Here is a 72,089-nt window from a genome sequence, read left to right as displayed (position 1 = left end):
TCCTATCCTCGCCGATTTTCGAGGTGAAACGTGTGCGACGACGCGCTGTCCACGCCGCCGCTTCCCCGAAGTCTCAGCCCGCCCGGACGCCGGAGTTCTTGGTGCTTTTGTTTTCCGCCCTGGACCCCTGCTCCATTGTTGCCTTTGCCGGCCCCCTGGAGGCTCCGCAGTCACCGGACCCGCTAGCGCAAACCCGAGCCGCGCGGTCCCGACCTCACCTCACACCACAGACTGTCGCCAGCTGAGCCTGGGGAGGGACGGCCAGACACCTCCTGCACCCTGCGCCCGAAGGGCTGGGGCCGTAAGGTAAGCCCCGGTGCGGCGGGTCTCCTGCCCCGATCTGTGGACCGCGCTGTGGGAGGCTGCCGACCCCCTTCTTCCATTGCCTAGTCGGCTGCAAAGAGAACCCGAGGGAAGAGAGGCGACTGTTGGCTTTCCCTGTTGCGGCGCAGACCTGAGGGGAACTGACTCCTTGCTACGACCCCCCCCCCCCTGGCCATTGTACCGTCCGGCAGTAAAACATGGCGTTGTTTGCCTGCTCGCGGCTGGGGGGTGATACTCCGGTCTTGCCCGCTGCCCGCTTCGCCCTCCCTCCACCAGACACCAGCTCCACAGTGCCGTCCCGGATTGCTGCCGATGTGGGGGTGCAGCTTCCGCTGACATGCGGCTCCGTTCTGGCTGTCCTGCGGGACTTTCGTCTACAAATGTGTGCTGGCTTGCAGGCGCTGAGTGAGCAGTTTGACTCCATGCTGTCGGCTGCGGGTCGTGAGCGCTCCGTTTGTCATCAACACGGCGTGGGTCTGCCAGTGCTTTTGTCCTCTTGCGGGGACGCAACGGCTGTGTGTGATCGTGCTACACTGGTGCCTGCAACTGGCTTTCCCGGCACCCAGGATCAATTGCTCTCCAGCTCAACAGCGGATACTTTGTTTCCCCGTTCATTGCTGCCGGCTTCATTGTTGCCTGCCTCACCGCGTCTGCAAGAGTATCCAGCTGAGCAACACCTAACATCCTCGAGGAATTGTTCACGGTGGCCTACTGCTTCTTTTCTGTGGAACTCCTGTACTTTACATGCCATGTCTGGACTTTATGTGGTGCACAAAGGGACCTCTACAGATGGTCGGCGGCCATTTTGTGATTCTACTTCACCATCTTCTCCCAAGCGGCCATATTGTCTTTGTCTGCACGGGATGCGGGGCCTTCATGTAGGGGCTGGCTTAATCTCAAGCCCGCGATCGGGCCAGGGCTAGACTGATTTATATCGCCATGGTTTCACGGATGGGCTGGACTGGGACTGGAACTGTATGTATATGTTGTGCGCACTCGTCGCGATCTGTCTTCCTTCATTTAAATTGTTGTGACAATTCATTTTAACACGACCGCTTTTGGTGTAGTGGGTTCTCAGTGTGTGGAGGCCATAGATGGCCGATGGTTTAGGGCGCTCTGATGATACGTAGGCTCCTCCCCACTTTCTTCTTTTTGGGAGTTTAGATTAGAATAGTTCTCTTCTTTTCTTACCCCCTTTATCATAGGTGTAATGTTTTTCTTATCTTTCTTTACTCTATTCTTACTCTCTTTCTCGTCTATATTTCGGGTTTATTGGGCGACAGGCACTATGCTGGGGGGGGGCAGGCCGTAGCCTCCGCATTGGTGTAGGGTGGGGGGGTAATTTACTGTTTTTAATTAGTTCTATGGGCCCTTTTTTCTTTTTATGTTTCTGCGCTATACTTGTTTCGATTCTGGGTCCGGGTGTGGGGTTGACTGAGTGGGGGCGGCACTGGAGGGGTGCGTAATTGCTCATGTGACTATCCTGTTATATAACTGCATTGCCCCACTGCCTGAGATTTTACTTCCATTGCTGTTTTAATGATGCTGCTGCTCTCCCGTGTGGTGAAGATATCGTGCGGACTCGAATCTCCTTGGTTCTTACTCTTCACTGACTTTTTTCCTGATAAAATTATTTTGAAACACTTTAAAATTAACCTTCACTTCTCCTCCCCCTGGTGTCAAGGATCTCTCCAGTGTATAATTCATAAATCGTTGCTAATCTTGGCCGTTGAAGCACAGGGGCCGTAATGTTTGTATCAGTGCTTAACCGTATCGTGGCCGGCCTGAAGGTTGTAGGCCCGTATTTGTTCTTTTAATATGCACGAATAAAGGTTTTCAAAAAAAAAAAAAAAAAAAATAGGCACAACCGGACCAATCGTTACAGGTACCGTAACTGCTTCAAGATTTTTCGTCAACTCTCGGATTTTCTCAGTCAGCTCAGATGTGGTTCTGGCTAATTCTCTCGTTTTCTCGTCACTGACTCGATTCCCTCTCTCTCGCTCTCTCTCTCTTTCCCTTTCCATGAAAGAGCTACCACTTTTTAGATCAGGTGTCACAACCTCAGTTTTAATAATCCGCAAAGTATCTCTCACAGGAGTAGCAACTGGCGTACTCTCTTCTGGTTCTGGTCTATACGGCGGTGGTCTCTTGTAAATCTTGTCATCCAAGACCTCATCCTCATAATCATTAGCTCCATACCTTCTCGCTTCTGCATCAGGCACCCTTTCTGTAGCCTTCCTTTCTTCCTTCTCTTCAACTGTCCTCATAGGATATAATCCCTCTGACATACTAGCATCTCGCCATCTCCTCATTCGATCATGATGAGTTTCACGATCATATTTTCTCCCAAAAAAGTACCTATAATTGCCTCCACTCCTCTGCTTTTCCCGCTCATGCACCTCATCTTCCCATTCCACCAACGCCTCAAACTGTGTCGGCCTTGGTCTAGGCTCTAGACACATCATTTTCTCCCGTAAGTTTCTCAACACGGCCAAATTAAATGAACCATGTTCCGGGAACGCTAAGACACCATCTTCCTTAGTATACTTAGCCCAGTTATCTAACCATATACAGGTATGATACCCATATTTCGCAACCATGAAGGATGCAGGAGTTTTCGTCGGAGGTAGCAATTCACCCTCTCTGGTTATTATGTTCTTATCCTTGTCGAACCACCTCTTTATTTTACCGAACAAGGTTTTTTTCTTCTTTTCCTCCGGTTGGTAGTACATTTTAACGCTTACCAATATTCTCTAGTCCCTTCCGCAACTGTACGATCTTTTGTCCAATAACAGCGCGACTCACACCAAACGCACCAAGCCTGGAGCGTCTACGTCACTCTGTACTCCTTCCAATCCCTGCGCGGCTCACACCAACGCACCAATCCTAGCGCGAGCACTGTTTTGATCTACTACCCAATCAGAGCGCGGTCTGTATAACGTCAGCAGTCGCTGCAGTCGCTTCTGCTCCTGTCTCCTGTCTCCTGTCACTCGTCTACCCCTCCTTTACAAAGCCTTCTCAGTAGACTTCGTTTCAGATTCCACAAAATCTATTAGTTACAACATATAAACATCTCCATTGTCTGCTTCGCTAACCACAGAATAGTAAAAGAAAATTCTCACAAGAATCCCGCTTCTCTCTAGCACAGCGCTTACCTCTGCTCCACTACGGAATAATTACTCTCGTTGACACAGTAGCACATCCCTCTACTCTGCCCTTCTAACATGCATCCATTAACTGTTTACTCTAGAACTGCTCCAAAGAGTCTTACAATCAACTAAATGCTCATACATTCACGCACTTTCACACCAGAAAATGTAGCACATGCACACAGAATCCTGCCTTTCCCGAGAACAGCGAACAATCTGTCCCACTACAGAATTATAACATACGTTAACTAAGCAGCGCTTACCTCTGCCCAGTCCTTCAGACAAGCTCAGAGAATACCTATTACTCCTCCAGCGATAAGCTTTAACGGCAAACCTTACGGATCCCTGGGACTTAAGACCAGAGTTTCACAGATAACCTTTGCTACCATACGCACTCCTTTTACGCCGAAAATATGTCCCTAAAAGTAACACACGACGATGTCACTGATTCCGAACCCAGACAATGTGACGCGCAACTTCAATTGTCACACGTTTTTCTTGCATACATACAGGTAATTCCAACAATCCCGTTTTTCCCGAGAGCAGCACACACTTCCCTCTGCCCTACTACGGAACTGTCACCAGCTCCCAAGTTCCAGAAGCACTACATAAAACTCAACACAACGACTTCAACATATAGTATTAGTACATATACCAACATCAATCAATAAATCAATGAATCAAAAGCCAATGTACAAGCAATCTAATCTGATCAAGACAATAATCTAACCATCATACTGCTACCAGGAAACACACCACCGGAATTCAAACAAATCCTTGTTTATCTAAATTAATTCAAATGAAAAGTCAAACATTAGGAAATCATTATTCTCATAGTTACCTATTCTAGCTAAAAGGGTCAGGACAGGTCTCTCGATAAAGTCTCTCAAGCTGCCGTCCTCAACATAGGTTCAGGAAGAAGTCCAAAACGCAATGGAACAGCAAGGGACGCAATGAACGCAATGAACTGCGAAGAACAGCAATGAACACGGACCCTCTCTAGTCTAACATTTTATAGGAAAAATAACAAATAAAAAGTAACAAACAAATGTTGAATATCCGTTGAGCCGCTGAGCAGAGCGAGCAGGAAAGGATGTCACTCAGTTACATTTAGAAAACCTCCGCTCAGGAAAAATCACAAAAATAAAAAGACGGAAGAAGGAAACTCGAGCTTGCAAATGTTACTTTCACAAATGTTCTTCCTTGATATCTTAGCAGAGCCACCGCAGATTTGTCATTGTTCATTGTGGCTTTATCCTTATCCAAGGACAGCTGGAAACGTTCCCGGAGCTGCTGTCCTCACTGAAAAACTTTCTAACCAGGCAAAGGCTGCGGTCAGGTGACTCTCGACCATGTTCAGCAAGGCCTCTCGTCAAAATTCAATCACTCGAGTGCAGGCTGTAAATGGCAGCCATCTTGTTTTAGGCCAAAACAGACCATCTTAATTAAAAGAGCCACAAAACAACGTTACCACAGCATAATGATTAAACAGTGTTATTTCCCACTAATACCCTTATGTGTATGTATTATCTAGCCTTTTGCGACACAATAAAGCATTAGTACACGTTAGTTTTAAAAGCGTTTGTGCTTTAAACAAATAGCACTATGCGACATTCATCTAATTAAAACCGCACATTATTATTAAGCAACATATATGCATTCCCACGTGTAATTTCTCTCATTAGTAATGTTAGTTAGTCCGACTTCAATAAGACAAACTATTAATTAGTGTTTTTAAACTAGTATTTTTAATCAAAACATATAAACAAAACTGGAGCTTAAAACTCGATAAATTTTCAACAGAAAACTCTGCTCCAGCAGATACACATCACCCCATGCGCCGGAGGTGCACAAAAGCACCCTTGCTTTGGGAGCCCCTTGCTAACAACAGTCACTAACACTTTACCCGACGAGGGGGCAAATCGGGACTACATTGCCCAACATCCTCAGCAATGCCGGGAGGCAGCAACGTGTCACCCCACGTCCCCGAGGCACCCTCAGGCTCCCGCGGTGCAGGAGCCCCTTGCTAACAACAGGCACCAGCACCTTACCCGATGAGAGGGCTGTAGGAGAGTAGGATCTGCTTCACATGGGTACCCCCACTTTTTTCTGGTGTTTCACTGTTTTTCGACCTTAGTCTGGCTGTGGCCCTGCTAATCAGGGCCACAGCCTAGCTGCATCCTCTCTAAAATGGTTTCCATGTACATTAGGTACATATCTAATTGGATTCTGGAGTGCCTTATAAGCCCCTAGTATATGGTATACTATGTACCTAGGGCATAGGTACCTCAGAGGCCTACCAGGGACTGAAGCATATATTATGCCACCCCTGGGAAGCACTCCAAAATGGCACCACAGGTCTGCTACTGCAGCCTGGGTAAGGGTGTGCTTGCACACCTTACAGTGGTATAGGCTATGTATATCACTACCATTGCACACACATATAAAACCTATAAGTCACCCCTATGGGAGGCCTTAACAATCCTGAAGGCAGAGTGCTTGGTTTTTATGTGAGAGGGTGTCCCTGCATGAGCAGAGCCCCTCTGCAGCGTTCAGAGTACCTCCTCTGGTGCTGTTTGAGGTGCAGCCTGACCACATACTCTTAAGTGCATTATAACCTTGCGGTAAATGCTAACTTTGGGACGGCTGCACGGAAACATGTCGTGTTTGGTGTCAAACACTTTGGAATACTACCCCCGTCAGTTCTGGCGGCAGGGGTAGCATTCCACTCTTCTAGAGGGAGAGACATGTTCCCACTGATCTAACCCGGTAGGACTTTCTACAGCCCTGGCATCACAAAATGTATTTATTTATTTATTTATTTGTACTCTTGTATAGCGCTGGAAATCAACCCCCGAAAGGGTATCTCCGCGCTTACGCTTTACCAAGGAGCCAAGATCTTATACTAAACAGAGAAATGAAGGGGGGAGAAACCTAACAGGCGACAAATAAAAACGTTTTCAGGGACTTCTTGAAGGATTGAAAATTGATAATATTTTTGAGAGCAGGGGGCAGTGAGTTCCAAAGGATGGGGCCTTTGTAGGACAGGGCTCGCCCTCCCTGCCTAGCTTTTTTTATCCTAGGAACCTGGAGTTGTTGCTGACTGCTGGAGCGCAGGGTACGATTGGGTTTGTAGGGTTTGAATATTTCTTTTAAATATTTAGGTCCATTGCCAAACAAACATCTGTGAATAGTGCAGCAGATTTTAAATTTTACACGCTGTCTAATTGGCAACCAATGGAGTTTTGTCAAGAGGGGGAGTAATGCAGACCTTGGCTGGGCGTTGAGAACTAGTCTCGCAGCAGTGTTCTGGACCACCTGTAGTCTCTGTAGTTGTTCCTCATTTGCCGAGACCAGCAGGCCATTACAGTAGTCCAGTCTACTTATAACCAAGGCCTGGACGAGAGTCTTCCTATAAGAATCTGATAGAAATGGGAAGACTCGTCGTAGCAGTCCAATGACCTGGAAGCAGGAACCTGCTACTTGATTTGTGTGCTCTTTAAACAGAAGTGATTTGTCTAAGCGCACACCGAGATTTTTGACAATCTGTTTGGGGCTTGGGGTTGGTCCTAAATCCGGGGGCCACCAATCCGGGGACCACAAAAGTGTGGCCTCCCCAAACAGCATTACCTCAGTCTTGCCTACATTACACTGGAGGCGATTAGTAGCCATCCGGTAAGATATTGCCCTCATTCCGTCCGCAAAAGATTTTTGTATTGCGGGCATCAGGGTTTTAAAGGGGAACAAAAGCTGAGTGTCGTCAGCGTACGACACAGGGGTGAACCCATGAGATCTTACAATATCCGCCAAGGGGGCCACATACACGTTGAAGAGTGTGGGGCTTAGGCATGAGCCCTGTGGCACTCCCTTGGTGAGCTCCCTTGAGATAGAATGGTGGGAGCCCAATCTTACCTCTTGTTGGCGATCCGAAAGAAAGCTTTCCAGCCAAGAAAGAGCCACACCTTCTATTCCCCTCTCCCTCAGACGATCGAGAAGTATCTCATGAGACACAGCGTCGAAGGCAGCGGATAAGTCTAACAGCACTAGAATCATTGAGTTTCCTCCATCCAGTGACATCTTGATGTTATCAGTCACTGAGAGGAGGGCAGATTCTGTGCTGTGATTGGGCCTAAATCCAGGTTGAGAGAAGTCTAGGCCCTCTGCTGCCTCGATGTATTTGGACAAGTGAGTATTTACGTGTCTCTCGGTCATCTTGCTGAGAAGGGGTAGGAGGGAGATGGGTCGGAGGTTGGAAAAGTCGGTCCATGGAATTGCTGCGTTCTTTCGGATTGGGTTCACCACTGCTTTTTTCCATTCTGTGGGCACAGATCCTTCCCTAAGAGAATGGTTGATCAGTGTTTGAATATGGGGCCTAAGCAGATTTTGCAGGGAGGCAGTTATTTTAGCTGATAAAAAATCATCTGAGGATCCAGATTTTATATGGCTCATAAGGGAGATGAGATCTGAGTCATTGACTGCCTCTGCCAAAGACACGGGTCTGGCCTCCTGCTGCTGACCGAAACTCCTTCAGGGGAGGCCTGGACAATAGGTTTCCTGTCCCAGGAAGGTGTAACCACCTACCCAGACAGGTAGAGGTGTATTGGGGCTGGGCGGGAGCACTCTCTGGTGCTTTGAACTCCTGCACTGGGGGCACACTTGGTGTCCCTGTGCATAGTCCAGTTCAAACTGATTGCAGGGGCTACCTGCCCCTGCTCTGGTGCGAAACTGGACAAAGGAAATGGGTGTAACCACCCCTCTTTCCAAAACCTCCCATAGGTGGGTCCGTAGAGTATGTCCAATCCCCAAACTTAGTATAAGTATGGGAACCCAGTCCTTGCGACTTTAGATTACCCTGGACGAAACTCTGCAACATATATCCTGGACCTTCGACTTTCTATCCTGACTAGAAGACTGAAGAAATCTCCCTTGTGGTCAAGGAGTGACTTCCCTGCTTGGCAGGCACCAAAGAAGCAACTGTCCGGTCTGCAATTCCAAAGCTCCCGCTGGATGCTGAAGTCTCTGCATCACCAGGGGTAGATTTCCTGACTTCCCTGAGGCTACCCTGAGCCCACAGCAAAGCTGAGGCCCATGGCTATCATGGGTGATGAGGAACCGTGACCCCTGGGCACTGCGTACTATTCCTGGTACATCAACTTCTTGTTTATTCCTGAAGTTCTGCTTTGGGCTCCTAGTAGCCCCAGCCTTGAGCACTGACTGCACTGAAGATCTCCGGCCTCCACTCCACGAGTGACCCGTGGGCCGGGTTCCAGTGCTACCGCTCGAGGCTCCTTCGCGATCGCTAGCCCTTTGGCTAGGGGGTCCTCACGAAGGCAACTCCTCTTCTGCTTGGGCTTCCCTGGTTGCTCCAGATGATGAGTACAGGCCCCAGCTAGGCCCGCAGAATACTAGGGTTCGCTCTCCTGTAACGTAAACTAGAAGGAAGTTGGCACGGAAACTGCAAATACAAAGACAAAGTTTATTAACCCTTAAGGGTGGTCCTACAACCCATACAACACTCTTCAGTATTGCATAGAGTAGCACAAAGAACTGGCGTACACGGTCCCCTTTTATACACAACAGAGGGGCTCATAAGTGGGTGGATACAACATGAGGCGAAAAGCATTACCTTTTATGGACATTTTCGATACAGAATCAATATGTGGGCGGAGTTAACACACTCCTAAGCCAGCGAAAACATGGTCAAGCAAGGACTAACTGATAACAGATGTGGTCAAGTCTGGACATGCGCCAGACGGACAAAGGAGCTATTTATAGACTGTTACTAGGCAGATTACAAGAGCAACTAACACGAAGATAGGACTCTTCTCGTGCTGAGCACGTGGAGACATGACAATACAATCCGGACATTAGGCAACATAAGACGGAAGACATGTTTTAACTAGAGAGAATTCATGTCTTTAGTGAATGCTTAATCATATCGCCGTGTTAGTTTTCAACACAGATGTGCCCTGACTTACCCTCACTAGGTGAGTCCCGCAGACCTTGCAGGTCTGCACCGACGTCCTTCTTCTTTTTCCACGACACTTGCTGTTGACAAGGCTTGTTGGGTCCAATCTGGTCGCCAACACCACAGCACTCGACAAACTTTGTGGGACAGCTCAAATCCGGCTCATGGACTTCATCAACGCCTCCTGGACCTCGTGGCTGACGAGTCAAGACACCCGTCAACTCACCTGAAGCACCCGACATCTGTGGGCATTGGTCCATCCTGCCCTCGGTCACTGGCAAGTGACCCAGACTCTTGTCCCCTCTGCTTTCAGGTTCCTTCCATCCTAGATCCAGGCTTGGATCTCTTTGGACACTTCTCTTCTTCACGGCAGCAGCAGTTCTTCGCCAGCTTCCATTGTAATCGGCGACGCGACCCAACACCAAAAGACACCTATGCACCCGGCTTCCCTGGGTGAGGTAACTAAAGTACTCCAGTGCTCCCGTGGGTGCTTGCCCTAGAACTTCTTAAGTCCAAAAGGGTTTGGTCCTGACTTGTTTCTAAGTGTCCCTTATCTTTAAATTTCCAACCGCGACATTGCTCATAGAAGCTAACGGGAACCTGCGGTTGTGTTTACACACTGCACACAGTCCCCGTGGGTCCCCGTGTCACTACCTTCGGTGGTTACTTGGGGTCCCAGCGATTCTACAGGCTCTAGGCCTTGTGTCTAGTTGAGTCGTGGTTCTTATACTACTTTTTTGGTATATGGTTTGGTACGCCCCCAGGGCCCAAACGTGTATTTGTGCTATTACTGTTGATTGCTAACTTGTAAATTAAGTACTTCGAACTTCAGTCTCATAAAGAGACTAGAGGGGTGTGTTATATCTTAAATACATATATTTTAAATAAATACCTGGTGTGGTTGTCCTTTCATTTGGTCATTCAAGAGATTATAGACTGGTAAAACAAGCTGCTTTACATTCCTTCAAGACTTAGCCTGAAGGCTGCTCGCCATAGCTACCACTAGGATAGCTTTCAATAAAGGTTGTCTTTAACCTATTCACCATAAGGGGTTGTTTGGACTGATACAAGGTGCCCACTAGAATGAGTGGACAGCATATATCAGACCACGTTCTCACATTGGTGTGCAGCGTGTGGGATTCCAGCTTGCTATTGTTTTACCAGATAATCTCAATTGAATTGATCAATTGAAAACCACTAAAGGTACCTAAGGTGCATATAATATCAAGTTTAGCTACAGTAAGTTCTACTGAACTTCGAGTTGTGTGTTAAGGGATAGCACACCCTTTCTACAACTCAAGAGAGTTTAGTAGGCCACACTAGTGTAGGTAGTGCAATACACCACACCACATTAGTATTGTCCAACCAGCCAGGAACCAGTGGGTCCCTGCCAGGTGCCAGTGAGTTCCTCCCCTATAAATATGAGGATCTCTCCTTTGCACAGCTTAGGACCTCATGTTCCATTAGGAAGCTGAATACAGGCAAAAGCCCAACCACCCAGCATCTCATAAAGATACTTAAGCTGGATGATATCTCAGGGCCTAGTGGGCCTGATGGGCCTGATGGGGCTTGCAGTATGGGTGGGGCAGCAGGTGAGGGTGGGTCTAGGCAGTGGCGGTTCCTTTATATGGGCGTTGGGGTGTCACCCCACTGATTATTTTGCCCCCAGGATCCACCGGCAGTAGCAGCACAAAGTCCTCATTAAATTCAGCCGACGGCGCCGCACGGCAGCAAGCTGTCTGTCACTAAGCCGGCCGCAGGCATTCCTACTGTGACGTCACGGGGGTGGGGGTGGGGGGGGGGAGGGTGGAGTGAGCAACTTGGCTTGCGGCATATAACTGCATGGCATTCCTGCGCATGTCGGGTTGGCCGGGGGCCTTTCCCTGGCCAGCCTGACATGCGTGGTATTGAGGGTCTTGCCACTAACTCTATGTGCAAAAATTGAGAAGGGGGTGGGTCGAAGCTGATGCCCCACCGCCGCCTAAGGAGCGGCGAGGTCACCTTCCCCAGGCCAATCCAAGCACTGCTTTAGGCTTCTTAGCGCGGCGCAGCGCTTGGATTGGCTACTTTCCGTCACTGGGCAGAGTCGGTGGCTCGGGGCATGTCCAGGAGCATGGGAGGCATATTGACCAATCACTGCACAGCTTTATTGTAAGGCCGTGCAGTGATTGGTCACGGTCTACATCATTAGCGCCCTGCTCTCATCTCCTCTCTGCTCCAGAATGGGTGCACACCTCACCCTCCCTCCGTCAGTAGTCACTCACATCACACACATTTGCAAAGTGTGTGTTAGTGTGAGGCTGAGCATCTGTCTGTAGAATGAGTCTGGATTGGAGGAGCACTCGAGTCGCGTACCTCGTTGCCCTGGCTGGCTCTGCAGACAGTGTATAGTAAGTAAGTAAATCTTTATTCGGTTATAAAAACAATAATAACCATTAAAGTACATATAAAACACATTAAATACGATATATACATTTCGGAAAAACTCCTTAAGACAAAAATTAAATCAGTCAAGATTTACTCTATGTTTAAAAATACATTTTAAAAACGTACTAACATATTTCGTGGTCAGTGCATTATTCAAAAATTGCAGATGCAACATGGCGGGACGACACCTTCTAAGACCAAGAGTTCTCAGCAATGGATTTAACCATAGTTTACGGTGTATAGAGTAGAATTTACAGAACAATACGGTATGCATTGTTGACTGTTCTGACAGCTCGTCACAAGGGCACGCCGTTAAACCCTCTTTCCAGTCATGATTCTTTGGAAAGGCTACAAGCCTATGGAAAACATTCAACCTAAAGCGTGTCAGCAAAAAACGCTCAAATTGTGATTCGACGTAGGTTAAATATGGTTCCATTTCCAGTGTAGTCATGACTATCAAGGAGTGTTGAGCAGATTTTTTATTTATCTCCTTGCTCAACCGTAATTCTTCCATGTGACTGAGAGCCCTTATTTTTAGGTCTTTCTTTGAGATTTCAGCAATTTGTTCGGGGTTGACATAATATTTATTGAGCCCCAAATCTTTAAGGAGGTTTTTCACATAGCGCAGCCACTCGATTTTCCCCGCATGTTCCAAGGACATGCAATCGGCCACTATCTCTTTTGTGAGTGAGTTTTTTGTTGACGTCGAAATACGGCGCCACAACACAAGAGGTTGGATTTTGGCCAGATCTTCAATGTGGGGAAAGCCAAGTTCTGAGTGGCAAGCAAAGGTAGATGCTCGCTTAGGTGCCATCAGTAGGAATCTCATAAAAGTATTCTCTGCTACCTGGAGAACTTTGATGTTTTTATGTCCCCACAATCCCGCCCCATAAAGTGCAATAGAATGGCACTTTGCTTTGTAGATGCGGAGGAGCTCAACTGGTGGCCTCTTGCGGAGCTTCTGGGAGAATTTTATAAGGGCAATGATTGCTCGCAAGAGTTGATGCTTGCGTTCTTCAATGGCCGCTTTCCAGTTAAGTTTGTCATCTATCATGATGCCAAGATATGGATATTGTGTAGTCAGATCCACTCTCTCTTTATCAAGATAGATAGACCTTCCCCTTGTCTTCCCCTTGCCTGCTTCCATCACGTATGTTTTTTTGATATTTATTTTGAGGTCCAACCTGCCCAAGAATTTTGAGTATCTATCTAGGGCTTTCTCCAACTCTCGCGGAGAACGTGCCAGTATTACTGCGTCATCCGCGTAGAGAAGGGCAGGGACGGGGCGATTTTTCACTCTTAATAGGTCCTGGGCCCCTTTCAACATCTCAACCTCGAGACTGTTAGTATAAAGGGAGAAGAGAAAGGGGGCCAGGACACACCCCTGCCTCACTCCCCTCTCCACGTTAATGGGGTCAGATAATTCCCCCTGCATTCCGAAGCGGACCCTAGATGACGCATTGGAGTATAGTGCCCGAAGAAGGTGTGCAAGGGCTGGGTCTATGCCCATATGAGTGAGCACTGACCACAGCTTCGAGTGGGAGATGCAGTCGAAAGCCGCGGAAAGGTCAACATAAGCCATGTATAGCCTTCCTTGCTTTGCTGAAACATATTTACCCATTAATAGGGCTAGGTTTAGAGCCTGTTCAGTTGTTCCAAAACCCTCTCGGAAGCCAAACTGGATGTCAGATAGTATATTACGGTCATCTACCCAGTCCTGTAGGCGCTGGAGGACCACTCTCCCCAAAGCTTTACCAAGCGAGTCCAATAATGAAATTGGCCTGTAACAGGTCACATCTTCCCTATTTCCCTTTTTGAAAATGGGAACCATAATCGATTGGGTCCAAGTTTTAATTAGACCACACTTCATTGTTGCATCAAACACTTTTTTAAAAATTGGAGCCCACAGGTCTAGTTTGGACTTAAAAAAATCGAATGGTACGCCATCTGGACCAGGGGCTTTTCCGCTTTTGCTCTTTTTAACCGCATTTGTGACTTCGTTTAATTCGAAATCCAGAAGGATCGGAAATAAACTTTCTTGTGGACTCTGATTGTTCTCCTCTAATAGATCTACTCCTATTTCTTTGCCAAAAACTTTGGAAAAATGGTTTGCCCATATTGGGCCCTCAATCGCTACTTCTACTTTTGGCATATCGCTGATATCTGTCAAAAAGGGGGTCTTTACTACCTTCCAGAACTGCTCGCTATTTCGGTTTCGGGAGCTCTCATATAGTTGGTCCCAGAGCGCTTTTTTCAATTCTTGTTTTCTTAGTTTGCAGGCTAGACGATAGGACCTCCTTAATCTGCGTATTTCCTCCTGATCTCTTACGGATTTCATCAGCGCTTTTTTAGGGATTTATGGGCCATAGTACACTGGTGGTCAAACCACCTTTTTTTCCTAGGCTTATTCCCTTTCATACTTCGAGTTAAAAAGTCTTTTGCCTTCTCCATGATTAGACTGAAATTATATAAAAGGTCTTCGTCACTGGTATCATTATTAAGGCACTTCATGATGGCTGGATATACCGCGTGGACCACCTTGTTTGTCATGGCCACAGGGTCTATCGTTCCCCACCCAATGGTATAACCATTTATTTTCGTAAGATAAATATTGTTCTGGGTGAGTGTGGCCATTATCGGGTGCAGTGTGTATTGTCCCTGATCAATGGCCAGATCAAAAGCCAATGCAGCATGATCGCTCAATGTGTTGACTATCAGCCTAAAGCTCTGAGCTTTATTTTCAAGTGTTAATGAGACCAATATGTAGTCAATCGTTGACTCCCATCCTCTACCCAAATATGTAGCTTGTAGCTGGCCTGATGCGATGTTAGTTTCATTCAAGATTACTAGGCCTAACTCTGACAGTGTTTCGTTTAGGAGGTCACCCACTTTAGTGTGACAAAAGTGGGTCATATATTTATCTGATTCTTCATCCATACCACAGATATTACTATCTTTTACTTCGCAGGGGTGATGATTAAAATCACCACCCCAAACGATGCTTGGGACATCTGATCCTTGCATTTTTTTGTCAGGATGGACAGCTTATTGCGAATAGTTCCAAGTAAATTTATTCTCTCGCTCTCCGGGACGTTGTCATATGTGTTCACTAGAACTATTGTCCGTTCTTTGGAAATGAGAGTTTCAATATCTGATAGTTAGGGCATAGGCTAAGCGGTGTTATTTTTAGTCCAGATATTGTATTTTTTATGTATACCATCAAACCCCCCTTTGCCCTACCATGAGGGCCTGCCACTGCCGCTGAGAAATAGGTTTTATATCCCGTTAGATGCTGCTCGTTAGTAGACCATGTCTCCTGTAAACAGATTACATGGTAATCTTGAGTGAAATCCAGCAGACTTCCGTTTATTACTTTGGTTCGTAAGCCTGCAATATTCCATGACATAATTCGTATTATAATGTCATCCTTTCTAGAATCTGAACATTTGTTCAAACAGGCTGTCTCTACTGCTGATACATACTCTGGGGGGTTTTGCACTTCATCGATCGTCTGCATGGATTGATTACTACAACTATTCCCAGGGGTAGGGGTATCGGCTCCTCTAGCTAATATTGAAGTTGTAACTGGGGAGAGGTTACTACTTCCCATTCCTTGTGTGACTATGTTTTCACTTGGGGGAATAATATCATTAGAGATGGTTTGAATTCCCACAATAGAATTTTGTGTACGAACCTGTTCTAAATTAAGTCAATCTATATTATCCAAGCCACCCAGCACCGAAAAACGGTTATAGGTAGGTATATTAAACCTCTGTTGTGACTGGGCATAATTGTTCTGGTACGTTGAATTTATGGTCTGGAATGGATATTGGTTATTAATCAAACAGCTCCAAGGCTGAGGGTTAGGCAGTTGTTTGTGAGCGTTTCGATGGAAAAATTGCTGGTTTGCTTCCCTCTGGTCTTGGAAAAACTCTTTTGTAAAACGGGTTTTTGAATGGGAAATCAATTCTTGAGGATAAAAATAGTTGACGTAATGTGTAGAGATAACATCCCCTCCTCTGGCTTCATACCAGTCGCCAATACATCTGACAGCTCTGTGGTCCCTGAAGTTTATAATTATCACATCCCCCTTCCTTTCTTTTGGTCTTGTGCCCACCCAGCTCGTTCTTCTCACCATTAAAATTTCCCCATTTATGTGTGCGGGGAGAGGGCGATTTTGATTTAGCCAATAAATGGTTTTATTTTTTAGGGCGTAATAGTCTTCCCTGGAGCCCTCTAGGAGTTCAGGTACCCCTGTCATTATGATCGTGTACGGAGCTGATTCCGGGGGTAAATCCACTCTCCTAGTTGATGGAATATACTGGGGCTGAGAAAGATATTCACGATTTCCATTGGCCATTGTGTGTTTTATTGGTGTACTATTTTTTCCCTCAAAATTATTTATGCTTTCCTTTTTTGAGTCTTCATCATTTCCTCTCGTTTCAGGTGAAGAGCTACTGCCCACCCTTGTCTCCCTCTCTGTTTCTTTGTCTTTTAGTGGGGGATTTGTTTTAATATTGTCTGCAGTTTTTTTTGCTAACTTTCCAGCAGATTTTTTCCCTGATACAATATGCGTTTTCCTTAAGATGCCACTAGTAGATGGTTGTTCTGGCAAAATAGAGAGAGAGGGAGCTAAATCGTCTATGATGGTTTTGGGCTGAATTTGTAAAAGTTCAATTAAGGTCGAATTGTTCCCTTGCATTTGCTTGCCTAAATCATCCAGATGTAGGCTTATTAATCTAGTCCTCTCAAAGAGGGGAAGTAGGAGGGACTTGACCATAGTCTCTATTTTTAAGAGTAGTTCGGCCAGGGGGTCCGTGTCAGTGGTTGACCCTATGGTGTTAATATTTAAAGGGGGATTATTTTTTACTAGAAGGCCAGTAAGAGTCGAAGTTTGAGCTATGGGTTTGGTCTTCTGCTTCTTAGCCAAGGATGATATAGCGGAAGGGGCTTGTCTCTTTCTAGAAATATGTCTAGTATCGGAGGGGCCTATTATCGATGGAGAGGTTATTACCAGATTTGGTGAATCTGATAGCCCTGATATGGATGAACTAATTGTGTGGTCAGTAGAGAGGACCGTAACTGGCGAGTTAGTATATGATGCTATTTCATCCCTTTCGGGGATGGAACCTACTCCCTCAATCGTCACCCCCGGGGAGAGTGCTTTTCCAATTGTGCCCAATGAGGAACGTTTACCAGTTAACAAATCAAGGGATAGACGTTTTTCTGTTTCTGCAATTTCCTTCTCTAGCACGGTAGTCACACGTTTGAAAAATTGGTCTATAGTACCAGAGACTGGGCCATTAGATGTGTTGACGATTAAAGAGCGTGATTTTCCTGCGTCTAATGGCATATTTTGGGGCTACAGGGAGATATTAAGGGTAAACAATACATAAACAGGTCCAAGATAACAGCAACACGAAGTCCAAGGATTATGAGTGTTTGTGGCAGTGTGGAAAAACGATTCTTACCACACAATAAGAGTTGGGGGGATGGCCCGTCCCGTCCTCAATCGTCCTCGAACGGCCTCAAACGGCCCGCTCTTTGCCCGGTCTTCGCCCCGAGCTACGTCCCGCACGCGTACCGCTAACGCGTGAGGGCGGGACTCAATATTAGGAGGGAGGACAAAATGGAGGTGTGTCCGGGAAGAGGAGCCAGGTGTGCGAGATGAAGTTGCCGATACGCACCCTGGGCCTCGCAGTCCCAAAGTTTAAGCCTCCACAGCGTTACGCCCCAATAAACAGCAAAGCGTCCTTGTAAATCCTCTCACCACAAGTTGCACCGGCCAAAGAGATTCCCAGCACTGCGACTGAAATAGGCAGCGCCAACGAGCGGCATCCGCGAAGCGGGGGCCGCGAGGCGTGGGTCAGTCAAGGGAGGTGTATCCGGGAAGAGGAGCCAGGTGTGCGAGATGAAGTTGCCGATATGCACCCTGGGCCTCGCAGTCCCAAAGTTTAAGCCTCCACAGCGTTACGCCCCAATAAACAGCAAAGCGTCCTTGTAAATCCTCTCACCACAAGTTGCACCGGCCAAAGAGATTCCCAGCACTGCGACTGAAATAGGCAGCGCCAACGAGTGGCACCCGCGAAGCGGGGGCCGCGAGGCGTGGGTCAGTCAAGGGAGGTGTGTCCGGGAAGAGGAGCCAGGTGTGCGAGATGAAGTTGCCGATACGCACCCTGGGCCTCGCAGTCCCGAAGTTTAAGCCTCCACAGCGTTACGCCCCAATAAACAGCAAAGCGTCCTTGTTAATCCTCTCACCACAAGTTGCACCAGACAGTGTATAGTTACTTCAACTTGAATAACTTTACTAAGTTTACTTCAAGTTCATGCGATCGATCGAGCATCAGATTCAGGCCAGTGCTGGCCTGCTGCTGAGTGGAAGAAGAGGAGCGCGTGGCCATCATCATCATCGCCGCGGCCATCGTCGCATGCTCACATCGAACCTGGCAGGCCAGGCTGACTACTGACCCTGAGTGACGCAGAGGCCAAGGCTGAGCGCAGTCGGGCTCGGCAGTCCGACGACACACTGTCTGCCACCAGTACAACTACTAGTCTGCTGCGACAGCGACACACACACTCGACAGGGTAGTGTGTGAGAGACAGTGTGAGTACAGTTACCATCCGTACGAAAGTCAGTCTGAGGCTCAGTCAGCCTGCGCAGCGCTGCATATAAAATTGATTTGTATTTGTATGACCATGATGCATCATGTGCTGCGCAGCGCTGCATATAAAATTGATTTGTATTTGTATGACCATGATGCATCATGTGCTGCGCAGCGCTGCATATAAAATTGATTTGTATTTGTATGACCATGATGCATCATGTGCTGCGCAGCGCTGCATATAAAATTGATTTGTATTTGTATGACCATGATGCATCATGTGCTGCGCAGCGCTGCATATAAAATTGATTTGTATTTGTATGAACATGATGCATCATGTACATGATGTGACTGTCACTGACTGACCACTCAGCCAGTCACTGAATCTTGTGTCGTCATCATTCACGATGATCATTGATGTGGCCCGTGGCGTGGGGATTGGGGAATATATATTACAGCGAGCGGGCCACGATGACTGTGTGTAGACTAGTGCTGCCTGCTGCTGCTGCTATGACGCAGCAGCACACACACACACGCAGACACTCGGACGGAGACAGTCATCATGATGGGCTGGGGCGACGTAATAATAATGTAGATCATGGCCATGGCAGAAGTCGAACAGACTGCGTCACATACGTATTTATTAGGTAGGGGCCTACCTAATGTATTAAAAAATGGCCATGGCAGAACTGGGTGCGTCACGTTACTTTACTGGTAGCCAGGGTAGGCCCGGCCTCCTGGCACTGCAGTCTGCATACATAATTCATCTACAGGGGTGGGGGCGGCTGAGCATAATGAAACTTGAGACTCGTCACCCGACGACTTTCAGTTTCACTTTTCATTTACATCACAAGACTCGGGTCGGGTCACCCGAATCTCGTGATGTGGATGAAAAGTGAAACTGAAAGTCGGTAGCAGTCTCTGAGACTGTGCCACATTGCAAACTGTGATCAGTGCTCGTGCCGTCGCACTGATTCAGCCCGATGAATGCCCGCCTCATGTGATGGATGCGATGTATCAGTGAATGCTCCAATCTGTAAAATGTAAGAGACTCAATCCGATGTTTGTGTCTGTGTACCCTCCAGTGTGTGAGAGTGAGACTCGCATCTGATGAGCGTGTCTGTGTTACAACAAAGTGCGATAATCGGACCTGATGAGCGAGTCTGTATTACAACTTAGTGTGAGACTCGGACGTGATGGACGTTTGTCAGTGCTTCAATGTATGGGATTTACATTTGATGAGTTGTCACTGTCAGCGCTTCAATGTGTGAGAGTGAGACTCACTCACTCCATCCAATGTATGTGTCTGACTGTCTGTGCACCAGTGTGTGAGACTCGCATCTGATGAGCATGTCTGTGTCACAAGGTGTGACTGAGACTCGGACGGACCTGATGGTTGTAACCGTTCTCTGGTGCTTGAGACGTGACAGAGCCTGCGCTAGTGCGCTCCCGTTTCGAGACTGCCTCAAGCTATCAGAGTGACTTTCAAATATTTCAGAGTCAGGCAAGCTGAAGCTGTGCATTCGCAACCACACACCACCCAGTCCGGCCACTGCTCTAGGGGTTCACGACACCCAGTGTGTTCAGGGTCCTTCTCAGTGAATGGGATAACCTTATGGCTCAAGATCCACTCAGTCAGTGAAACCCGGAAGTGTGCCCTGCGCCCTTGTGTTGTTGTATGTTATTAGCACACGGCCACGCAGTGCCCTAGTATGGTGTAAGTACAGGTACTACTGTAGTCCAGCGGGGTGGTGTGAAGAGGATGGATTGCACCGTACAATGTGTTTCACTTTCACTTTGGTAGTTTAGATTACATGACTGCATGGACATCTGTAGTGTTAAAATTAACATTTTTTAAAGATGATGAAGCCCCTCACCTCCCCACTGTGACTGCACTGACGTCACTGTCACGAGTGGACCAAGAGACGTCATTGTGTCTGTCATTTGATTATGCCAATATTGTTATGTATGAAACAACATTATTTTACTAAAGCGTACATAAATGACTTTTTATGGAGCATACAAACTGAATTGACTTTCTCTAACGTGTTCTCAGATTTCAGCATTAAATTGAGGCATAGCATAGTAATTTTTTTTTGCCTAGAATCACATTTTGGTCGAGCGAGGAAGCCGTGATTTGAACCCAGGCTCTGGGTACACGCTATATTAGGCCTATGGATGCATTTCTTCAGTGTGCCCCATTTGCCACGGGGGACGATGTTCCGTTTTCAGTAATGTATTTAATCAGTGGAGTGTATTTTTGTAGGTGCTTGTTTGGGCTCTGTTTGTCCTCACCAGACAGCATGGTCCATTCACCTCACACAAAAGTGAGCTCTGAATGTTAAATGCTGGGATCAATTTTAATAGTACCACTTCAGTCAGTCAGTCCGTAATGCAACTGGTACTCATGTAAAGCACCCTGATACCTTCGGGTCAAGTTCGTGCTATTTAAAACTGAAAAAAACAACTCTCAAGAGCGGTAGGGTAGGGTCAGCCCAGCGTGTGTCAGACTAGCAGGAGGGCGGAGGTACTTCACAAAGGGCATTTGGAGACGGAGGAGGGAGGTTTACTAACAGCATGGACCTCGCAGGCAAGGGGTTGGTGACTAAAGTGCAGCGACAGGAAAGCACTGAAGTAAGACCATATAGGTGTTACTGCTTACAAAGCTTGACGGGTGCATCATCAAGGGTACCGGTATACACGTGCTGTCACAGAATGGTGGTTTCAAAAAGAAGGATTCTCATTTTGTTTTTATGTAGCACACCACGTATCGTTTCTGAGCGCTATATATAAGAGAAGTTGCTATTTCTGTAGGTTTGTGTCATGATGCGTTTGTGATAAGAGGACCCCTTTCCCGTCGTAGATTGAAGTATTGTTAATTTATTATACATCCATTTATTTACGTCACTGACACCTCAACGCATGAGTGGAAGAGGAAGACATGAAATTGTATGTCCATCACAATGTGAGTGCGGATTCGAAAGTAATTTCACTTTCTTACATGTCTAAGTTGGATGCTAAATAACTTCCATAAGTATGGCAAGCCTTAACCTGCTGCTGACGTAGCAGTGTACAGCCCCCGCTTACATAGTGTAAGTACCATTGAGTTGGGTTACCACCCACCAGTTATTGTAATATAAGAGTAAGACGTCGGTGGTGCCGATTTAAAGGGGAAGGGTGGAGAGGCTCAGGCAAAGAAAGAGGGGAGATTGATGTAAGGTGGTGGTGGTGGCTGCCGCCTGCCGCTAGCACAGGGCTTTCGTACATCCCGGTGCCTGAAAGAGGCAAGCACTGCACACATTTTTGGGGACCGGGCTGGGTTTAATTTTGATGCTCAGATTTTGACCCAGACTTCCAGAGCAAGAGAGAGAAAGGCAGAGAAGAAAGAAACATAGAGGAAAGAAAATATAGGAAAACAGTGACAAAGGAAGGAACCAGAGAAGAAAACAAACCCAAAAGTATGAGATAAGTAGAAAGGATTTGTAAAATGGTAGAAAAAGAGGTATGAGGTGACATCATTACTAGGCAGTCATGATGTTCAACGACCCCAGCCTATGGCAGTGTCAGCGTCAGGTGCCTAAGAAAAACCTTGTGTCCCTGCACTTTTTGTTTTTGACAAAGTAAGCACTGCAGGTCCAATTCGGAGCGCACTGCGCACCGGCAGTACGCGTTATAAGGAAGTGAAGAAGGCACCCATTTGCTTTGTGCGACAGTTCTAATTGCCTCCTCTGACCGCCACAGGCAATTGGATGAATTAAAGGACAGCTGCAGAAAGCAAATGTGCCGCTTCGCTCCCTTCATTAAAAACAAGCATTTACAATGCAATGGTCTCGGCATTGGTAAAGTTAGAGCTATTGGCATTGCTCATGACCTTATTTTTGTTTATGTTTTTGTTTTTAAAACATTTAAAGAAACGGCATTGTCATGAGCACTGCCAATAGCTCTAACTTTAACAATGCCGAGACCGTTGCATTGTAAATGCTTGTTATCTATGGCCCAGTGTGTGCCCCTAAAAATCACATCTAGGGACAGCACTGGCAACAGTTTACTCTAACTGCCATTGGTTGTGTACGGACATAAATTCAGGGGTGTAGCCCATCTGTTGTAATATCATCCCGAAAAAAGGCCATTCAAGGGAATCAAATGCCTTTTATGGCATTAGGTGATATTATTATCGCTGGATGGCATACCTCTTTGCCTTAACTTTTCAATCTTTACATGTGTGTTGCACTGTACAGCACACATTCATAGTGGGAAAAGTATTAAAGCAGGGGTCTCCAACGGATAGCTCGAGAGCTACCAGTAGCTCACCAGTACCCTGGAAGTAGCTCCCTAAAGTACAGCGCAGCATAGTACATAACTTAGAAGATCTAACCCTATTAAAGAAGGCAACGCTACACAACTCTGTATCCTTGGCGTGATCTGTAGTCAAACCAATGGCAGTGCTACATGCTTACAAACACACACTGTGACAGTACCTGCAACATGGCTACCTGTCTTCACTCTCAATCAGTCACATACAAAATGGTCACTTTAAAAGCCCCACTCTATCAGTCATACAATGTGTGTGAAAATCGGACCAGAAAAAAAGTGCAATAGCCAAACTGGAGTCGCTAACGTGTGCGGGACTACCTGAGACAGAATGGAAATGTGTGAGAACCATATGTTAGCCATCCTGTAGCCAGCTATGGCTGGAGTGGAGTCAAGTAACGGCACTGTTTGTTTTAGGTAATGCGAGTGGTGCAAGTATGTAAGCGTATTTGTTTAAATGTTTCAGGGTGTGTGTGCATGCACATATATGTTTTATATATAGGTTGTATATCTGTCTGGTGTTGTGACCCTTCGTGAAAGGCATTTCCTCTTCCTGGAAGATGGTCGTGTTGTCAGGGAACACCAAATGTATCATGTGCCCCAAATATAAGGGCTTTAATGTCTTGCAAAATGTTGCCTATTATTGACATAATGTTGACACTGGCATAATAATAGTAAATCTTGACACATGCCAGGCATTCTTGGACTAATCATGGTAACTATCCTTGCCATATCTTGGGTATGCTTGGCCCAATGGTTGCAATCTATCAAAAATTGTGGCTATTGTTGGAAAAATGTCCAATGCTGACATGTGGGGTTTGTTAGAATTATGGTAAGCGGCAGTGGCACAACTGTAGTCCTGACATAATGGAGTGCATACTTGATATGATGTAGCCATCTTCGGCACTATGGAAGGCATCCCAGGTGAGTGATGGTAAACTCTGGACAGGTGAGACGTAATCTGTCTGTGTGATGCATTTGTACTAGGGAAATGACAAGTTGACTTTTAATGATCATGCATGAAATCTGATTTTCTACGCAAAAGTTTTTTTAAAGTGTGTATTTGATAGAAAACCAATATCTCACATTTTGAGATATGCTGGTATTTAAAAACAAAATAATGAAAATCTAAAATATATTTAAGCTGGTCTTTGAATGATAATACCGAATTGTAGAAATGTATAGCTTTTAGTTTCTTCCTCTGTGCTAATGGGCACTGCAGTGGTTATTTCATTAATCATGAGAAGGCATTTGATTAGGAAAAAGCTTTCCTTGAAATTGCTGTTAATAACTCGGTCTTAGGCACTTGGGTGGGAGGTGTTCTACTACAAAATAGAATTTTAAATATCGCCCAGTCAAAATATTGTTCCAGACTGTAGACTACCGCAATTTCATGAAAGTAAGTATAAATAAGTATAATGTTAGTTACATTCTTAACTCCACATCTATTTATCTTGAAGATGTATACAGCTTCAAGGAGTGCAGATGTGGAGTTTAGAATTGCAAATCTATACTTACCTATATGTATGAACCTTCATGTTATTGTATTCGTCAAGATTCTGGATGTGGTCTTTTGGCATCACTCAATATAGTGACATACAGCTGGATGGTCACTGTTTATATATCTCAAAGGAAACTTAGAAGGGGTGGTCACTATTGTGATTGTCTCTAAAGTGGTCGCTACTGCAACAACTGTCAGAGTCATTTGTGACTTGGGCTATTTTCAGCAGTCAGAAATGGCTCTTGTCAGAGACCCCTCAATTAAAGCATAGTTTTTATACTGGAAGGATATCCTTCCAGTACAAAGCCTATGCATGAGAGAACGCTGCCACTTTTGCACTATGGTGCAAGGGGTTGTGCATTAGCGCCTAGTAGCCTAAAGAGTGCCAGTGCTGGGGGAAATAAAAACAGCACCATATCTTAATAGAAATGCCACTATTTTCACTCTCCCTTTGATGCAGCATATAAACTTTGGCTTCGGTGTTGTGTTACCTCACATTTTAGTGAATGTTCATTTTTAATCTCTTTGTACATTTTGCAGCAGCCTATCTTATAACGTGTGCAATAAAACAAATTAAAATGACTTGCATATTCGCAGGGCTTTCAGTTGCAGCCTGGGACCTCGTCGCGCTATAAATTAAACATGTCCAGCTCAGTAACCAGAATTCAGTTTTCTCTCTGGATACACAGAGACAATGACATCCGCAATTAACTCATTAACCAACTGACCTTCCATAACATTAAATAATGCAACATCTACCGCAGTGTGTACAGCGGTGAGTTACATGGCCACCACATACATTACACAAGATCGCATTCATTTTTCCAGTACGGAGAAATTACGTGACGTGCCCAGAATTCACAGAGAATACTGAAGCAAAAACGAGAACCGGTAGATGCAGCAGGCGAGCCTTGGTTACACGACGGGGTGGGGGGGATCTGAATCTCTTTGTACATTTTGCAGCAGCCTATCTTATAACGTGTGCAATAAAACAAATTAAAATGACTTGCATATTCGCAGGGCTTTCAGTTGCAGCCTGGGACCTCGTCGCGCCATAAATTAAACATGTCCAGCTCAGTAACCAGAATTCAGTTTTCTCTCTGGATACACAGAGACAATGACATCTGCAATTAACTCATTAACCAATTGACCTTCCATAACATTAAATAATGCAACATCTACCGCAGTGTGTACAGCGGTGAGTTACATGGCCACCACATACATTACACAAGATCGCATTCATTTTTCCAGTACGGAGAAATTACGTGACGTGCCCAGAATTCACAGAGAATACTGAAGCAAAAACGAGAACCGGTAGATGCAGCAGGCGAGCCTTGGTTACACGACGGGGTGGGGGGGGATCTGAATCCCTTTTTGCCCAAAGGGCTTTTTCCCACCAGTCTGAAGCCCGACCCGGTCGGTGCCTGGGAATTTCTTCATCAATGGAGGCAGGACTCAGACGAAGATGATGCTCGGGGGTGGACGTAAATAGCAGGAGAAGCCCAGCGTGTAGCTGCATGTCGAGGTTCTCCCCTCTACTGAAAGATACGTATCAAAAAAAGTGGTATCACGTTTCTTAATCCAAATAACCGTTTCCCTTAAAGACTGCTAGAGTAAGAAAATCGCGACGTTCCGCTTTTCCTCAAAATCTGCATGGTTGTTGTTTGAAGAAGCTGAGGGAGTGTGGGAGGGTCGCAGCCCCGCGAAGAAGTGACGCGCAGCGAGGCAAGGGCGGAGTGTAGCTGCTGGGCGGAACTTCGTAGCACTGGCACTCAAATTTCTAACACCGGAAGTTTTGCTTTCTGAATCTTGTTTCAGATAGATCTCCGTTTCCAATCGCTGCTGGAAGTAAAAAAAAACAACGGCCCCGGGCACTAGATCCTGGGACTTGCACAGAAGCAGCCTTCGCCATCTCCCGGCAGTGAGCATCATCCCACACTTGCTTGCATGGGGCATGAACACGGCGCCGGACGGATGGATCCTCACGGCCAGACGATAGGGAAAAAATGGCAGATGGAAGCTCCGAAACTTTTTCGGATTCGGGGGCGTGTTCCTGCTGTTCTAAAAGGGCGAGGCTAAAAAGTGGAAAGAACAGCAAGAAACACGCCCCCGAATCTGAAAAAGACGGAGCCTATTTGGAGGGACGGCTCTCTCCTCCAATGGCTGGCCTCCGTTTAGGAAGCCAGCCAATGGAGGAGAAGCAAAAAGAGAGGCGGGCTAAATAGCCACTCTAGAAAACATTAAATCTTCCGACTTCCGGTTCTGCCTTCGGCAGACCGGTAGTCCTCGACCTAAAAAAATAAAAAATTTGATGCGGAGGTTGTTAGTTTGTGGAACTGGTGACTAGTCGGATGAAAACCTCACATACAGTTGGTGGAAATCAATAGGAGACGCTCTAGCAGTGGCTCTACTGTGCTTACATTTTTAAAGTGTGATCTGCCTTCGATCCTCAACATATTTGCAGATCAGGACTTATCCGGTAACTACTTGGACATCCCCGAAAATCCTTTGAATATAACACATGGGCACCTTCTCCGGACAATATCAGAATCCATCAGGTACTCTTGTGTCAATAGCATCCGAACCAATCTGTATACAATGCAGCAGACCACCCATTCACTCTCAAACTAGCATTGAATGACTTATGCTTCAGCAAATTAGGCCAATGCAGTCCTGACATTTCCCAAAGGGTGAGAGTATACAAACACTTTGCATAAATACGGTGTCAGTCTCCCAAATGCAAAGAGCGTGCAAACCTGCTGCATAAATTTACTTTCGGGAGAAGGTGTTAAAAATTATTCAATTCGAGATTTGCATAAGAAACCCGTGCCGCCAGGCTCTCTGATACTGGATGAGCAAACAAACAAGGGAGATCTGATTGCACCGACCTATTCTTTCTTGAAGCAGTCTAGACACTGCCGATGTTGACTGCTCCTCCTCACACCCCACGTTTCTTGAATACTAATAGAGCCTCATTAAAATATATTATCCTCCTGTTTAGCAGGTCTAGGTTCAGGATACGAGCACTGTATTAAATGCAAACATACCTTGTAATACACAGAGTTCGTAATGGCGTTATTCTTTATTTATCGGGGGGAGGGGAAAGAGATAACTTACTAAATCAGTCACTTCGTTTTACGGACACTGCAAGTCAAGTCAAGTCAATAAACTTTATTCGGTTGTGCGAATTGACAACCATAAAAGCATTTACACTACATTTAAAAAGAACACATTAATACATAAAGATAAAATACAGTTGTAAGATAAGCAGGTGAAGACAAATATACAACAAGCATTCAGAGTATTTTGTGGAGTCCATTATAAAAAAGAGGTAATAGCAATTCATATATTATTTTTATCCTTCCATACTATTTCTAAATTTTACTGCCAATTTTAAAAAACTACATAGATACAAGGTATATTCACAACTTAATAGCTGTAGAAAGTGCAGTGCAGGACGATATTGTATAAAATTTAGTTTTTTCAGACAGGGTTTTAAATATAGATTCCTCGGTACAGTATAAAAGGGACAAAAGAAAAGAAAGTGTGCCAGGTCTTGCGGAGACATATCGTCGCAGCCGCAAGCCGGCAACACTTGTCCACGATGAGATCCCCTAGGTACAGCCAGCAGAAAATGAAACAGATTAAACCTGAACCTGATCAGTAAGAAACGGTCATAACTGGACAATTGCCAGGATAAATAGGGTTCCATGAGCAAGGTGCTTTTTACTAATACATGATTACGAACACTTTCTTTTTTTAGCTCACGTGATTCCCTATCTTGGATTCTAAGATCAATAAAAGCTTTCTTGACCGTTATAACATCCTGTTTAGTGATCGATTCAGGGGATAAAAAGAGTTCAGGGCGACCTAGATCAGCAAAGCACTTAAAAAGATACTTTAACCAGGGAACCTTCATCCTGTTGTCCCATGTGAGTGACTCTCTTAAAATAAGCTGGGTTAGTGGAATGTTATCATTTAACCAACAATTCATCCAGCATAACATGGGATTAACAGCAATCTTGTCACTTACGAAGGAAACCCCCAGTTCCTCGTGCACGGAGAAGTTGGCCGTGCCCCTGGGAACCCTTAATACTAATTTCAAGAAGTTATTTTCAACAGTCTGTAAGGGATCCGGAGGAACATAACCCCAAATTTCACTTCCATAGCACGCTGTGGAGACACTTTTTGCTTGGTAAAGTTGGAGCAAGGCGGCAACTGGACTATTGCCCACTTTCTTAGAAAAGTCCATTATTGCCGCGTTTACCCTAGTGACTTCTCCCTTCTTTTTTTCAATCACGGGTCCCCAATTTAATTGACTGTCAAAGAGGACCCCGAGATAGGAAAATGTATGTGTAGTAGGAATACGTACACCATTTACATTTAGGCAGTTTACTTTTTTATTTCCCTGTCCGACCTTCATTATGTATGATTTAGAGTTATTAATGCTTAACTCTCTTGAGGTCATGAAAGAATGGAAGGAGTCTAGTAAGATTTGTAGTCCGTTTGCTGTTCTTGATAGGAGAACTGCGTCATCCGCATATAAAAGGACTGGCAGCCCCCTACGGCCTATGTACGGATAATCCGTATTGGTGCTTAAAAGATGCTCTTCCAGATCATTTATGTATAAGTTAAAAAGGAATGGGGCCAGGATGCAGCCTTGTCGGACACCACGATGCACCCCAAAGTCTTTGGTCACATTCAGGTCTTGGGTGAATCTGACATTTGCATTGGTGTCCGAGTGCATATCATCTAACAAATCAACTAAGTTTGGATCCACACCCATTTTTAGCATGGCGTCCCAGAGCTTCCCCCGGCTCACACAATCGAAAGCCGAGGAAAGATCCATGAACGCCATATGGATCGTTCCTCTTCGAGCCTTAGTATACTTCGCGATGATGAGGTATAAGTTTAAACATTGTGAAATCGTAGAATGACCAGGCCTGAATCCATACTGGATTGAAGATATTATATTATTTTCTTCTGACCATCTGACCAATCTGTTCAAAATTACTCCTCCCACAACTTTAACCACGGAGTTTATTAAAGATATTGGTCGATAGCAGGCAGGGCTACTGCGGTCTCCTTTTTTAAAAATAGGCACAATAGTGGATACCCCCCATGATTTTGGGCATCCACAAAGCACAGCAGCATTAAGTACAGCTGTAAGGACCGGTGCCCAGAGTGTTATACAAGATTTAAAAAGATCAGGAGGGAGACCGTCAGGTCCTGGGGCCTTGTTGTTTGATAGGCCTTCTATGCCCTTTATTACCTCATCAGTTGTGAAGAACAGGGATTTTTCACTAATTTCTTTTAGACTGCATTGTACCTGGGAACCATTACCTTTAAAAATGGAACTGAAGTGGTTAATCCAAACTTCTTCTGGGATTTTGGTGCCTGTACTTGAAATACTGGGATGATCAAATAAGGGCTTGTTAAGGATCTCCCAGAACTTAGAGCTATTTTTTAGTATCTCTGGATCTAACAAGGACTCCCAAACGCTTTTCTTAATAGCACGTTTGCGAATGGCAAGAGACTTTTTGTACTCAGCCCGCAACACCCTGATGGTTGAAGGATCTCTCTGGTTTGTTTTTAATGCTTTCTTGAGCTCGCGACTGGCCTTCGAACAGTTGCTGTCAAACCATTTTGGATTATTGGATGAGTTAGCTATCCTCTTAGCAGGTAACGTTAAAAGTGACTCCACCTTTTTAGCAATCTCATTAAAAGACGTCAGAATTTGTAATGGTGCTGAAGCAGTAGATGTACATGTTATCAGATCATGATTGCATACATTGTTGATAGAAAAATAAAATTGCTTACAGTCCACCATTGACCACTTTAAGCGTCGCTTACCATTAATACATTTAGTGGTACCACAGTCCTCTCGAGGGTTATGTTTTTCGAGTAAGTTCACACCCATAGTAATACATAAAGGATTGTGATCGCTAAAAATGCTTGAAATAATCGAAAAATCCCCAACAAAATTAACAAATTCTGCCGATAATAGAATATGGTCTATATATGACCCTGTTGCGTGACCTTTAAAAGTAGGGGTTGAAAATACAGTTTGTTCCTCAACTATTGACATAGCAGTGAAAAGGTTATATTCATTCATTAAGTCATTTAAACATGAACCCCTTCGCGAGTGATCAAAGTGTATTCCTTCCAGATTGTTACAACCCAAATGACCAACAGGACTCAGGCTAGGATTCCCACATAAATGAGTGTTGAAATCACCCGCTATTATCTTAAGGCGGGGAAGGGAATCATCTTTGGCCCTTAGGAATTCACGCAATGACTCCATATTGCAATCGCCAGACTGACTCACTGCGTTATAAAAGTTGATCAGAGCAAAACTTGTACTGCCCCTCTTAAATTCGACAACCTGAATATTATTATTGCCAGAGTGATGTACAGTTTTAAGGCATATTAGTGATAAGTTAACAAAGATTGCCAAACCCCCTTTAGCTCTACCACAAGGTGAAGGAACTGCCGAAGTTATAAAACTCTCATAACCGTCAATGTGTATATTTTTCCCCACTGCCCAGGTTTCTTGGAGGCATATAACGGGGTAATTTTTAACAAAGGATAACCAATCTATATTAAACAATTTATCCTGCAGTCCAGCTATATTCCAGGATAATAGCCCCTCCTTATATTTAATTGGTTCATGTTGTATTATAGCCACATTTCCACATACAATTTGAGTGATAGGTGTTAAGCCTGTACAGCAGCGTACCCCATCTGTCCCGGGATTAGCCGAAGAACAAGCTTGAGGACAGGCTGGGTTTATATCAGTGGGTAAACCTGGTATATCTATTTGATTCCAGCCAACCAAACCCCCATCCTTACTGCCTTGCGGTTCTAACCCTTGTAGAATATCTCCAAAGTCTGTAACTTCTGGCAATCGGTCGGTGGGGAGGAGGTTAGAAGATGTGTCAGGTAGTCATTCCACCCCATCCAGTCCCCCCTCATCTGAGAAGATGCCATACCTATTGGAGATGGGGATGTTAAAGTGATTATTAAAATGAGTAGAGTAATATTGATCTGGAGGGGGTGGTCGTATTGGACGTTCCCTTCTATCCTGACTATACCCCCAGTTATTAGTTGGTACCTCAAAACCCCAGCCATTAGATGTCGCTAGCCATATAGGCCTGGTGAAATTATGGGTAGGCTTAGGATAGGACATGCTCCGCTGTTTTTTGCCGAAAAATTCTAGGGTGAGAGGAATGATGGTACCTCTTCTGCGCTGCGGCGGCAAAATATTTGGCAGGATGTTTGGTAAAACTGCAGAATTGGCAAAATTTATAATAATGCAGTCACCCTTGAATTTTTTAGGGTTTTGACCTATCCATGGGACCCTTCTGGCTGACTTAATGTCACCAGCTAGCTGTTGTTTCCCCCACGGGGCCAGCTGCATATTGCCTGATAACCAGTGCAGGGCCTTACTTGTTACTGCCGGGGGGGATTCTGATTGGTCTGGGGCTAGTGGGGGGACGTTAGCCAATACCAGTACTAATGGAGCCGCATCTTCCAGAAACTGTACCATAACTTCTTCTGTAGTAGGTGCAGGTATTACAGGCGGAATTGGGGGTAATGTATCTCCTGGCAGTAAATGATGTGTCGCTGTAGTTGAGGACTGTTCCTGTAGATTTGCGTGTATAGTGTTTGAGGTAGTGCCTCCCTCAGATGAAGGAAAAAGAGCCTCTTTTACGGGTAGAGCTAGGCTGGTAACTGTGTCTGATATATTAGACACAGCTTCTACTAACTTTTTTTGATCTGCACCTAGTTTCTTTATATCAGCAGTTAGCTTGTCCAATTTGGTCACTACTGGTTTAATTAAGATTTTAAGTTTAGTGTCAATTAAATCAGCTAATCTTGATAATAACTCCTCATCCACATTATACTTCTCGGGTTCTTCTACTTTCCCCCTGCTTTTGTCCCTACTTCTCACGGGTGACGCAACCCTCTTCTTCCCTAAAAGAACTCCACCACGGTATAATTGAGTTTTTCTACATTTTCTGATGGCACGTGGCGCATGATCTAGAACTGGGGGATCAGCTTCATTATTTGGCTGCTCACTCTCCTGCACAATTTGATCTTGGTCTTGATCAGTGTCAACTACCTGACATTCCGAGTCATTAGCCCGAGCTATGTCTTGACCCTGTGTTGTACGAGTACTCAGGTTTGAAATGCCATGTTCTAAGGTATCAGAGTCTAAAACTGCACTTCCCTCGACCTGAGAAGGTTTATCAATCCAGGGTGAATCAGGTGAAGGGCTTAGGGGAGATAAGTTAGGGGACAGGCTAAGACCTAAGGATTCGCGCCTCTCGTTGTTAATCTTAGAGACTACTTGTATCATATAGTTTTCTATTGAGTTACCTCCCGCCGCTAAATTCTTTTTAGGCATTCTTCTTGAACTAGTAATAATAACCAAATAACAACAGTGTTATAATGGATGACGGTATATCCAAGAAGTAGAAACAAGTATGAATAGTCTTACTGCAAACCACGCAAAACGAAGACAGTAAGGGCTGAGTAGCGTGTCCAGTCCAGTCTCAGCCTGTCTCGGACTGTCTAAGACTGTCCGCCCTTTGTCCGGGCTTCGTCCGGCGTCCCGCACACGCGTCCCGCTATGCGTCAGGGGCACGATTTTATAGGAGGAGCAGGGGGCGGGAAGAGACTCCAGGTGCGCTGCGTTGATCCTGCGCGGAACCCTGGGTCTCGCAGTCCCGGCCCCTGTTGAAAGCGCCTCACACTCTCCTCGGCCACGGTAAAATGACCAAAGCTCCACTCCACCACTTCTGTAGGCAAACGAACAGGGTGTTAAGGTCAAAGTCACGAACTCTGCACACAGCTGCGAGCGGCTCCCGCGAAGCGGGGGCCGCGAGCTGTTATGAAGGGGCAAGCCAGGCAAGGCAAACGGGGAGGAGCAGGGGGCGGGAAGAGACTCCAGGTGCGCTGCGTTGATCCTGCGCGGAACCCTGGGTCTCGCAGTCCCGGCCCCTGTTGAAAGCGCCTCACACTCTCCTCGGCCACGGTAAAATGACCAAAGCTCCACTCCACCACTTCTGTAGGCAAACGAACAGGGTGTTAAGGTCAAAGTCACGAACTCTGCACACAGCTGCGAGCGGCTCCCGCGAAGCGGGGGCCGCGAGCTGTTATGAAGGGGCAAGCCAGGCAAGGCAAACGGGGAGGAGCAGGGGGCGGGAAGAGACTCCAGGTGCGCTGCGTTGATCCTGCGCGGAACCCTGGGTCTCGCAGTCCCGGCCCCTGTTGAAAGCGCCTCACACTCTCCTCGGCCACGGTAAAATGACCAAAGCTCCACTCCACCACTTCTAGTCCAAACACGCTCTGATCTTCAATCGAATACCCACAACAAACTTTCACATCAATACATAGTCACGATGCAAAGTGACGTTTAACACTTTCCAGAATCTGCTAAGGTCTGGATGTAAAAATCCACCGACCACTGTAGAGTTATAACTCCTCAATGACACTCAACTCGCACATACTAACTGCGGATTAGTAGTGCCGATGTGCATCGTTTGTTATTCCCTTAGAATCATGATTCATACCCTGCCCTTCGGCTGTCTTCGGAAAATAAAGCTCCGAGGGCAACCCACGGGATAATACGTTTTCCCCGTGCTAGCGGATATTTCACAACAACGGGTTACTTTTACACGCCCACCTCGAAAAGAGCACATCTCAGCTGAGCTCTCATAACAGCACTCACCAGTTGTCCCATGCACAGAATGCACGCCACTCTTAAAGCACACCGCGCATACACCTGATCTCATATTACATCAGAGGTCCGCACAGGTGTCTACCAACTGCCCCTGTGTCAAGCATGATCCACTTGAATTGGGCTTTTCAACAACCAGTAGAGAATACGGGCACTTAAACCTGCGTTACTTTAGAATAAATTACGCTACGAGACCAGAAATAATAAATCACGATGGCACTAGGTACGATCTCAGTTACCACTTACTATTTAATTCTGGAATTCTCCAATATAGGCACGATCAATAGAAAAAACGCGATTTCACGCAGTTAAAATGATGATGCTCGGGGGTGGACGTAAATAGCAGGAGAAGCCCAGCGTGTAGCTGCATGTCGAGGTTCTCCCCTCTACTGAAAGATACGTATCAAAAAAGGTGGTATCACGTTTCTTAATCCAAATAACCGTTTCCCTTAAAGACTGCTAGAGTAAGAAAATCGCGACGTTCCGCTTTTCCTCAAAATCTGCATGGTTGTTGCTTGAAGAAGCTGAGGGAGTGTGGGAGGGTCGCAGCCCCGCGAAGAAGTGACGCGCAGCGAGGCAAGGGCGGAGTGTAGCTGCTGGGCGGAACTTCGTAGCACTGGCACTCAAATTTCTAACACCGGAAGTTTTGCTTTCTGAATCTTGTTTCAGATAGATCTCCGTTTCCAATCGCTGCTGGAAGTAAAAAAAAACAACGGCCCCGGGCACTAGATCCTGGGACTTGCACAGAAGCAGCCTTCGCCATCTCCCGGCAGTGAGCATCATCCCACACTTGCTTGCATGGGGCATGAACACGGCGCCGGACGGATGGATCCTCACGGCCAGACGATAGGGAAAAAATGGCGGATGGAAGCTCCGAAACTTTTTCGGATTCGGGGGCGTGTTCCTGCTGTTCTAAAAGGGCGTGGCTAAAAAGTGGAAAGAACAGCAAGAAACACGCCCCCGAATCTGAAAAAGACGGAGCCTATTTGGAGGGACGGCTCTCTCCTCCAATGGCTGGCCTCCGTTTAGGAAGCCAGCCAATGGAGGAGAAGCAAAAAGAGAGGCGGGCTAAATAGCCACTCTAGAAAACATTAAATCTTCCGACTTCCGGTTCTGCCTTCGGCAGACCGGTAGTCCTCGACCTAACAAGCATTTACAATGCAACGGTCTCGGCATTGTTAAAGTTAGAGCTATTGGCATTGCTCATGACAATGCCGTTTCTTTAAATGTTTTAAAAACAAAAACATAAACAAAAATAATGTCATGAGCAATGCCAATAGCTCTAACTTTACCAATGCCGAGACCATTGCATTGTAAATGCTTGTTGTAGATGCTCGTGGCGGCAGCAGGAGGCACGACGCCCCCGCGAGACCATTGTTTTTCTTTTCAGAGGAACCCATCATTCGGGTCAAAGACATTCCACAGGGGAGGGGGCCGTTTGCAGCACGCGATATCTGCGGCACAATGAGCAGTGTGTTTGCTTTGGGAATTCAGAGTAATTAAAGAGGGAGGGGGGGGGGGGGGTCCTGGGAGGGACAGTCCAGGTAAAATACCACACCAAGGACCACTGCAGTTATTCCCTTCAAAGTCATTGTGTCACGCCTCGGAGGCCATAGCTTTGACCGTGGCGTGAATTGACAATTTTAGTTCGGAAAAAAGCCCGCTGCACTTCAAGGTAAAGTTCATGATGGACCGGCTTTTCACACTACGAGGATCATAGCTACACTTTGAAAGGCAGACGGTTTAGACGCTTGCACACACTGAGGTGATGGCAACTATAAAAGCATACGCTTACTGTGCGCTCTGACACGAGATTAAAATATGATACATGTTGTGCCCCTGCACTCGCACTGATGCCGAATGGATGTTTTATGATGGAAGTCGAGCGCTAAGCGCCTCTACCACATGTACGAAGGGAGTCTGCGGGGGTGCAGTCCGTAACCTGTTGGGGTTTTAACAAAAGCCCTCTGGAAACGCTGGCCTGGCTTGAGCTGTGCACCGGAAACACATTGCGCTAGATGAATACATACAAAAGCCAGCTTCCTATTCCACCGGTTTCGTCACTTATTGCACGAGGCGGAAAACGTGTCGGTCGCTTGCAAAACTCCTGCGAGTTCACCCCCCTACAAAGCCCAGAGGATTCATACACAAATGCACGCACACATCTATTTACCACCATGGCGCGTAGAGGATAATTACAATTGCGTTTTTCCATTTTAAATGTTTTTGCTGAACTCTGGTCATAAGAGCACTGTACAAACAAGCTTAAAAAACGCATATGCAGGAAAGATCTGTAGGGGTGATAGCCATTCTAATGTTGCGGCCAAACTGCCCCAGGAGTCGCACCAGGATTTTGAGTTATTTGAAAAATTTCGTCTGTGCTCTCCAGCAGTCTTTGCAATAGCTGGAGGCGGAGGGCGTGGACACGCAAACCCACCCTCTGCAAGCTTAGCTTACCTGGGCTCGGAGAGCCCCGGGCGGCACTGCCGCGGCTGTAAATTGAGCCCTCCCGTACCAGCATTTCGGGCTTCCATTGTGACTGGTTACATCTACCGCACGCACCGTTTCCTGCATACACCGTAATACTGGTGTTTCCGCTTACTGAACATCACTATGCATGTGGACGTTACCCCCTTGAACCCACTATATGGATCTTGTTTTTCTTCCTCCAAACTTATGTTTGGCCCATGTTGTTGATGTCCATGACATTATCTGAAATCATTTCCTATGCACTACCGTTCTAGTTTTTCACTTTCTCGACCTCTTTCTGGATGGTGTTGCCACTTTTAATTATTTTATTTCGGACCGTTTTCCTGCGTCTTTGTTACTTCTGTTCTGCTTTTCTCTCACTCCGTGTACACCTGGTCGCAGCTGCCTTCGCCCTGCAGCATCTGGTGGTTTTGCTTCCTGGCATTCATTCCCTCTTGTGACTGTCCTCTTCAGTCCTCCTAATCTCACCTGTTATCTTTTTATTCTCACATCCCTTTCCCTGTTGGATCAGCTTCTGATTTCCTTGCTATTCCTCTAGCCCCATCACCGATGTTCTCTCACAGACCCTTCTGTCACCCCATCCTCTTGCTGCCCTGCAACGTGCGCCTGCCCTCCTGCCTCTGCCCCAGGTGCTGCTTGCCTCCCTCCGCTGGCGCCTGCCATGCTGTCCCTCCCTGCCTTGCTCTCTCTGTACAGCTCCTCCCGCCCTGGGGCCTCACCTGTGCTTGTGTGCGTGTGGGGGAGGCGCCCTCCCTCGGGCGCACACATGACAGCACAGGCACAGCCCCTGCCCCGGGGCGCCCGTGATGCAGGCCGAGCTGGCGGAGCTGCGCAGCCGGGGCACGGCTTGAAGCAAGGAGCCCACCCCCGCCAGGTGTGCGTCTGGTAGGACATGGTAAGTGCCTCTGCGGCCCCCTAAGGGGAGGGTGTTGGGGTATGCGCCCACCCCCCCCTGCCCTGGTATTAGGATAGACGCACAGGTTGCCAGCGCCCCGGATGACAATGGGCGCACGGCTCCTTTAAGGGGCGGCTGTCCCTCCCGGTAGCTGAAGGTCATTAAAACACAAAAGCGCTCGGCGCCGCGGTCCAATATAGCGCATGCGCCCTGGCCCGAGGACTGGGCGCACATAGAGAGAGGAAGGCAATATGGCGAGGATGCCTGGCAGCGCGGACTGCGGCACCGGCCCAGCGGCTGCAGCAGGGGGCGCCGGGGGAGGGGAGCCCGGCCCGGGCGAGCAGCACCCCCGCCTCCTCCTGCTTCCGCAGCCCGGCAGCGCAGGCGAGGAGGAGGAGGAAGAAGAAGAGGAGGAGGATGACGACGACATCCAGGAGGTGCGAATACCGGGCAATGATGATGATGATGAGGACGATGACATCGAGGAGCTGCTGGACGACGACTACGATGAGCTGGAGAACAGCCGGGAGCCTGAGCTCAAGGAAAACAACATTCACCATCACTGACAATCATTAACAAGCCGAGGGCACCGGAAGACACCACCGCCTTTCTCCGAGGCAGAACAGAAATGCCTCGGAGAAACGCAGCGTCCTTTTCGGATTCGGGGGCGTGTTTTGCTGTTATCTCCTCCTTGAGACTTCTTGCAAAAAACACGCCCCCCGATCCGAAAAAGACGGGGCCTAATCTGAATGACTGACCTCTTCTCCAATGGCTGGCCAGCATTCAAGAGGCCAGCCAATGGAGAACAGGGGAGAAGAGGGGCGGGTTCAAGCCCCTCTTCTCCAAGTCATTAAATCTCTCGACTTCCGGTTCTGCCTTCGGCAGACCGGATGGTCCCGAGACCTAAAAAGCAGTTCTTCAGTTGCCGAATTGGGTCGCGTTCCTTCCCACTCTATAAACACTAACACATAGGAGAAATGGGAGGGCATCACAGACATTATTTGCATTAATTTTAGTGAGCTGCTGTTGTGTTGCAATATTGAAAACACGCGTCACTATCCATGAATATTTATAGATGTAAACACATTTAGAATTCTGGACAATTGGCTGTGCAGTTCTGTCAGCGACCTGATCAAAGAGGGCATTAAACATCTGAAACTGGATCATATATTCAAAGCTTACCATCAGCACTGACCCTAGTCTGGGTAGGCCCGCTTCCAGCATGTGAAAAAGTGCGTGCGCAGCCATTGGGGGAAGGTCTGTGTCTGCGATGTGGTCTTTCTGCCACGATTGAAGGCTTTAGTGCTGCTGGAACAATTTTTAGAGTGGTGCCAACGTTGCATGACTGACTGACATCATAGGGTTTGTGAAAATCACAAAGAATAAGCGTTTATAATTAATGTATTTTGTTACCACAACTACTACTAATCATGTTCTATTCTTCTTTTCAGCATCTGGTAAAGGATCATTTTTGGACAAAGAACAACAGAGTCCTGGTCCTGTACAGATCCCAACCTACTCTGCTGCTCTTGCACCCCCACAACATAACAACTCCAGTGTTTAAGGTAAGGAAACTGATGCTATATTTTTTTACATGGTAGTTAAAGGCTATATAAGTGGTCTACATGCTGGGTCGGGTGGGTGCACATCAGGATCAATTTGAGGCATGGAACTGTGTAATCAGTATTAAAAAATGGATCGGAATGTTACGAGTTCCATTGAAAACAATTAAGTGGTTCAGGGATTGTAATAGCAGGTGTAAGCTTTCAGCTCCATCTTCCCATTGTTTGTTTTTCTGTTCCTCCCTTTTTGATGTAGAACCCTCAGTGGGTGGACTGTAATAATAGTTTTATAGCCCAGATGCCTCGGGCTATTCCAGTTGTTAAAGGCCTTCTCCCATGCCTTGTTATAGGCCCTCACCTGTCGCACGAGATATGTCTGCTTCAGGGCCTTGAGCAACTAGTATGGCACACAGAGGCAGCAGGCTATAAGGCAGTATTTTTAAAAATTAACTTGTGCAAAGGGGAGCTGTTGGATATATATTATGATAATACAAAATATATGTATTTATAGATAAATCTGATATTTTTGTACCAAACCTTATACATTGTACTTTGATTATTGACAGGTAAATTTAATATTGGTAAGACACCATGAATACAGTTGAACAGATACTTGCAAGGCCATTCGGCCGACTGAGCCTTGAAGAAAAACTAACTGTAAAACGATTAGGACCTGACCGGCCCGACCTACAACTACAACAAGCGTCCCAAGACAGAGGGAAGACTTACAAACGTACATTCTCAAGCACCTGTTACACAAAAGTTGATTGGCTTACAGGGTCTACTTTAACAAATTCTCTGTTCTGCTTCCCCTGCTTGCTGTTTGGTGGTGAGGTTTCTTGGGCAAAAAAAGGAGTAATTGACTTGAAGCATTTGTCAGATAAAGTAAAGAATCATGCACACACAAGAACCCATATGGAAAACCTGACAAGACTAGGAATGTTGGGAGACACACCAATTGAAGCCTGCATAAGCGATGCGTACCGCAAAACATTACAGAAGCACAATGAAGCAGTTGATAGGAATAGACATATACTGTCAAAAATAATTGATTGCATTCGTTTTTGTGGTGCTTTTGAACTGGCATTGCGAGGCCATGATGAATCTGAAAGTTCATCAAATCCTGGAATATTCAGAGGCCTTGTGGATTTAATAGCAAGCATAGACCATGAAATGGAAGCACATTTAGAAAGAGCTACAGTCTTTAAGGGCACCTCTAAAACGATACAAAATGAACTCCTTGAGTGTATGCTTGAAATTTTGAGAAGCCATATTGTCCAACAGATCAAAAACACAGACTTTGTGGCTATTCAGGCTGATGCCACCACTGATGTGGCCACAAAAACACAGTCCGTATTAGTCTTTCGTTACCTTGACAACGACAGTAAAGTTGTGGAGAGGTTCTATGGTTTCACACATTTAAGAGACTCTAGTGCAGAAACCATTACTTCAGCTATACTGCGTGAACTGAACTTGATTTTTCCAGAGCAGCCTCAAAAACATAAACTTATTGCACAAAGCTATGATGGTGCGTCCGTAATGAGTGGAAGCCTTGGAGGAGTACAGAAAAAAATTAGAGATGTGTACCCTAATGCTCATTATGTGCACTGTTATGCCCACCAACTTAATCTTATTATGCAACAGGCAGTATCAAAGATCTCTGAGGCACAAATGTTCTTTTTCAATGTAGGAGGCATGGCAGCATTCTTCTCACGTTCCCCCAAAAGAACGGAAGTACTTCAGGAAATTGTGGCCAAAAGGCTTCCAAGGGGACCTTCAACTTGTTGGAACTTTCACATACGTACAATCAGGCTAATATTCCAATATAGGGAGGATCTGGAGAAATGTTTTGATGCCATAGAAGCCAATCCTGACTTTGAATACAGAAGTCGGAATGCAGCCCGTCGCTTTGCTAGAACACTACAAGACAGAGAGTTTCAGTTCTTTCTGTTTCTATTTCATGAAATAATGCTTCCTGTCGACACATTATACAACCAGTTACAAACACGAGCCATAGATACTGTCTCTGTGCAAAGAGATACCAGAATGTTTGTCACTACAGTGAGAGATGGGGTTGACAATTTAGATAGCAGACTGCCACAGGATTCTACTTTCTCAAACCGCAGGAAAAACATCAGCAGTCTGGTCCGAACTGCAAAGGAGATATGTGACATTATAATTGTGCATGCTCTGAAAGAGGCTGTGGAAGCTTATCCTATGCTCAACAAAGAAATCTGAAAACTGAGTTGACTGTACTGTACGGAATGCATGTGTATCGAGAGGCCACTGGTGCCATTTCTTTGGTGGCTTTAATTCAGAAGCTTAATATGGAACAGTCACTTACAGAGACAGTGACTTTACTAAAAATAGTAATTACCACTCCTATGACAACAGCAGAGTCGGAACGATGTTTTTCCACTTTGAACAGAATTAAGACATTCCTGAGAAACACCATGATTGAGGAAAGACTGAATGCTTTGGCAATGCTCTCTATAGAGTGAGACCTCGTCAAAAGAATCCCAGACTTTAAGGTTCAAGTTATTGAGAAGTTCGCTGCTATTAAAGACAGACGTGCTGATTTTGTCTACAGAAAGTGAACAATACGTTAATCCTAACATTTCATCTTGAATGCTGCTAGTTTGTGACCTGTTTAGTTGTTTGTTTAGTTGTTTGCAGTTTAAATAAAAAAATCTCAGCTTGTTCTTCAAGTCTGTTATGAAGCTCTGTGGTTATACTGAATGAGCAGCTACCATGTTGTTGTATGACATCCCTTTATTAATGTAATAACTGCACTTTCACAATTGCTTTATTAGCCTTCTTGCTTCTCAAATTTGCTTGACAATGCACTATTTTCCCACTAATTTTTCAAAATTTTCTCGGGGGGAGAATCCCCCCAAACCCCCTTTTAATTGTTTAGGCTCGCTCGCTACGCTCGCTCGCTGCTGTGCTCGCCCACGAAAAGTTTCGCCCCACCACTTTCAAATCTCTCCAGCCACCACTGGGTCTAGGGGTAGAAATTCCCCTGACCCTACCTCTAATGCTGACCAGACTGGTGACAATGACCAGAATTTGGTGAACCCAGCTCTCCTGGATGAGGATGAGTAGGATGACAACAATGCTTCCTCCTTTATTCCTCAGGAAGAGTTGAAAGTATGGCTAGATGGGATAGATCTATGTCAAGGGGATCTGACCAGTCTAACTCCTCTATAGGGACCTCTGCCTCTTCTCACAGAGGGAGGGAAACCTCTCAGGAGAGGAGAGAGAGACTGCTGAAGTATGAGCAAGAAAAGTTCATCCTCAGAAAGCAGCAGATGACCTTAGATAGGGAAGCCCTAGAGCTCTACAGAGCTAGTAAAAAGGAGGGACTAGAGTCCCTTGGTGGCAGCAATTTCCCTAGAGATAGGGAGAGGTCTTATGACCATAGAAACCTAAGTAAGATTGTCCCTCCCTACCAGAGTGGGGATGATATCCACAAATGGATAATTGCCTTGGAGAGGGCCTGTACAGTACAGACGGTCCCTCAAGGTCAGTGTGCAGCAATCTTATGGCTCTCCTTTGCAGACAAAGGTAGAGATAAGCTCCTCACTGTAAGAGAAGAGGATACTGTTGATTACAAAGTCTTGAAAAGTGCACTGATAGATGGGTTTGGCCTAACCACTCAACAATACAGGTTAAAGTTCAAAGACACCCAAAAAGCACAAAATCAAGACTGGGTTGACTTTGTTGACTGTGCTGCTAAGGCTCTGGAAGGTTGGTTATTGGGCAGTAAAGTGTGTGACTTCATATGATTGTACAATCTGATAATGAGGGAGCAGATTCTTAATAACTGTCAAAATCAGCTGTTGCACCAGTACCTGGTAGACTCTGATCTGACCTCTTCCCAAGAATTGTGAAAGAAAGCAGACAAATGGGTCAGAACCAGGGTGAGGCAGAAGGTACAGAATCAAGGTGGTGACCCAAAGAAGCAGGATTCTAAGAACTTTGACAAGGGTGGGGACAAGGGTAAAGACCAGAAGTCTTCTCAAGGGCCCCAAAAATCTTCTTCTAATGGGGAGTCACAGTCTAACAAGGTAAAAGGCCAAAAGAAACCTTGGTGCAAAATCTGTAAACAGAAAACTCACTGGGCCAGTGACTGCACCAAGTCCAAAGAATCTACTCCAGCCACCATTGCCCCTAAGGCAACTGTTCCCCCTAGTGCAGCTACAATAGGTGGTGGCAATGTTCAGAATAAGGGTGTGGTTGAGTTGACCCTGGGTTCTGAGATTGGCTCTGGCCTAGTTAGAGTTCCAACTCAGGCTGTGCTTGTCTGTGATGGGGGCATGGATAGGTCCCCCTGTGTGAGTCCCAGTAATGTGGGCAAATACAGACAACATCCTTTGATAAATGGAGTAGAAGCTTGGGCATTCAGGGGCACAGGAGCAAGTGTCACAATGGTGACAAAAGATCTTGTGGATCCTGGGCAGATTATACTTGGTGAAATGTACCAAGTGACCAATGCTAGCAATGTCAGAACAGACCATTCTCTGTCAGTTGTTAACTTCTCCTGGGGAGGGGTAACTGGCCTTAAGAAGGTTGTGGTAAGTGCAGACCTACCAATACAGTGCTTGCTTGGCAATGATCTAGAGACTTCAGCTTGGGCTGAAGTGGAGCTCAGGACACATGCAGAAATGTTAGGGATCCCTGCTCATGTCTGTTGGACCTGTCAGCCCTAGGGTGGTCTCCCCTTCTATTTTTGTATCGTGCCTCATTTTTTCCACCCTCATTTTTATGTTGGACTAGGTCTCCGGGCGCCTTTTCATTGCCAGGCAGTGTTAAGGTGCAGGTGCTCCCTTCTCCCAAGATGGCTGCCACAGACCCCTGCTACTGCAGGGTGGTCGTTTTTCATAGTAGCACCCTAGCTGCCAGGAGCTGGCTGGGACCCACAACAATGTTGCGATACCAGCCCGCCTTTTTGTCCCATAGTTAGAGTGGGGAAGCTCCTGGAAGAAGCTGGAACCTTCTAGAAGGGAGGTGGGGTTTTACTTTTGCCGCCTTGGCTAGAGGTCACCTGACCTAGGGCTACTTAAGAGTGGGAGGGAAACTTTTGTGGTGAGTTGGCCATTGGGGTGAAGCAGAGCTGGAAGAATCCACCAGGAGTGTAGGCGGTAGGGCCTAGCCAGGGACTTATGCCTCTGAGAGTGAGAGGATTTAGATACTGCCTCTTAAGTGAGTGAGGTGCCCTGTGAATCCCACTGATCTTGCCCAGTAGTAGGAGGACCCAGAGACTCTCTGTCAGCCTGACTAGGAAGGACCTAGTTGCCCTCTCCATCCCTACCCCTGTAACAGAACCCCTTAAGGGCGCCAGATACATCTGCGCCAAAAGACTTCATCTGTCAACTGAGAACTGAAACCTAACTTTAAGAACTGAGACTGCATGACAAGAGCGAGCTGTAAGCCTTGAATGCCAGAGCTGAGACTGCGTGTCCAAGCTAACCTATTGAACTAATTACTAAACCGATTGCCAAGCCACCGGGGATCGACCAGGTACTAGCGCTGTGACCCCCGCGCTCCCTGCCCTGGTCTGGGACCCCCGGCAGCGTGCTCCGCTGAGCACTATATCCCCATCCTTAATTTGAGCCCCCCCCCCCTGCGACGACGAAGCCAGCGCGCTCACCGCCGCGGCCTGGAGGCCTGGAGGAGTGCCCTGCTGTGTCGCGAGGCCCAGGCGAAGCCCGGGGCCCCGTCGCTGCCGTCGCAGCCGTGTGAGGAGGTGCGCAAGGTCGGGCCGAGTTCCCCCAACGTCGTGAGGACGGACACCTGCTGACGCCGAGACGGAGGTAAGCCCGGAGGCCGAGATCCCCCCTGGTGCGCCCCCTGCTGGTCTGGAAACCACACCGCACTTGGCCCGGGTTGTCCCCTCCGTGGGAGTCCCCTCCCCTGCCTGCGCGACGGAGAGACCCCGCCGAGGGATCCTGTCCGTGTCCCCCCTTTTGTAATACTGAGCGCGGTGCTCTGTGAACTGCACCGGAGCATAGGGACCCGCTCCTCAAGTCCGGTCACCCTCCCCGCTGGAAGCCGCCCAAAGAACTGACTGACATTACCCTCGTGTGGCGCTTCACGCCACCGACCCTGCTTCCCCAGCCGGAGAGACCGGGACTGCGAGTAACCCACTGTGTTATGTGCTCTGCTCGAAAGTAAATTACATGCCAAGGAATGCGAGTAGCGCACTGTGTTATATGCTCTGCTCGAAAGTAATTACCTGCCCAGGAGTGCGAGTAGCGCACTGTGTTATATGCTCTGCTCGAAAGTAGATTACATGCCAAGGAATGCGAGTAGCGCACTGTGTTATATGCTCTGCTCGAAAGTAATTACCTGCCCAGGAACGCGAGTAGCGCACTGTGTTATATGCTCTGCTCGAAGGTAATGATATGCAACTGATTACGAGTAACGCGTTGTGATAACTGTTCTACGCAAACCTTTCCATATGCAACTGATTGCGCGTAGCGCTGTGTTTTATGTGCCTTGCTTCACAGTACTAGGGGCCAGTGGTCACGAGGAGCGCTCAGTTCGACAGGCGCCATGTTGATGAACCCAATGTTCCCCCTTACAAGTAGTACGCTGTGTTAGACGGCCTGTTCAGGGAAAGACTTTACATAAGCGCGCACAGCGCTAGAATCTCCCGCATTTAACCAGCGGGCGTGGGTACATGAACGAGGTTAGGCACTGCATAGATATCACCAAGAGTGTCGCATGTACTGAACGATGGTATTATGATTCATGTATTACCTTGTTATTTCCTGAACTGCAACTGACCAGCTATACTTGGATAAACTTGAAGTATTTGCATAATTTAAACGGTGTGGCGTCCCTTATTGTGTGTAACTCTAGTCCATGAGAAGCGTGTGGTGTATGGTTGCTTAACACATAGCCCTCTGATTGCCTGACCGGCTCGCGCCACGTTACCGCCCTTAGGGCCTGGTGAACCCAGGTTCCTACATTGTTGGCGAGCGGTGGGATCCTTGGGACTTGTGACCATACAGCACCCTTCCGTGAGGCGAAGGGCGCCACAATTAAACGCCTGTTGTGTTCCAAAGCTCTAAAAACATTGATTGCTGCATTGTTAGTTCCACTGTCCAGGCTGAGAGTGCAAGAAGCCTGGTGAGCCGGTAACTGTTGCCTATACCCTAGGAATTTTCTCCTTAGTGTCTAGGTCACCACCTGCCAGAATGGAATCCCGGTTAGCTGACCTCGAGGGGTACACAGTGAAGCAACTAAGGGAGTTCGCGCAGGAGTTGGGGGTGCCCGGGATGCGGAAGGCTAAAGCGCCGGAACTCCGTACCGCCATTAGGGCATGGGTAGAAGCCCACCCAGAAGGGAGAGGGGATGAGGGACAGGGGGCGCCAGATGCACCTCAGGAGGAGAGCGCCCAAGAAGTCCTAGACATTGTAAACATAGAGGAGTCTGAAAATGTGCCCCCAGGGAGACGTTCTGGGGCCAGTAGTAGGACAGGGTCTAGTAGGAGCGCGTCTCCAAAGGAGTATGAGGACAGAAGGGAAGAGAGGCAGTTAAAATGGGAGCTAGCCAAACTGGAACAGGAAAGAGAAAGGGAAAGGGAGAATAAGAAATGGGCAATGGAGGAGAAGAAGCTGGCGCACGAGCTTCAGTTAAAAGAGCTGGAGCTACGCGCCCTCCAATTGAACGCGTCTAACAAAGACAATGGTGGCAGCATACCCAGGGAACCTCAAGAACCAAAATTCTACCTACCCAAAGAAGTCATAGCCAATTATACACTAGGGGATGACATCATGAAGTGGTTGGAGGCATACGAGGTAGCCTTAACGGCCCATGGGGTACCCGAGAGTAACTGGGGAGGTGGTCTCTACCGGTATATACCTCCCACTGTTAGGGACACCCTGTTATATTTGGCCAAGGCGGATCAGGTTAAGTACGCCCCCATGAAAGAGGCCTTGTTAAAGAAGTTTGGCCTGAACCCCGAGAAGTATAGGCAGAAGTTTCGTGGCAGCCATAAGCTGTCCACCCAGACATGGGTAGATTTTTTTGATTATGCGAGGAAGGCACTAGATGGTTGGGTGCGTGGCAGCGAGGTACAGGACTACCAAGGGTTGTACGATCTTTTTTTAAGGGAGCACCTCTTGGATAAGAGCTTTCCGGAGCTGCGCCAACATCTGGTGGACCGCAAGCTGAAGGATCCTCGAGAGCTTGCGGAGGAGGCAGATATTTGGGTGAGCACCCGGGTGTCTCACAAGGGCCCTGGGGGAGATGGCTCGAAAGGCGGACAGGGTTTCCCCCAGAAGAAAGAGGGGGGAGATAAAAAGGTGGAGTTCTCGAAAGGTCCCCAAAATAAGTTTGGGAAGGGAGTAGGAACCCCACCCCCATCCAATTCCACAAGACCCACTTACCCTGACAGGAGTCAGCAGCCAAGCATTGTGCGGTGCTACGAGTGTGGGGAGATTGGACACTATAGAGTAGATCCCAAGTGTCGCAAGCGACCACCAGCCCCATTGGGCAGGAAAAGTCCCGGGGTGAGTAGTATAGCGCTTGGGGTGGAGCTGCCCTTAGATAGGGAAGGGGAGTGGACAGGCCTGACGCTGGTTTCACTCGGGGATAGAGAAGTGGTCCCCGTAGTGCCCCTGCCCCCGAACACTGCTAAGTATCAGCAGAGGGTGAGAATTAATGGGGAGGAGGTGGAAGCTCTGAGGGACACAGGGGCCAGCATGACCACTGTCGTGCGGCGGCTGGTGTCCCCAGACCAAGTAGTCCCCGAGGAGTTCCATCCAGCCGTATTGGCTGACGGCAGTTTGAGTCACTATCCAGTGGCTCGTGTTCCATTCGAGTGGGGAGGAGTCAAAGGCCTACTGCGAGTTGCTGTGAGCCCTGCCTTGCCTGTGGGGTGTTTGCTAGGGAACGACCTGGAGCACACCAAATGGAAGGACGTCGAGTTTCACGCTCACACTGAGATGCTGGGATTACCAGGGTGGACTTGCGTGAGCACGCGGTCCATGACTGCCCGGCATGGAACTCACCCGGAGTTGGAGCCTGGAATCATGGCCCAACCCAAACCCAAACGTGGGATGAAGAAGGTGGTAGAGGACATGCCCCGTGAGTCGGATGGGGAGGCCGCAGAGGTGCCCCCGGAGTCCGCGGAGGTAGATGTCGTTCCTGTGGAGGACTTGCCGACCCTTGCTGACTGGCAAGTGGAAGGAGGGCCTACCCGGGAGGAGTTTTGTCGAGCACAAAGGACGTGCCCCACTCTTGAGGGTATGCAGCGGCAGGCCGAAGCTCAAGTGGCTAGTCAGGAACTGGGAGGTTATCATGTGTATTGGGAGGATGGTCTCCTATACAGTGAGCCCAGGGTGCCGGTACATGGATCTTCGAGGGCCATAGTGGTCCCCCAGTGTTACCGGGCCTTCCTGCTGGAGTTAGCGCACGAGATCCCCTTAGCTGGACACCTGGGCCAGGACAAAACCTTTGCACGGTTAGTCCCCCATTTTTATTGGCCCAGGATGAGGATTGCCTCAGACGCCTTTTGCAAGACCTGCAAGTCTTGTCAGGCTAGTGGCAAGACCGGGACAAAGTTGAAAGTCCAGTTGGAATCGCTCCCCGTGGTCGGGACCCCTTTTGAGAGGGTCGGTATCGATATTGTTGGGCCATTGGACCCTCCGACCACAGCGGGACACCGGTTCATCTTGGTTTTGGTGGACCACGCCACAAGGTACCCAGAGGCTATTCCTCTGAGGACCATCACTGCACCGGTGGTGGCGCGGGCACTGTTGGGAATTTTTACCCGAGTGGAATTCCCGAAGGTCGTGGTGTCGGACAGGGGCACCAATTTCATGTCGGCCTACATGCAGGCCATGTGGAAGGAGTGTGGAGTGACCTACCGGTTCTCCACCCCTTACCACCCCCAGACTAACGGACTTGTAGAGCGCTTCAATAAGACATTGAAGGGGATGATCCGAAGCCTTCCCGAAGGCTTGAGGCGTAAATGGGACGTCCTCCTCCCCTGCTTGTTATTCTCCTATCGGGAGGTACCGCAGAAGGGAGTCGGGTTCAGCCCGTTTGAATTGCTCTATGGCCATCCCGTTAGGGGTCCCCTCAGCTTAGTGAAAGAGGGGTGGGAGAAGACTTCGCAGAAGCTTCCCCGTGACATTGTCAGCTACATGCTGGCGTTCCGCAGCCAGATGGCCAAGCTGTGGAAGGCAGCCACAGAGAACCTGGAGGCTAGCCAGACCGTGATGAAGGAGTGGTATGACCGCAACGCTCGGACGGTCGAGTTAGACGTTGGACAGAAGGTGTGGGTTATGGAACCTGGGGAGCTTTGTGCCCTCCAGGACCGGTGGACTGGCCCGTTCGACATTGTGGAGCGGCGAGGCCAGACCACATACGTTGTGGATGTAAAAACCCCCCGTCAGCCCCTCAGGGTGCTCCACGTCAACCGCCTGAAGCCGCACCATGAGCGATCGGAGCTTGCTCTCCTTATGGTGACGGATGGGAGCGAAGAGGAAGAGAGTGAAGCTCTTCCTGACCTTCTTGCGGTACAAGAGAAGGATGGTTCGGTGGAAGGTGTAGTCCTCTCCCCATCCTTGACCCCAGAGCAACAGAGGGACTGTCGCCATGTCCTGGGACAGTTCGCCTCGTTGTTCTCCCTCACGCCTGGAATCACTCATTGGTGTACCCATGATGTGGACACAGGGGATAGCCCCCCGGTAAAGAACAAGTCTTACCGGCTTTCTGACCGAGTGAAGGATAGCATCCAGCGTGAGGTGGCAAAGATGCTGGAGCTGGGGGTGATAGAACCTTCCAGCAGCCCGTGGGCTAGTCCAGTGGTGTTGGTGCCGAAAGCGGCCCCACCGGGTACAACGCCAGAACTCCGGTTCTGTGTGGACTACCGGGGGTTGAACTCTGTCACGAAGACAGATGCTCACCCCATCCCACGTGCAGATGAGCTGGTGGACCGGCTGGGAGCAGCCCGGTACCTCAGCACCATTGACCTGACGTCCGGATATTGGCAGATTGCCATGGCCGACGGAGCACGTGAGAAGACAGCGTTCTCCACCCCAGAGGGCCATTACCAATTTCGAGTGATGCCCTTTGGGCTCAAAAATACTCTGGCCACATTCCAGCGGTTAGTGAATCAGGTACTATCTGGCCTGGAGTCCTTCTCAGCAGCCTACTTGGATGACATAGCTGTCTTCAGTAGCAGCTGGGAGGACCATCTGCGACACCTCCAGGAGGTATTGCAGGCGCTGCAACGCGCTGGTTTAACCATTAAAGCCAGCAAGTGCCAGATTGGACAGGGATCTGTCGTGTACCTGGGACACCTGGTGGGCGGAAGTAAGGTGCAACCCCTCCAGGCCAAAATTGAAACCATCTTGGCTTGGGAGCCCCCCAAGACCCAAACCGAGGTCCGAGCTTTCCTCGGCCTCACTGGGTATTACCGCCGGTTCGTCAAGGGATATGGTACCATCGTGACCCCCTTGACGGAGTTGACCTCAAAGAACCAACCTCGCAAGGTCATATGGACAGCTGCATGCCAAGAAGCCTTTGATACGCTGAAAAATGCGATGTGTACAGCTCCAGTACTAGCAACACCCGATTTCAGCAAGGAATTTATTGTACAGACCGACGCCTCAGAACACGGCATAGGTGCGGTGCTCTCGCAACTCAACACCGAGGGCCAGGACCAACCTGTGGCCTTCATATCTCGAAGACTCCTCCCTCGGGAACGGCGATGGAGCACCATTGAGAGAGAAGCCTTCGCGGTGGTATGGGCTCTGAAGAAGTTGAGGCCATACCTCTTTGGCACTCACTTCCTTATCCAGACCGACCACCGCCCCCTTCGCTGGCTCATGCAGATGAGAGGCGAAAACCCCAAGTTGTTGAGGTGGTCCATTTCCCTACAGGGGATGGACTTTCGGGTGCAACATCGGCCCGGAGTTGACCACGCCAATGCTGACGGTCTCTCCAGGTTATTCCGCCTTAGTGAAGAGAACTCCCTAGAGGTTGGGTAGCTCTCCCCTCTTTCGGCTGGGGGGGACGCATGTTGGACCTGTCAGCCCTAGGGTGGTCTCCCCTTCTATTTTTGTATCGTGCCTCATTTTTTCCACCCTCATTTTTATGTTGGACTAGGTCTCCGGGCGCCTTTTCATTGCCAGGCAGTGTTAAGGTGCAGGTGCTCCCTTCTCCCAAGATGGCTGCCACAAACCCCTGCTACTGCAGGGTGGTCGTTTTTCATAGTAGCACCCTAGCTGCCAGGAGCTGGCTGGGACCCACAACAATGTTGCGATACCAGCCCGCCTTTTTGTCCCATAGTTAGAGTGGGGAAGCTCCTGGAAGAAGCTGGAACCTTCTAGAAGGGAGGTGGGGTTTTACTTTTGCCGCCTTGGCTAGAGGTCACCTGACCTAGGGCTACTTAAGAGTGGGAGGGAAACTTTTGTGGTGAGTTGGCCATTGGGGTGAAGCAGAGCTGGAAGAATCCACCAGGAGTGTAGGCGGTAGGGCCTAGCCAGGGACTTATGCCTCTGAGAGTGACAGGATTTAGATACTGCCTCTTAAGTGAGTGAGGTGCCCTGTGAATCCCACTGATCTTGCCCAGTAGTAGGAGGACCCAGAGACTCTCTGGCAGCCTGACTAGGAAGGACCTAGTCGCCCTCTCCATCCCTACCCCTGTAACAGAACCCCTTGAGGGCGCCAGATACATCTGCGCCAAAAGACTTCATCTGTCAACTGAGAACTGAAACCTAACTTTAAGAACTGAGACTGCATGACAAGAGCGAGCTGTAAGCCTTGAATGCCAGAGCTGAGACTGCGTGTCCAAGCTAACCTATTGAACTAATTACTAAACCGATTGCCAAGCCACCGGGGATCGACCAGGTACTAGCGCTGTGACCCCCGCGCTCCCTGCCCTGGTCTGGGACCCCCGGCAGCGTGCTCCGCTGAGCACTATATCCCCATCCTTAATTTGAGCCCTCCCCCCCTGCGACGACGAAGCCAGCGCGCTCACCGCCGCGGCCTGGAGGCCTGGAGGAGTGCCCTGCTGTGTCGCGAGGCCCAGGCGAAGCCCGGGGCCCCGTCGCTGCCATCGCAGCCGTGTGAGGAGGTGCGCAAGGTCGGGGCCGAGTTCCCCCAACGTCGTGAGGACGGACGCCTGCTGACGCCGAGACGGAGGTAAGCCCGGAGGCCGAGATCCCCCCTGGTGCGCCCCCTGCTGGTCTGGAAACCACACCGCACTTGGCCCGGGTTGTCCCCTCCGTGGGAGTCCCCTCCCCTGCCTGCGCGACGGAGAGACCCCGCCGAGGGATCCTGTCCGTGTCCCCCCTTTTGTAATACTGAGCGCGGTGCTCTGTGAACTGCACCGGAGCATAGGGACCCGCTCCTCAAGTCCGGTCACCCTCCCCGCTGGAAGCCGCCAAAGAACTGACTGACATTACCCTCGTGTGGCGCTTCACGCCACCGACCCTGCTTCCCCAGCCGGAGAGACCGGGACTGCGAGTAACCCACTGTGTTATGTGCTCTGCTCGAAAGTAAATTACATGCCAAGGAATGCGAGTAGCGCACTGTGTTATATGCTCTGCTCGAAAGTAATTACCTGCCCAGGAGTGCGAGTAGCGCACTGTGTTATATGCTCTGCTCGAAAGTAGATTACATGCCAAGGAATGCGAGTAGCGCACTGTGTTATATGCTCTGTTCGAAAGTAATTACCTGCCCAGGAACGCGAGTAGCGCACTGTGTTATATGCTCTGCTCGAAGGTAATGATATGCAACTGATTACGAGTAACGCGTTGTGATAACTGTTCTACGCAAACGTTTCCATATGCAACTGATTGCGCGTAGCGCTGTGTTTTATGTGCCTTGCTTCACAGAACTAGGGGCCAGTGGTCACGAGGAGCGCTCAGTTCGACAGGCGCCATGTTGATGAACCCAATGTTCCCCCTTACAAGTAGTACGCTGTGTTAGACGGCCTGTTCAGGGAAAGACTTTACATAAGCGCGCACAGCGCTAGAATCTCCCGCATTTAACCAGCGGGCGTGGGTACATGAACGAGGTTAGGCACTGCATAGATATCACCAAGAGTGTCGCATGTACTGAACGATGGTATTATGATTCATGTATTACCTTGTTATTTCCTGAACTGCAACTGACCAGCTATACTTGGATAAACTTGAAGTATTTGCATAATTTAAACGGTGTGGCGTCCCTTATTGTGTGTGACTCTAGTCCATGAGAAGCGTGTGGTGTATGGTTGCTTAACACATAGCCCTCTGATTGCCTGACCGGCTCGCGCCACGTTCCCGCCCTTAGGGCCTGGTGAACCCAGGTTCCTACAATGTCTTTGCTGCGACTAGGTCACAGGCCAAAATGTCTAAAGCTGGACAGGCCCTGGATTCTGGAATAATGGACCAGGTGCCGCAGAAGAGGAGGAGCAGTGGGGTTAAGGCAGAGCCTTCCCCCCGACTCAGAATACTGATCAGTCTCCTCAGGGAGATGATCTTGATCCTGAAGAAGGAACTGTCCCAGAGGAGCTTGAACCTGACCAGGTTGAGTTCTTGGGGACAGGGGGCCCTTCCAGGTCTGATCTGAGCCAGGAGCAGAAAACCTGCCCCTCTCTTGAACCCCTCAGAAAGCAAGCTGCTGATGAGGCTGCTGGGAATGCTAGTGGCACCCATAAAGTTTATTGGGATGATGGACTCCTTTACTCAGAGAGTAGAGACCCCAAGCCTGGTGCATCCAGGAGGTTGGTTATACCTCTGAACTTTAGGGGTTTCCTATTGACACTAGCCCATGATATTCCCCTAGCAGGACACCTAGGCCAGAACAAGACTTGGGACAGAATTGTACCTCACTTTCACTGGCCCCACATGTCTGAGGACACAAAGGAGTTTTGTCGCTCCTGTGTAACCTCCCAAGCCAGTGGCAAAGCAGGTGGCACTACAAAGGCCCCTCTGATACCACTACTTGTGGTGGGAGTGCCCTTTGCAAGGGTAGGGATTGAGATTGTTGGTCCCATGGATCCTCAAACAGCGTCTGGGCACAGGTTTATACTGGTGGTGGTGGATCATGCCACCAGGTACCCAGAGGCAATTCCCCTAAGGACCACTACAGCACTTGTAGTGGCAAGAGCTCTCTTGAGTGTGTTCTCATGAGTAGGCTTTCCTAAGGAGGTAGTATCTGACAGGGATGCAAACTTCATGTCTTGTTACTTGACTGCTATGTGGAAGGAGTGTGGAGTGAACTACAAGTTCACCACACCCTATCACCCACAATGCAATGGTTTAGTTGAGAGATTCAACAAAACCTCAAAGGGCATGATTAAAGGACTCCCAGAGAAGCTTAGGTGGAAATGGGACCTACTCTTGCCCTGCCTTTTATTTGCATACAGGGAGGTGCCTCAAAAGGGGGTTGGTTACAGCCCATTTGAACTTTTGTTTGGTCACCCTGTCAGGGGTCCATTGTGTTTGGTGAAGGAAGGATGGGAGGTACCTCCTCTCAAGCCCCCAAAGCAAGACATAGTAGACTATGTACTTGGTCTCCGCTCCAGGATGGCTCAGTAAATGAAAAAGGCAAACAAAAACCTTGAGGCTAGCCAGGAACTGCAAAAAGCCTGGCATGACCGAAAGGCTGTACTGACTGTTTACCAGCCAGGACAGAAAATGTGGGTGTTGGAGCCTGTGGCCCCAGCAGCCCTCCAGGACAAATGGAGTGGCCCCCATACAATTGTTGAACAGAAAGGGGAGGTGTGAGCGGGTGAGTCCCGAGAGAGCGACTACCTTCCCAGACCCACTACAGAGACCAGAATCCTTCAGGACGGGGGAGGAACACCTTAGGGACAACCATCCACAAATTAGGACCAAAGGAAAAGAAGCACCTACCTTTCCTGTCTTCCTGCAGCCCAGCACAAAGGAGAAGAGGGAAGGAGTCGACCCCGGAAGCAGTGTGACGGTATACTTAAAAGCAAGGCCTACCCAGGAAGCGGAGTCGTTGTCCAGTGGAAGCGGAACCCGGAGCGAGGAGTCGAGTGCGGAAGTACGAGGCGACCAGCAGGAGAGGGAACACGAAGACGGCGACCAGAGCGGAGACGAGGAAGAAGAAGCAGATGACCACTGGACCGAGGAGTGGTGGCGTCCACTGGAGGATGCTGAGGAGCGGCTGCAACTCAGGAGAGTTGCGGCGGGGCCGGTGAGTACCGCTGTTTCAGGGGACATCAGGAAAGGCTTAGACGAGGGCGGCGGGAGGAGGGTGCCTTTCGGGCAAAACAGGAAGGGAGAGGCTATCGGGTAAACGGAGAGGGGACGAGAACGATTGCTCGGGCCCAAGAATTACGGGGGTCTTTTTGGTAAATACCCTACCACCATAATTATAGTTGGTTGTATACCGTGTTCGAACACCCCCCCTCCCCTCGTGACTTTATTTGGGTTATTTACCATACCGCCTCATTATTTTCTATACCGCCTCACTATTCCCCATAACGCCTCACTATTTCTATACCGCCTCACTATTCCCCATACCGCCTCACTATTCCTCATACCGCCTCACTATTCCCTGGCACCAGAAGATCCTAAACTCACCGGGTGTTGGTGACGGAAGTTAAAAACGGCATTGGCTCATAATAGAACTCACAAACGGCCACCATTGTTTTTCTCCGTTCTGAGCTTCCGGTCAAGACACCACAACGGACAGAGCTGAGCACCAATCCAGGGCCACCGACCACACACTTGAAGATACCAGACAACAACATCGCCGTCCTGTTTGGAGGACCCCAACTTGAAGGAAGAACCACTCCCTGCTACCCTACCCACCCCTGTTTGTGCCACCTGACAATAAAACCACTACTGTTCGACAATGCATAAAGCCTCCGCGTCTGTATATCTGACCTGCTCTCCCACAGGAGGTTACCTACTTTGTAGACCTTGGCACCCCTAGGAGTCCCCACAGGGTACTTCATGTCAACAGACTTAAACCATATGTTGACAGGACAGTCATGGGCTTGCTCATGGCTACTGATGAAGTACAGGAGGAAGAGAGTGACCCACTCCCTGACCTGCTTTCTCAGAACCCTGATGATGGGTCAGTTGATGGTGTAGCATTGGCAGGCAGCCTCACTGCCCAGCAGCAAACTGACTGCAGAAACCTTCTCAGCCAGTTTAGACATATGTTTTCTCTGACTCCAAGTCAGACCACTTGGTGCACTCATGAAGTGGACACTGGGGACAGTCTACCTGTGAAGAATAAGATCTACAGGCAACCTGACCATGTCAGGGACTGTATACGGACAGAAGTCCAAAAGATGTTGGATTTGGGTGTGATTGAACCCTCAGTTAGCCCTTGGGCTAGTCCAGTAGTCCTGGTACCTAAACCTCACACCACAGATGGAAAGAGAGAAATGAGGTTGTGTGTAGACTACAGAGATCTCAATGCAATCACTAGGACTGATGCCCATCCCATCCCCAGGGCAGATGAGCTAACAGATACTTTGGCCTCAGCCAAGTTTCTAAGCACATTTGACCTGACAGCTGGCTACTGGCAGATCAGACTAGCTGATGATGCAAAGCCAAAGACATCATTTTCTACCCCCAGTGGGCACTATCAATTTGTGGTAATGCCCTTTGGTTTGAAGAATGCACCTGCCACTTTCCAAAGGTTGGTGAATCAAGTCCTTACAGGCCTGGAAGACTTTAGTGCAGCATATCTAGATGATATTGCTGTCTTTAGCTCCACCTGGGAGGATCACCTTGTCCACCTGAGGAATGTTTTGGAGGCCCTGCAAAAGGCAGGCCTAACTATCAAGGCTACTAAGTGCCAGATAGGGCAGATTCAGGTTGTGTACCTGGGCCACCTTGTAGGTGGAGGCCAGGTTCAACCATTACAGAGCAAAATCCAGACCATAATGGACTGGGTTGCTCCAACTACCCAGACTCAGGTGAGAGCCTTCTTAGGCCTGACTGGGTACTATAGAAGATTTGTCAAGAGGTATGGATCAATAGTGACACCCCTGAATGACTTAACTTCTAAAAAGATGCCCAAAAAGGTTCAGTGGACAGCTAGCTGTCAAAAGGCTTTAACAATGTTTCTTGGAGCACACAATTTATATAATCCAATTAAGTATATAAGAAACAAAATCCAATTGGGCTCTTATTGTTCTTCTTCTTTAATGTCATCAAATTCCAATCCCTTACGCCAACGCGTTTCGCCGTGGTAGAGATAACCTACGGCTTCCTCAGGGCTGGAAATAATACAGTGTAAGCATTTGTAATCACATCATGTAGCACTTTACATTAGTGCCATAGAGCCCATATTTTTTACAACCTCGTGCAAAGGACTATTCAAGCCTACAGCTAGGGCAACAGATTAAAGTGGCTATACCATCCTTATTTTAACAAATAATTTAAAGTCACATTAGATACATATCAATCAGTTCATCATTTTACTTGTTCCTTACATCCAGTTCATTGTGATATTGTGGCCATGCTATTAAGTCCATTGACTAAACCAAAGTGTTTTTATGTCTATATAGCTCACGTGAGGAATATATAAGAACACGTAATTTGACGCTGGTACCTTAAGTTTCTCAAATGCGTTTCTGTTTATTCAAATTAAAACAAAATCTCTTGTCACTCCAGAGTGCGCGAGGCAAGGATTTATCAGTGCAAAATAATTGATTAGCCTCCATAATTTTCAACAATAACTCCTACCTCATTACGGGCATATATCCGGGCATATATCCGTGTTAAATCCAACTATTTTATTCCTTTCAAGGTCGAAAATTTTCCAGAATAAAAACAAGCTCCAAATCTAGATAAACAAGTAACATTCTGTTTAGTGCCATTGAATTGTGAAACCCTACTGACCAGAAATAAATCAATTAGACTATCAAGTTGTCCTTCCCTTCCAATATTAATAGTTATAGCGTAACTTGATCCCAAGTCCGCTATGTAAGTGCCTCATCAACCAGATTGCTATAATGTTCTGTCCGCTTATATAATGTTCAAAATCTGAAACACAAATCCAATACAACAAATTTCACAAGCTGCCCTCACTACTTTACGTGAAACAATGCATTTCATAAATCAAAATTGAAGCGTCCCTACCGTTTTATTTCAAGTCCCAAGAACGCATGAGTAAACACTTAAGAGCAATTAAACAGAATGACATACGGTACCCTATTGCAGAGCACGTACACAATTGCGCAGCCCAGGATGACAAAAAATGTTGTTTCTTATATACTTAATTGGATTATATAAGTTGTGTGCTCCAAGAAACATTGTTAAAGTATTTGTTCAATCGCCCGATTGAGTTTAGGGAAGTAGGGTGTTCTCTTCCCCCTGTTTTGGATGCACCAAAATTTACTATTCATTGCAGTGAATCAAGTGTGATTACTATATGAGCGCCATTGTACCGTGTACACCCAACAGCATTGATTCTTAGCTGTCAAAAGGCATTTGATGACCTGAAGCAGGCCATGTGCACTGCTCCCATTCTGCAGAGTCCTGACTACTCCAAAAAGTTCATTCTCCAAACAGATGCATCTGAATTGGGGGTAGGGGCTGTACTGTCACAATTGAATGATGAAGGTTAGGATCAGCCAGTAGCTTTCATAAGCAGAAGGCTGACCCCTAGAGAGAAACGTTGGTCAGCCATTGTGATGGAGGCCTTTGCTGTGGTTTGGGCTCTGAAGAAGTTGAGGCTATACTTGTTTGGTACTCACTTCCTTGTTCAGACAGACCATAAGCCCCTCTTATGGCTAAAATAAATGAAGGGTGAAAACCCAAAACTGCTTAGGTGGTCCATTTCCCTACAGGGGATGGACTTTATAGTGGAACATAGATCTGGGAGTAACCATGCCAATGCAGGTGGACTCTCTAGGTATTTCCACTTAGAACATGAAGACTCAACTGGTCAAGGTTAGTTTAATGTCCCTGCGTTTGGGGGGCGTTGTGTAGGAGAGTAGGATCTGCTTCACATGGGTACCCCCACTTTTTGCTGGTGTTTCACTGTTTTTCGAACTTAGTCTGGCTGTGGACCTGCTAATCAGGACCCCAGCCTAGCTGCTTCTTCTCTAACATGGTTTCCATGTACATTAGGTACATATCTAATTGGATTCTGGAGTGCCTTATAAGCCCCTAGTATATTGTATACTATGTACCTAGGGCATAGGTACCTCAGAGGCCTACCAGGGGCTGAAGCATGTATTATGCCACCCCTGGGAAGCACTCCAAAATGGCACCACAGGTCTGCTACTGCAGCCTGGGTAAGGGTGTGCATGCACCCCTTACAGTGGTATAGGCTACCTATATCACTACCATTGCACACACATATAAAACCTATAAGTCACTCCTATGGCAGGCCTTAACAATCCTGTAGGCAGAGCGCTTGGTTTTTATGTGAGAGAGTGCCCCTGCATGAGCAGGGCCCCTCTGCAGCATTCGGAGTATCTACTCTGATGCTGTTTGTGGTGCAGCCTGACCATATACTCTTAAGTGCATTATAACCTCGGGGTAAATTCTAACTTTGGGATGGCTGCACGGAAACATGTTGTGTTTGGTGTCAAACACTTTTGAATACTACCCCCCCACCAGTTCTGGCGACGGGGGTAGTATTCCACCCTTCTAGAGGGAGAGACATGTTCACACTGGTCTAACCTGGTAGGACTTTCTAGAGCCCTGGCATCACAAAATGGATGCCTCTGCCACAGACACGGGTCTGGCCTCCTGCTACTGACCAAAACTCCGGCAGGGGAGGCCTGGACAATAGGTTTCCTGTCCTAGGGAGGTGTAACCACCTCCCCAGACGGGCAGATGCATATTGGGGCTGGGTGGGAGCACTCTCTGGTGCTTTGAACTCCTGCACTGGGGGCACACTTGGTGTCCCTGTGCATAGTCCAGTTCAAACCGGTTGCAGGGGCTACCTGCCCCTGCTCTGGCGTGAAACTGGACAAAGGAAATGGGTGTAGCCACCCCTCTTTCCAAACCCTCGATTAGTTGGGTGCCTAGAGTATGTCCAACCCCCAAACTTAGAATAAGTATGGGAACCCAGTCCTTGCGACTTTAGATTACCCTGGACGAAACTCTGCAACATATATCCTGGACCTTCGACGTTCTATCCTGACTAGAAGACTGAAGAAATCTCCCTTGGGGTCAAGGAGTGACTCCCCTGCTTGGCAGGCACCAAAGAAGCAACTGTCTGGTCTGCAATTCCGAAGCTCCCATTAGATGCCGAAGTCTCTGCATTACCAGAGGTGGATTTCCTGACTTCCCCCGAGGCTACCTTGAGTCCACAGCAAAGCTGAGGCCTGTGGCTATCGTGGGTGATGAGGAACCTTGACCCCTGGGCACCGCGTACTATTGCTGGTACATCGACTTCTTGTTGATCCTTGAAGTTCTGCTTTGGGTTCCAAGTAGCCCCAGCCTTGAGCACTGTCTGCACAGAAGATCTCTGGCCTCCACTCCACGAGTGACCTGTGGGCCGGGTTCCAGTGCAACCGCTTGAGGCTCCTTCGCAATCGCTAGCCCGTTGGCTAGTGGGTCCCCATGAAGGCAACTCCTCTTCAGCTTGGGTTTCCCTGGTTGCTCCAGTCGTGTCGTGACTTACCCTCACTGGGTGAGTCCCTCAGATCTATCTGGTCTGCACCGACGTCCTTCTTCTCTTTCCACGAGACTTGCTGTTGCCAAGTCTTGTTGGGTCCAATCCAGTCGCCGACACTGCAACACTCGACAGACTTTGTGGGATAGGTCGAATCCGGCTCATGGACTTCGTCGACACCTCCTGGACCTCGTGGCTGAAGAGTCAAGACACCTGTCAACTCACCTGAAGCACCCGACATCTGTGGGCATTGGTCCATCCTGCCCTCGGTCACTGGCAAGTGACCCAGACTCTGTTCCCTCTGCTTTCAGGTACTTTCCATCCTAGATCCAGACTTGGATCTCTTCGGGCACTTCTCCTCTTCACGGCAGCAGCAGTTCTTCGCCAGCTTCCATTGTAATCGACGACGTGACCCGACACCAAAAGACACCTATGCACCCAGCTTCCCTGGGTGAGGTAACACGACTACTCCGGTGCTCCCGTGGGTGCTCGCCCTAGAACTTCTTAAGTCCAAAAGGGTTTGGTCCTGACTCGATTCTAAGTGTCCCTAATCTTTAAATTTCCAACCGCGACATTGCCCATATAATCTAACGGGAACCCGTGGTTGTGTTTACACACTGCACACGGCCCCCGTGGGTCCCCTGTGTCACTACCTTGGGTGGTTCCTTGGGGTCCCAGCGATTCTACAGGCTCTAGGCCTTGTGTCTAGTTCAGTCGTGGTTCTTATACCACTTTATTGGTATATGGTTTGGTACGCCCCTAGGGCCCAAATGTGTATTTGTGCTATTACTGTTGATTGCTAACTTGTAAATTAAGTTCTTCGAACTCCAGTCTCATAAAGAGACTAGAGGGGTGTGTTTTATCTTAAATACACATATTTTGAATATATACCTGGTGTGGTTGTCCTTTCATTTGATAATTCAAGAGATTATAGACTGGTAAAACAAGCTGCTTTACATTCCTTCAAGACTTAGCCTGAAGGCTGCTCTCAGCTTTCAATAAAGGTTGTCTTTAACCTATTCACCAAAAGGGGTTGTTTGGACTGATACAAGGTGCCCACTATAATTAGTGGACAGCATATATCAGGCCATCTTCTCACAAGGGGCTCCTGCACCGCGGGAGCCTTAGGATATTTTTGTGCGCCTCGGGGACGTGGGGTGATGCAATGCCACCTCCTGGCATCGCTGAGGATGCTGGGCAATGTAGTCCTGGTTCGCCCTCTCGTCGGGTAAAATTCTGGTGCCTATTGTAAGCAAGGGGCTCCCGCGCCACAGGAGCATGAGGGTGCTTTTGTGCACCTCCGGTGAGTGGGGTGATGTGTTACTGCCTTTGGTCATCGCAGAGGATCCTGGACAATGTAGTCCCGGTTTGCCCCCTCGTCGGGTAAAGTTCAGGTGCCTGTTTTTAGCAAGGGGCTCCCGTGCTCCGGGTTCCCGAGGGTGCTTTTCTGTGCCTCCGGCATGTGGGGTGATGCATTGCGGTCTCCAGGCGTCGCTGAGTATGCTGGGCAATGTAGTCCCAGTTTGCCCTCTTGTCAGGTAAAGGGCTGGTGCCTGTTGTTAGCAAGGGGGTCCCTTGCCGCAGGTGCCCAAGGTTGCTTTTGTGCACCTTCGGCTCGTAGGGTGACACATTGCCGCCTCCTGGCATTGCTGAGGGTGCTGGGCAATGTAGTCCCGATTTGCCCCCTCGTCAGGTAAAGTGCTGGTGCCTGTTGTTAGCAAGTGGCTCCCACATGCTTTAGTGCGCCTCTGGCGCATGGGGTGACGCGTTGCCACCTCCTGGCGTCACTGAGGATGCTGGGCAACGTAGTACCGATTTGCCCCTCATCGGGTAAGCTGCTAGGGTCTGTTGTTAGCAAGGGGCTCCCACGCCGCGGGAGTCCGAGGGTGCTTTTGTGCACCTCCGGCACGTAGGGTCATGCGTTGCCACCTCCTGGCAGCACTGAGGATGCTGGCCAATGTAGTCCCGGTTTGTCCCCTCATACGGTAAGCTACTGGCGCCTTTTGTTAGCAAGGGGCTCCCACACCGCTGCAGCCCGGGTGTTCTTTTGTGCGCCTCTGGCACGTGGGGTGACACGTTGCCACCTCCTGGCAGCGCTGAGGATCCTGGCCAATGTAGTCCCGGTTTGCCCCCTCATCGGGTAATGTTCTGGTGCCTATTGTTAGCAATGAGCTCCTCTACTGCGAGAGTACGAGGGTGCTTTTTTGTGCCTTCGAGACGTGGGGTGACGCGATTTCACTTCCTGGCATTGCTGAGGATGCTGGACAATGTAGTCCCGATTTGCCCCCTCTTCGGGTAAAGTGCTGGTGCCTGTTGCTAGCAAGGGGCTCCCGCGTGCTTTTAAGTTTAAAACGTTTTTTATTGAGACAAAACAAACCATGGGGGAGGGGGATAGGAGGCAGGATACATGGAATACAGTCAAAGAAGAAGGGATGCATCTCCAGAGGGTTGGCAATAGGTGACGCGGTGGCTCAGAGGGAAGAACACAGTAACTGAACGCTAGAATTACAAGCTGTGGAGTCCCACGCGCGTATCCGACACCCCAAAGCTGAGCAAGAGCATCCCCCCCCATCAACACCTTAACAGAACACAATCCCCCCCCTCCCATCCCCCCTCCTCCCAGTAACAAAACAACAACACTCCCCCCTCCCCCCCGTCCTATGGTCCCGCATCAAAGTAGCCCTAACCAGGAAGCCCCGCCCCCCCCCCCCTCCCCGGGGGTCCCCATCTCACATGTAAGCTAGTCCGCCGGGGTCACCGGCGGCCTCAGCCTGAGAAGCCTAAGGTACCTCGGGCAGGTGAGCTCCCGGAATTCAGTGGACAGCAGCGCTAGAAAGGGTTGCCATAGCTCTTCAAATTGGTCTATCTCCCCCGCAACCGCAAGCGACAGCTTCTCCATCCCCAGCACATGCCAGAGCCTATGCAACCAACCGGTGATGGAGGGGACGGTGGATGTGCGCCAGTGGATCAGAATGTTCTGAACCGCAGACCCCAGCGCTATTGCAATCTGCCTGCCCCTGCGGGACTTCAGTGGGTACATTAGGTCATTGGGGAGGCCCAGCAGGACATACGCCGGGAGTCGCGGCAGCTCTATCCCAAAGTGCTCATCCACCTCGTCCAAGACTTCTTTCCAGTAGGCGGTCAGCACTGGGCAATCCCATAGAATGTGTGTAAGGGTACCTTCCTGCCCACAGCTCCGCCAGCACCCCTTGTCAGTGTGTTTATGCATTTCATACAGTCTCTCCGGGGTGTAGTACCAGTATGTGGACACCTTAGTGAATGTCTCCGTAAGGCCCGTGTGATATGCAGAGTGCCGAGCCCGATACGCAATTTTGTCCCATTCCCTGTGGCTGAGTGTCCTACCCAATTCCCTATGCCAGCGCTCCCTCCCCGGGTTGTAGTAGTGAAACGGCGGGGGTTGTAGGTGTTTGTACAGATCAGTGATCAGTTTAGCGTCGGAGGTCCGAGTAGCCAACCACCGCTCGTACGGTGTAATTGGACGGGCAGCGGTGGCACGCACCTGAGGCTGGAGGGCCCAATGCCGAACTTGCATGTAGCGCAATCTGTCCAGCTCCGTCAGGCCGAACTCCTGGCGGAGTTGCTGAAAAGGAACCACGCCTTCCGGGCCATAGATCTGGAAGAGTGCCCTGCAGCCCGCCCGTACCCAGTGGGAGAAAACCCCCGGCTCCATCCCTGGGGAGAAGTCCGGGTTGCCCGTAATGGGCGTGAGCGGCGAAGGGAAGGTGGTGAGGCCCCGGGTCTCGCAGACCGCGTCCCACACACGCAGGGGGACCCGCGTAACAAAGGAAGCGTAAAGATTAGGGGGGCGATGCGTGCGGCGCAAGAATGGAACCTCTTGTAAGGTGCGGCCCGCCACTGCCTGGTCTTGGAAAAGCCAATGTTTGTCGGACTCCCACCTGCTCCACTCCACCAGATAGCGAAGCTGTGCCGCCTGAAAGTACTTACGGAGGTCCGGAATGCCGAGACCCCCCGCTTCCGGAGCAAGCGTGGAGAGGACCCTCTTCATGCGTGGCCTGCGGCCCTGCCAGACAAAGCGGGAGATGTCAGCCTGCATTTGTCGGATCCAGCCCACCGGGGGTTGGAGCGGAAGGGCTCGGAAAAGATATAGTATCTGGGGCAGCACCGTCATTTTGACCGCCGCGATTCGCCCCAGCCAGGACAGCAAGCCTTTGTTCCATCGGCCAAGCTCGTCCTTGATCTTCCTGCTGAGGGAGGCATAATTGGCCGTAACCATCTCCGATAATGTAGGCGCCAGCAGAATCCCCAGGTACGGGACCGTGGACGAGGACCACTGCATGGGGAAGAGCCGTTGAAGATCCCTCCTGGTTTCCGCAGCCAGGGATACGTCTAATGCCATCAACTTGCTCATATTCATTTTGAAGCCGGCCACCCCCGCAAAGGCGTCCAACTCTCGGAGGCAAGCAGGCAGCGACCTCCTAGGGTCGTCCAAAGTCAGCAGGACATCATCCGCGTAGAGACTGACGGTGTGGACGTACTGGCCCATCCGGACCCCGACAGCATCCGGATTATTACGGATCCTCTGAGCAAACGGCTCCATGTAGAGGGCAAACAGGAGCGGCGAGAGAGGGCAGCCCTGCCGCGTGCCGCGCTCGATGGCGAAGCCACCAGAGCTACACCCGTTTACCCGCACCGACGCTGAAGGATGCTTATAGCAATTAAATACCATGGTGCGGAACTTATCGCCGATTCCCAGTTTTTTGAGGACCCGCTCAAGATACGGCCAGTGAACTCTGTCGAAGGCCTTCTCCGCATCAACGGACAACAACATCCGCTCCCCCGAGATCCTTGAGGCCTTCTCCAGAACATGCGTCACCCTCTTGGTGTTGTCAACCGTCTGTCTACCGGGCACAAAACCAGCCTGGTCCGCCTCCACCAGGTCGGGGAGGTGTGGACCCAGCCTGGATGCGAGAATCCCCGTGTACAACTTGAGGTCGACATTTAGGAGCGAGATGGGCCGGTACGAGCCGCAGAGGGCCCGGTCCTTCCCAGGCTTCGGGATTACCGCGACCGTCGCCCTCAGGAGATCCGGAGGGATGGCTCCCGGTTCGGAGAAAGAGTTAAACAGCCGCGTAAGAACAGGGGCCACGGTCGTGCAAAAAGTCTTGTAGAATAGCGACGTGTACCCGTCCGGGCCCGGGGCCTTGCCATGTTTCAGCCGCGCGATAGCCGAGATCACTTCCTCCACATGGATGTCCCGCTCCAGGTGGTCAGCCTGAGCCGGGTCCAGCACCGGGAGGGTCACCGACTCCAAATAGCTATCGGCATCCCGTGGCGAGGAGGGCTCCTCAGCATACAGCGCCTCGTAGAACCCGCGGAAAGTCTCCGCTACCTCCGCGTCCCCGGAGACAACCCCCCCATCCGCACCCACCAGTTCTTTCACCACGCTGCGCTGTTGCGCGACCCGGAGCCGGTGTGCTAGGAGCTTGCCACATCTGTCCCCCCCAGTGTAGTAGGCATGTTTCAAGCGTAAGGCGGCGTACTCCGCCCTATCAAGATCCAGAGCGGAGAGGAGCTTCCTCGCTGCCTTCAACTGCCTCCATACTCTCGGCGCTCCCGTACGGCGGTGGACCTGCTCAAGCTCCCGGACTTGAGCTGTCAACTCATCCCTCTTCAGTTGCCGCTCCTTATTCTCGGCTGCAGAGATAGAGATGAATTCCCCCCGTAGGACGGCCTTCAGTGCCGCCCACTGTGTCGCCTGCGAAGTGTCAGTGTTGCTGTTGTGAGTGAGATAGTCCTGTATGACCTCCCCGACGCGTTGTACCACCGATTTTTTGTGTAGAAGTGTGTCCCGGAGGCGCCACGCCCCCCGAGAGGGGGAGGCCGCCGGCCACCGGAAAACGCCGGTGACTGGAGAGTGGTCAGACAGGGTCAGGACCCCGATGTCCGCCGCCGTGGCAGCGGCACGCATCGGTCCACTCACCAGGAGGTAGTCCAGCCGTGAGTAGGTGCGGTGTGCGTGCGAGAAGAAAGAGTAGTCCCTATCCGTGGGGTGCAGGGAGCGCCAGAGATCGTGCAAGTCCATTTCCGCAATCCGGGCCTTCCCAGCCTGGGACAGTTCCCCCGTCTGCGGAAAGCGCTGCGCCGATCTGTCCATCCCAGAGTCAAAGACAATGTTGAGGTCTCCGCCCAAGATAACGTGTCGGTCTGGGGAAGCAGTGACATCCACCAGCGCGGAATCTAGGAAGCGCTCTTGATGCTCGTTTGGGCTATAAACGGAGCCAACCGTAAATGCTATGCCTCCCAGGCGCATGCGATACGCAAGGAGCCTCCCCTTCTGTTCAGCACACTTATGCAACACCTCCCCCCGAAAGGAGCTCGCTAGGAGAATGGCCACCCCCGCCGTCTTGTTCGCTGCCGAGGAAAAGAACTGGGTGGGGAACTTAGCAGAGCGCATCCTATGGCAGTCTCGGGGCAATAAGTGTGTCTCCTGCAAAAGGCAAATGTCCGCCTGCATCCCCTCCAGCAACGACAGGATCGCTCTGCGCTTCACCGGGTTATTCAGACCCTGAACATTAAGGGTCACTACCTTTAGGCCCGGCATTCCTCGCAGGGATCGGGAGCGCCATGCAATGGGTAGGGAATCAGCGGGTGGGGCGCGCGGGGCCACAGCGCGGGACAAGCCAAAACAAAGCGGGCGTAGACAACATCGGACGGGACCTTCCCAACCCCAAAACAACCCCCTCCCCCACCCAAAACACAACCTCGGCAACTAGCCATCCCCAAACTCAAACACCCCATAGTCTCAGTCAAGCCCCAAAACGGGCAAGTCCGTAGAAAAGAGCAAAGTGGACGTCCAGCCACTCACCTCCACCCGCTCCCCCCAACCCCCCCTCCCCGTGCCAAGCATGTTAAGAAGCTAAAGACATCTCCCCCCGGAGTGTGTGTTAGGCCGTCAAGGCCACGCTAGAGGAGCCGGTCGAGTCCCCGGCCGCCGCCCTCAGGGCGTCAGCCCTGTCCGCCCTAATGGTAGGGGAGTCCGGGCGCCCCGCGCTGGTCGCTGAGCGCCGCCTCGTTGACCTCCGCCGATTCCGTCCCTCCGAGGACCTCCACGACGGCGTAGCTCCCTCCTCCTCCGCTGCCGTGAGCCCCAGGACACCACAAATGTCTTGCAAGGAGCGTAGCTGGTGTAATACGCCGTTCCACCGAAAAATCAGGCGGAAGGGGTGACCCCAAGAGTACGGCGTCTCATGCTCGCGCAAAAAGTCAGTGGCAATCCTAAAGGACCTGCGTTTCTGCAGAGTGATGGCGGAGAGGTCCTGGTAAAGCGCCACCGGCCGATCCCGAAAGGTCAGGGGCTGTTTCCTGCGGGCTTCAGCCATGATACGCTCCTTTAATGGAAAGTCGGGCAGGAAGGCCAGAATGTCCGGTGGGGGTGCCGATGGCTGGCGCTGACGGCCAACCCTATGCGCCCTGTCGATGCTGATGGGAAAGTCCGCGGCCTCCCCCAGGATCTCTCGGAACAGGGCCCGCAGGTAGTCCCCCAGATCGGACCCCTCATCCGCAGTCGGCACGCCACGCACTCGGATGTTGTTCCTCCGAGATCTGTTCTCAAGGTCCTCAGAGTGGGCCTGGAGCTCCACACACTGTTCCCGGAGGCGAAGAACGTCCTGCTGGAGATGGACTATCTCCTCCGCTCGCTGGTGGCCCTCCGTCTCCGCCGCTTCCACACGCTCACCTAGGCCCTCCACTTCTCTGCGCACTTCTCGGACCTCGCTGGCCACCTCCCGCTTCAGTGTCTGGAAGTCCTCCCTGAGGGAGCTAAACAGTTCCTCCATAAAGGCCCTCGTGACAGGTGGCTCCCCTCCAGTCACATCTGCCGGAGCCCGGGAGGGCCCCGGTGAGGGCTGTGTCCTGTCCCGCAGGTGCTGGGCCCTGCCAAGCATGTCCGGCAGAGTACGGTCCCCTTTCTTCGGGCCTCCTTTTCCAGACATCGCCAGCGTCGCAGCCGGGCACCGATCCAGGCGCCCCAGGGATGCTCAGCCGCCGGCAAGCACTCGGTCCGGGTATCCCCCACAAGTGAGGTCACTGCGTCACAGGTGACAAAATGGCGGCCTAGTCCGGTCACCGTCAGCCGCAAGAGCTAGCGTGAGACAACCAAGGGGGCCGCAGCGGAGGGGTCCCAACAGCTCATCCCTCCGGTAGTCAATCCAGCAATAGCGGGAGGTCGCCCGCAGCCAGCAGCCAGGACTCCAACGGAGGCCGCCACCACTGCTCCTTCGGGGACAAAATGGCGGCCGGGCGGAGCAAGCCAAAACGACTAGGCCCGGCGACACCTCCGGGGCCTCCGAGGCACCCCGCAGTAAAATAAGTGCCACCACCGGCCCCCGATTGTCACGCACAGGGGGCCAGATGATCCGACCCCATCAGAGAGTCCGCCGTACCTCGGCTAGGGGTCAGGGCTTCCGCAGTGCAAGGTGTCGCCATCACCAGTCCGAGTGCCGGGGCACCCGTCCCAAGCCTTCCACACCGTCGGGCCCCTTCCCGCCAGGCTCCTTCAGTCACCGTCGGGCGGCGGGCCAGATCCCCTCCAGACCGCAACTTTCAGCACCAGGCCCAGCCGAGGCGCCCGGACAGCTCTCCAATACGCTCCGCCCCTCGGGCTCGCCGCCGTCGTCCTGTGATCTCGGGCGAACTTTTGGGGGGGTTCCCCCGGGGCGATCCGAACCAAAACAGCACCGGTGTATGCCCCTGATGTTCCGCCACGCTCCTCTCCCGCGCTGAGCCTCAGCGGGGGGAGAGAAGCATAAGAAAAGGGCTTTAGCTTGGCCGGGCCGGAGGAGCTACGGGAGGAAGCGTCCGCTCACCCCGCCATCTTGGCCACTCCCGCGTGCTTTTGTGCACCTCTGGTGCAAGGGGTAACACGGTGCCACCTCCTGGCATCACTGAGGATGCTGGGCAACGTAGTCCTGAATGGCCCCCTCGTCGGGTAAAGTGCTAGTTCCTGTTGTTAGCAAGGGGCTCCCACACCTTGGGAGCCCGAAGGTGCTTTTGTGCGGCTCAGGCGCGTGGGGTGATGTATTGCCACCTCCTGGCAGCACTGAGGATGCTGGCCAATGTAGTCCCCGTTTGCCCCCTCATCCGGTAAAGTGCTGGTGCCTGTTAGCAACGGGCTCCCGCACCGCTGCAACCCGAGGGTTCTTTTGTGTACTAACCGTACTTACCAGTAACTTGAATTTCCTTCCGTAGGCTAACATTGACTGGTTTCACTTGGAAATTCTTTTGTGTGTGGAGTTTTGTAAGTTACAAATATTCCTCTAAAATCAGCCGAACTGCGAATTCCGATTTACTCACCTGTTATCAGGAGAGACCTCACTGCTGCATCTACGAGCCCAGTACTGATCCTGAAAAGTAATTCTAAACGTACTTACCAGTAACTTGAATTTCCTTCCACAGACTAACATTGACTGGTTTCACTTGGAAATTCTTCTACGTGTGGGGTTTTAGAACTTTAAAATATTCCTTCTAAAATCAGCCGAACTACGAATTCCAATTTACTCACCTGTTATCAGGAGAGACCTCAGTGCTGCATCTTTGAGCCCAGTACTGATCCTGAAAAGTAATTGTAGCCGTACTTACCAGTAACTTGAATTTCTTTCCATAGAATATCATTGCGTGCTTTTTGCTGAAAAAGTTTCTAAGTGTCGATTTTAAAAACTTACAAATATTCCTCTAAAATCAGCCGAACTACAAATTCCGATTTACTCACCTGTTATCGGAGAGAACTCAGTGCTGCATCTTTGAGCTCAGTACTGATCCTGAAAAGTAATTGTAGCCGTACTTACCAGTAACTTGAATTTCTTTCCATAGAATATCATTGCGTGCTTTTTGCTGAAAAAGTTTCTAAGTGTCGATTTTAAAAACTTACAAATATTCCTCTAAAATCAGCCGAAGTACGAATTCCGATTTGCTCACCTGTTATCAGGAGAGACCTCAGTGCTGCATCTTTGAGCCCAGTACTGATCCTTAAAAGTAATTCTAACCGTACTTACCAGTAACTTGAATTTCCTTCCATAGAATATCATTGCCTGCTTTTTGCTGAAAAAGTTTCTAGGTGTCGATTTTTGAAACTTACAAATATTCCTCTAAAATCAGCCGAACTACAAATTCCGATTTACTCACCTGTTATCAGGAGAGACCTCAGTGCTGCATCTTTGAGCCCAGTACTGATCCTGAAAATTAATTCTAACCGTACATACCAGTAACTTGAATTTCCTTCAATAGGATATCATTGCCTGCTCTTGGTCTTTGAATGTCACTGTGTGCTAAGTTAAAAGTGTAGACAATGTTAATTTCTTTAAAAATGTTGGAAAATAGTTTTTCTTTTCATCTTGTTTGAATATATCTCTTTTGAAGAAATTCTTACCCCAGTGAAAAAACTGACTCTCTATCATCCCCTCCCTCAGTCCTTCCATTCCACACTATGAACAATACTACTGTTGGTGGACACTAACAAACTGCTCTACCTGTGTGTGGGTTTTTGATTCGCATGTCATATATTCGTTTTCAGGGTAGCTGGTACTGTGTCACTCTGGCCTAATGGTCAAGGCCTTAGACTCTTACTCTGAAGAATGGGTGTTCAATCCCTGGTCTTTCAATGTCACTTTGTGCTCAGTCAAAAGTGTAGGCAATGGTATTTTCTTCACTAAGGTTAGGAATTATTTATTCTGTTCATCTTGTTTGAATATATCTCTTTTGAAGAACTTCTTACCCCACTGAAAAAAACCGACACTCTATCGTTCCCTCTCTCAGTCCTTCCATTCCACACTGTAAAGAATAGTACTGTTGGTGGACACTAACATACTTCTCTACCTAGCCCTGGGTTTCTGATTCGCATGTCATATATTCGTTTTCAGGCCACTTGGTAAAGAGTCACACTGGCCTAATGTTTAAGGTCTTTGACTCTAACTCTGGAGATTAGATGTTCAATCCCTCGTCTTTCAATGTCACTGGGTGCTCACTAACGTATAGGCACTGGTATTTCCTTCAGTAAGGTTGGGGAATATTTTTTCTTTTCATCTTGTTTGAATATATCTCTTTTGAAGAACTTCTTACCCCAGTGAAAAAAAACGACACTCTATTATTCCCTCTCTCAGTCCTTAAATTCCACACTATAAAGAATAGAACTGTTGGTGGACACTAACATACTTCTCTACCTAACCATGGGTTTCTGATCCGCATGTCATATATTAGTTTTCAGGCCAATCGGTAAAGAGTCACTCTGGCCTAATGGTTAAGGTCTTAGACTCTTACTCTGAAGATTAGGTGTTCAATCTCTGGTCTTTCAATGTTACTGGGTGCACAGTCTAAAGTGTAGGCAATGGTATTTCTTTCAGTAAGGTTGGGAAATATTTTTTTTTTCATCTTGTTTGAATATATCTCTTTTAAAGAACTTCTTACCGCAGTGAAAAAAAAACACTCTATCGTTCCCTCTCTCAGTCCTTCCATTCCACACTGTAAAGAATAGTGCTGTTGGTGGACACTAACATACTTCTCTACC

General features: G+C 49.0%; 1 protein-coding gene across 1 annotated transcript; it reads left to right on the top strand.

Annotated features, from left to right (window-relative positions):
• The first annotated feature begins 19,397 nt into the window (after positions 1–19,397).
• Positions 19,398–41,676, top strand: LOC146832798 (zinc finger MYM-type protein 1-like). The gene is made up of 3 exons (XM_085604181.1): positions 19,398–19,513; positions 38,864–38,977; positions 39,541–41,676. The coding sequence occupies exon 3, from the start codon at positions 39,566–39,568 to the stop codon at positions 41,210–41,212; it is 1,647 nt and encodes a 548-aa protein (XP_085460307.1). The 5' UTR covers positions 19,398–19,513; positions 38,864–38,977; positions 39,541–39,565; the 3' UTR covers positions 41,213–41,676.
• The last annotated feature ends 30,413 nt before the right edge of the window (positions 41,677–72,089 follow it).

This window comes from Triturus cristatus, chromosome 5_1, assembly GCF_964204655.1.
Source record: "Triturus cristatus chromosome 5_1, aTriCri1.1, whole genome shotgun sequence".
NCBI classification, from domain to species: Eukaryota; Metazoa; Chordata; class Amphibia; order Caudata; family Salamandridae; genus Triturus; species Triturus cristatus.
The sequence above is the reverse complement of the archived record's forward strand: the minus strand, read 5'-3'. Positions and strand labels throughout refer to the sequence as shown.

Bases quoted from the DNA above. Each gene is read 5' to 3' on its own strand.
- LOC146832798 (XM_085604181.1), top strand. From the start codon at position 39,566: ATGAATACAGTTGAACAGATACTTGCAAGGCCATTCGGCCGACTGAGC.